Source organism: Pelophylax lessonae (assembly GCF_965119305.1).
Source record: "Pelophylax lessonae genome assembly, chromosome: 12".
Classification (NCBI taxonomy): domain Eukaryota; kingdom Metazoa; phylum Chordata; class Amphibia; order Anura; family Ranidae; genus Pelophylax; species Pelophylax lessonae.
In genome coordinates this window covers 135,455,851-135,527,939 of record NC_138779.1, presented here as the reverse complement: position 1 = coordinate 135,527,939, position 72,089 = coordinate 135,455,851, and the positions used below count along the sequence as shown (strand labels likewise).

General features: G+C 43.4%; 2 protein-coding genes across 3 annotated transcripts in view; both read left to right on the top strand.

Moving 5' to 3' along the window:
* Positions 1–9,198, top strand: part of DIXDC1 (DIX domain containing 1) — a 258,363-nt gene extending 249,165 nt beyond the window's left edge. For both annotated transcript variants that reach the window (XM_082273246.1, XM_082273245.1), the window contains one exon: positions 8,447–9,198. In XM_082273246.1, coding sequence (XP_082129372.1) covers positions 8,447–8,527 — 81 coding nt within the window. In that variant the 3' untranslated portion in view covers positions 8,528–9,198. The remainder of the gene's footprint in view (positions 1–8,446) is intronic.
* A 26,540-nt stretch (positions 9,199–35,738) lies between these two features.
* DLAT (dihydrolipoamide S-acetyltransferase) lies at positions 35,739–64,573 on the top strand. The gene is made up of 14 exons (XM_082274295.1): positions 35,739–36,060; positions 37,876–37,977; positions 40,160–40,284; positions 41,012–41,168; positions 43,570–43,696; positions 45,067–45,251; positions 48,353–48,503; positions 49,997–50,070; positions 51,498–51,608; positions 54,993–55,100; positions 58,396–58,514; positions 59,199–59,361; positions 61,688–61,824; positions 64,061–64,573. Exons 1-14 carry the CDS (start codon positions 35,836–35,838, stop codon positions 64,188–64,190), a joined length of 1,914 nt encoding a protein of 637 aa, XP_082130421.1. The 5' UTR covers positions 35,739–35,835; the 3' UTR covers positions 64,191–64,573.
* Positions 64,574–72,089: the final 7,516 nt, after the last annotated feature.

Genomic DNA, 72,089 nt, shown 5'->3' with positions numbered 1-72,089 from the left:
AGAGAGAGAGGGATGAGAGAGAGAGAGAGGGATGAGAGAGAGAGAGAGAGAGGGATGAGAGAGAGAGAGAGAGAGGGATGAGAGAGAGAGAGAGGGATGAGAGAGAGAGAGAGAGAGAGAGAGGGATGAGAGAGAGAGAGGGGGGATGAGAGAGAGAGAGAGTGAGAGAGAGGGATGAGAGAGAGAGAGAGAGGATGAGAGAGAGAGAGAGAGAGAGTTGGATGAGAGAGAGAGAGGGATGAGAGAGAGAGGGATGAGAGAGAGAGAGAGAGAGAGAGAGAGAGAGGGATGAGAGAGAGAGAGAGAGAGAGAGAGGGATGAGAGAGAGAGAGAGAGAGAGGATGAGAGAGAGAGAGAGAGAGGGGGATGAGAGAGAGAGAGAGAAGAGAGAGGGGATGAGAGAGAGATGAGAGAGATGAGAGAGGGATGGGAGAGGGAGGGATGGGAGAGATGAGAGAGGGAGAGGGATGAGAGAGGGAGAGAGGGGGAGAGAGAGAGAGGGATGGGCGAGAGAGAGGGGGGTGGGAGGAGATGGATGAGAGAGAGAGAGAGGGATGGGCGAGAGAGAGAGAGAGAGGGATGGGCGAGAGAGAGAGAGAGAGAAAGAGAGAGAGAGAAAGAGAGGGATGGGAGAGAGAGAGAGAGAGAAAGAGAGAGAGAGAAAAAAAAAAGAGAGAGAAAGAGAGAGAGGGATGGGAGAGAGAGGGATGAGAGAGAGAGGGATGAGAGAGAGGGGGATGAGAGAGAGGGGGATGAGAGAGAGGGGGAGAGAGGGATGAGAGAGAGAGAGAGAGAGAGAGAGAGAGAGAGAGAGGATGGGAGAGGGAGGGATGAGAGAGATCAGAGAGGGATAGGGATGAGAGGGATGAGAGAGAGAGAGGGGGGAGAGAGAGAGGGGTGGGGAGAGATGGATGAGAGAGAGAGAGAGAGAGGGATGGCGGAAGAGAGAGAGAGAGAGAGAGAGAGAGAGAGAGAGAGGGGAGAAAGAGAGGTGGGAGAGATGGATGAGAGATGGGATGGTGAGAGAGAGAAAGAGAGAGAGAAAGAAAGAGAGGGATGGGAGAGAGAGATAGAGAAAGAGAGAGAGAGAGAGAAAAAGAAAGAGAGAGAGGGATGGGAGGGAGAGAGAGAGGGATGGGAGATAGAGGGATGGAGGAAACAGGGATGAGAGAGAGAGAGGGGGATGAGAGAGTGGATGAGGAGAGAGAAGGGATGGAGAGAGAGAGGGGATGGGAGAGAGAGAGGGGTGAGAGAGAGAGAGGGGTGAGAGAGAGAGAGGGGTGAGAGAGAGAGGGGTGAGAGAGAGAGAGGGATGGGAGAGAGAGAAGGATGGGAGAGAGGAGAGAGGGGGATGGGAGAGAGAGAGAGCGAGGGATGGGAGAGAGAGGGAGAGATGGATAGGAGAGATGGATGGAAGAGAGGGATGGATGGTAGAGAGGGATGGGAGAGAGGGATTGATGAGAGAGGGATGGATGGGAGAGGGGATGGATGGGAGAGGGGGGATGGGAGAGAGGGATGGATGGGAGAGAGAGGGATGGGATAGAGGAATGGATGGGAGAGACAGGGATGGATGGGAAGAGACCAGGGATGGATTGGGAAGAGACAGGGATGGATGAGAGAGAGGGATGGGAAATAGGGATGGATGGGAGGGAGGGATGGGAGACAGGGATGGATGGAGAGACAGGATGGATGGGAGAGAGGGATGGGAAAATAGGGATGGATGGGAGAGACAGGGGATGGATGGGAGAGACAGGGATGGGAGAGAGGGAGGGATGATAAGGGGATGGATGGGAGAGAGGGATGGATGAGAGAGAGGGATGGGAAATAGGGATGGATGGGAGAGACAGGGATGGATGGGAGAGACAGGGATGGATGGGAGAGACAGGGATGAATGGGAGAGACAGGGATGGATGGAGAGACAGGATGGATGGAGAGAGGGATGGATGGGAGAGAGGGATGGATGGGGAGAGGCATGGGAAATAGGGATGGATGGAGAGAGGGATGGGAGAGACAGGTATGGATGGGAGAGACAGGGATGGATGAGAGAGAGGGATGGATGAGAGAGAGGGATGGGAAATAGGGATGGATGGGAGAGAGGGATGGGAGGAGACAGGGATGGGAGAGAGGGATGGATGGGAGAGAGGGATGGATGAGAGAGAGGGATGGGAAATAGGATGGATGGGAGAGATGGATGGGAGAGACAGGGATGGATGGGAGAGACAGGGATGGGAGAGAGGGATGGATGAGAGAGAGGGATGGAGAGAGGGATGGATGGAGACAGGGATGGATGGGAGAGACAGGGATGGATGGGAGAGACAGGGATGGATGGGAGAGACAGGGATGGATGGGAGAGAGGATGGATGAGAGAGAGGGATGGGAAATAGGAATGGATGGGAGACAGGGATGGATGGGAGAGACAGGGATGGGAGAGAGGGATGGATGAGAGAGAGGGATGGGAATAGGGATGGATGGGAGAGACAGGGATGGATGGGAGAGACAGGGATGGGATGAGATGGATGGGAGAGAGGGATGGGAAATAGGGATGGATGGGAGAGACAGGGATGGATGGGAGAGAGGGATGGATGAGAGGGATGGGAAGAAAAGGGATGGATGGAGGAGAAGGGATGGGAAGGGAGAGGAGGATGGGGAGAGGAGGGATGAGAGAGGGATGGGAAATAGGGATGGATGGGAGAGACAGGGATGGATGGGAGAGACAGGGATGGGAGAGAGGGATGGATGAGAGAGAGGGATGGGAAAATAGGGATGGATGGGAGAGACAGGGATGGATGGGAGAGACAGGGATGGATGAGATGGATGGGAGAGAGGGATGGGGAAAATAGGGATGGATGGGAGAGACAGGGATGGATGGGAGAGAGGGATGGATGAGAGAGAGGATGGGAAATAGGGATGGATGGGAGAGACAGGGATGGGAGAGAGGGATGGATGAGAGAGAGGGATGGAAATAGGGATGGATGGGAGAGACAGGGATGGATGGAGAGACAGGGATGGATGAGATGGATGGGAGAGAGGGATGGGAAATAGGGATGGATGGGAGAGACAGGGATGGATGGGAGAGAGGGATGGATGAGAGAGACAGGGATGGATGGGAGGGATGGATGGGAGAGAGGGATGGATGGGAGAGAGGGATGGATGAGAGAGAGGGATGGGAAATAGGGATGGATGGGAGAGAGGGATGGGAGAGAGGGATGGATGAGAGAGACAGGGATGGATGGGAGGGATGGATGGGAGAGAGGGATGGATGGGAGAGAGGGATGGATGAGAGAGAGGGATGGGAAATAGGGATGGATGGGAGAGAGGGATGGGAGACAGGGATGGATGGGAGAGACAGGGATGGGAGAGAGGGATGGATGGGAGAGAGGGATGGATGAGAGAGAGGGATGGGAAATAGGGATGGATGGGAGAGAGCAGACAGAAGAAGGCTTTTTGTTCTGCACTCCTGTGTGTGATCAGGATAACATGTGATGTCTGTGTGTGTGGGCTCCAGGAGTCGGTCCGGTCACATAGAAGAGGAGTTGTTTGCATGCAGGGGCTTGCGATGGACAGAGCAGTCTTGTGTCAGTGTGCAATAATCTTTCCTTTCATTAGACTCACCATAATCCCTGAATTCCTCAGATCCCCATCACAACCAGCATCTGCTTTGCCGGGTGAAAGCACAACACACGTGGAGGGCGGGGCTTCACCTACTAGTTAACCCGGCAGCCTGCAGCCTGCAGCTCATTGGTCCCTGGCTTTCTCTCCTGTCATGTTTAGAGCGTCCGAGGGACAGTGACTCACCTCGGGCTCGGCTCTCCCTTCTTGCAGCTAAAGGGGGGGAGGGAGGGGGGTCAGCCAAGTCAATGTTAGTGCAGACTAGTCCCGGCGTGAGAAGTTTGGTCCCGCACATCCGCAGCCAGCGCCATCCTTCCCGATGTTGGTGTCTCCCCTTCCTCCTTCAGGCAAATCAGGCGGCTGCGAGGCCCCAATGAGCGCGAGGCCTTCGGCATCCGCCTATTTTGCCTAATTAAAGAGCCGCCTCTGGGTACATATTTGGTAAGGCTAAATAAAGACACCACTCCATCCAGTACAACCCGAGCGTGTGTGCATGTGTATGTGTGACTGCTGTCTTCTGAAAACACATATAAAAGTTTTTTGAATTTGCCCACCCTCTCTACTGACACCCCCAACTGTGGAAGGGAGTCCCACATCCATATCACTTTAACCATAAAGTACCCTCTTACACTGTTGAACATTGAACCGCTTCATTCAAAGACTGTACTGTATATCGCGATCATATCCCCTCTTAAAGCAGTATTAAACCCAAAAACAAGCATTTATGAGGGGCGTTCAAGTCAAACCTGGATTTTTGAGTTTATACATGAAAAAAAAAAAATAATTTCAAGGAGTGGAACTTGCATTTATTTTTATACATACTCCCCTGCTACATCTATACACTCAGTGCTTTAAGTGGGCTGGTATGCACTGGTACTCAGTACCGCCACTTCCAAATATGGCTCTTGAGCATACCGCCACCTCTCCGTGCGCCTTAGCGTACCAGTACGCTCATTTTGGACACATGCGCCCTCAATTGCCCCCCCCCCCAAGAATATTTCCCACTCCAGAGCCAGACCAGTCACCACCAGTGAGTCCCCCTGCTCTGGAGTCCCAGCCCAGGCCAGGGGGGGTGCTCTGCGGAGACCCTGATGTGGGGTGGGGGGGTGAAAAAATTTATAGGCTATAATAGAGTACCGGCACCTCTTTTGGGCCACCTAAAGCACTGTATACACTTATGCCAGCATTTAACTTATGCCTGGAAAGCTTTGGTATAGAAAGATTTGTCAGTACGTCTGAATCATCCTAGGACAGCCTGCTTCACTTGGTCATCAGTACTAAAATGCTGGCCTCCGAGGAAGTCTTTTAGGGGTCCAAACAGGTGGAAATCACTCGAAGCAGGGCCTGGGCGAGGGGGATTTGTCACTACCTCCCACCTGAGTTGCTGTAATGTGCACATACAGTATCTCACAAAAGTGAGTACACCCCTCACATTTTTGTAAATATTTTATTATATCTTTTCATGTGACAACACTGAAGAAATGACACTTTGCTACAATGTAAAGTAGTGAGTGTACAGCTTGTATAACAGTGTAAATTTGCGGTCCCCTCAAAATAACTCAACACGCAGCCATTAATGTCTAAACAGCTGGAAACAAAAGTGAGTGCACCCCTAAGTGAACATGTCCAAATTGGGCCCAAAGTGTCAATATTTTGTGTGGCCACTATTATTTTCCAGCACTGCCTTAACCCTCTTGGGCATGGAGTTCACCAGAGCTTCACAAGTTGCCATTGGAGTCCTCTTCCACTCCTCCATGACCACATCACTAAGTTGGTGGATGTTAGAGACCATGCACTCCTCCCCTCAGATGCTCAATAGGGTTTAGGTCTGGCGACATGCTTGGCCAGTCCATCACCTTTACCTTCAGCTTCTTTAGCAAGGCAGTGGTCGTCTTGGAGGTGTGTTTGGGGTCGTTATTATGTTGGAATACTACCCTGCGGCCCAGTCTCTGAAGGGAGGGGATTATGCTCTGCTTTAGTTTGTCACAATACATGTTTGCATTCATGGTTCCCTCAATGAACTGTAGCTCCCCAGTGCCGGCAGCACTTATGCAGCCCCAGACCATTAAACTCCCACCACCATGCTTGACTGTAGGCAAGACACACTTGTCTCTGTACTCCTCACCTGGTTGCCACCACACACACTTGACACCATCTGAAACGAAAAAGGGTAACTTGGTCTCATCAGACCACAGGACATGGTTCCAGTAATTCATGTCCTTAGTCTGCTTGTCTTCAGCAAACTGTTTGCGGGCTTTCTTGTGCATCATCTTCAGAAGAGGCTTCCTTCTGGGATGACTGCCATGCAGACCAATTTGATGCAGTGTGCAGCGTATGGTCTGAGCACTGACAGGCTGACCCCCCCACCCCTTCAACCTCTGTAGCAATGCTGGCAGCACTCATACGTCTATTTCCCAAAGACAACCTCTGGATATGACGCTGAGCATGTGCACTCAACTTCTTTGGTCAACCATGGCGAGACCTGTTCTGAGTGTAACCTGTCCTGGTAAACCGCTGTATGTTCTTGGCCACAGTTTCAGGGTCTTGACAACCTTCCGAAGCCTAGGCCATCTTTATGTAGACCAACAATCCCTTTTTTCAGATTCTCAGAGAGTTCTTTGCCAGGAGGTGCCATGTTGAACTCCCAGTGACCAGTATGAGAGAGTGAGAGCGATAACATCAAATTTAACACAGCTGCTCCCCATTTAGACCTTGTAACACAAATGAGTCACATGACACCGGGGAGGAAAAATTGCTAATTGGGTCCAATTTGGACATTTTTCACTTAGGGGTGTACTCACTTTTGTTGCCAGCAGTTTAGACATTAATGGCTGTGTGCTGAGTTATTTTGAGGGGACAGCAAATTTACTCTGTTATACAAGCTATACACTCACTATTTTTACATTGTAGCACACTGTCATTTCTTCAGTGTTAGTGGTGTCACATGAAAAGATATAATAAAATATTTACAAAAATGTGAGGGGTGTACTCACTTTTGTGAGATACTGTATATAAAAAGAGGGAGGCGTGAATTATAATTGCAAACAGCTGCAGTGTGCATTCTCTGTCTGGGTCTGGTTTATGTTGGAACCCATATTTCAGTGGGGAAAGTCATTATTTAAACCTCCACAGATTTTGCAAGTTTGCCCGCTTAAAAAGAAATGAAGGGTCTATAATTGTTATCATAGGTGTATTTTAAATGATAGAGACAGAATATCAACCCAAAATCCAGAAAAACACATGATACAAATATTAGAAATTGAGTTGCAGTTCAGTGAGTAAAATAAGTATTTAATCTACCAACCAACAATAATTCTGGCTCCCACAAACTGGCCAGAGTATGTGCTCATGTGGTACACTGATTAGTCCTGTCAATTTAAGAAGGTGCTCCTAACGACAATTTGTTATGTGTATAAAGGGCACCTGTCCATAGAGTCTCTTTCTTCCACTCAAACCTCACCATTATGGCCAAGACCAAAGAGCTGTCAAAGGACGTCAGGGACAAGATTGTAGACATGCACAAGGCTGGAACGGGCAACAAGACCACCAGCAAGAAGCGTGGTGAGAAGAAGACAACTGTTGGAGCGATTATTCTCAAATAGAAAAAATACAAAATGACCATAAATCGCCCCCCCCCCCCCCCCCCCAGCCTGGAGCTCCGTGCAAGATTTTGCCTAATAGGGTAAGGACGATCAAAGAAAAGAGAGGGATCAGCCCACGGGAGGAGATTAAGGAACGATCTCAAGGAACTTGGGACCACAGTCCCCAAACAAACCGTTGGTAACACAATAAGCTGCCACGGATTGAAATCCTGCACCGCCCGCAAGGTCCACCTCCTCCAAAAGGCACATGTGCAGGCCCATCTCAAGTTTGCCAATGAACATCTAGATGATTCAAATTTTGTGGTCAGATGAGACCAAAATTGAGCTCTTTGGCAATAAATTAACTCACCATGTTTTTAGGAAGAAAAATGCTGACTATGACCCTAAGAACACCATCCATACAGTCAAGCACAGAGGTGGAAACATTATGCTTTGAGGTTGTTTCTCTGCTAAAGGTACAGGCCAACTTTGCTGCATTGAGGGGCCAATGGACGGGGCCATGTATTGTAAAATCTTGGATGAGAACCTTCTTTCCTCAGCCAGAGCACTGAAGATGGGTCTTGGATGGGTCTTCCAGCATGACTCAAAACTTACCTCCAAGGCAATAAAGGAGTGGCTCAAGAAGAAGAACACTAAGGTCATGGAGTGGCCTAGCTTGTCTCCAGACCTTAATTCTATAGAAAATTTATGGAGGGAGCTGAAACTTCGAGTTGCCAAGTGACCGCCAAGAAACCTTAAGGATTTGGAGATCTGTAAAGAAGAGTGGACCAAAATCCCTCCTGAGATGTGTGCAAACCTGGTAACCAACTACAAGAATCCTGTTACCTCTGTGCTTGCCAACAAGGGTTTCTCCACCAAGTACTAAGTCATGTTTTGCTTGGGGATCAAATACCTTTTTTACTCACTTAACTGCAACTCAATTAAAAACATTTGTATTATGTGTTTTTTTCTGAAATTTTGGTTGATATTCTGTCTTTATCATTTAAAATACGCCTATGATAAAAAATTATAGACCCTTAATTTCTTTGTAAGTGGGCAAACTTACAAAATCTGCAGGGGATCAAATACCTATATTCCTCACTTTACAGTGTTACTAATACATTACTCTCCTTTACATTACTATACAGTTATGTAGAATAAACCAGTTAATACATTGAAATTGATATGAGAGATTTCTGATGTGCTTAAAAAAAATCACTGGGTGAGTTTATGATTTGTCTTTTCTTGCCTCCTAGGTATTCCATGATGATGACATCATCCCAGGCTGGGAAGGAAAAATTGTGGCATGGGTTGAAGAAGACCATGGAACCAACTGAATACATTCTTCTCCCCATTACAAGGACCAAATGTTCTTGGAATGAACTGACTAAAGACAAACTTGTCAAACCCTTGTGGATTATTTCTCATGCTGCCAAAAGAGGTCCCTATGGGCACCGGATAACCTTACAGTTTTGCATCTTAAAGAAGAAGCAGCGATCAGTCATTGCTGGCTTTATACTGCGAGAATCTCCCACTTGTTCAGGAGGAGACTGAAGGACAGTGCAGTTTACAGGGTAGCTGACTTCCATTACTGGAGGATGTTACAAGCTACGTGTTACATATATATTCTTATGGAGAAAATTCAGTATTTTTAAATGGGACAGATTGTTGCATTGATTTGGGGTTTATGTGTGTATTTCACTTGTATATTGAAACCACCAGTCTTGCAAGACACATACTGTACAGCAGAAGTCCTATTTTTCTCACAGATATGTTTAGCAAGAAGGTAACTTAAATTAAAAAAATAGCTATTTATTTGTGCACAGTAATGTCATATACCAATATTTTCCCATAACATCCATTTGTCCATGTCCTGTTGACAAATATCACAGCTTCATAATCTGGTGATGATGTGATGCAAATCCAATTTTTATTTGCATGGTTTTTAAAAAAAGGGGAAGAAGCTTTAGTGATTCAGCTCGTTGGTAGAATTTGCAGCATCAGTGCCATAACTCCTATATACCCCAGTATACCCCACTTACTGGGGTATATAGGAGCTCATCAGCCTGTTAATACCTGTCAGTTGTTAGTGTTATAGAGTAAATATAATCCTAAGTGTAGATAGTACTGCCCTAAAATTTACCTTAGCTTCACCGAGACATCTAGAAGCATTTGGAAGCAGGGAAATTGTCACATCTATGTTTCCTTTGCTGCGAAATCCATTTAAAAATGCATTTGGTATAAATGGTAAAACCCATTTCCATTCAATAGTAATGTGCCAATTACCACAATATTTTAGACCCCTCAACAGCCCATCAGTATAGAGCCAAACTGTAGAAATTAAAGTGTGTTTAAACCCAAAACCAAACATGTAATATATAGCAGTTTCAATGTGGTAACTGCATTAGCTTTCTTTTTTCAAGCTAAGATCTAGCCAGGAAAGGCAATGTCCTTGTCACTTCCTGTAAGATGAACTGGAAGAAAAACAATATTATATTTTTTTTTTACAAGCTACTAATGCCCTAAGGTCCTGATGAACAAAAGCAGTCACATGTAGGCCTCGTTTGCACAGGGCGTTTTAATGTGTACCCCGTGCAGGGCAGTGGTTTACCGGCACAGGTGTTGTGTGCATCCCAATGCTGGCAGTTCCATTGCTGTCAATTGGGACACAGCCACTGTTCCCAGTGTGACATCCGTTCGGGTGCATGGCCCCTAATGTACATGCACATGCACTGATGTCACATAGGGAGCAGCAGCTGTGTCTATACATTCACTAAATTCCAATTAACAACAATGGGACTGCCGACACAGGGATGCTGCAATACCTGTGCATCCCCTTGCCGGTAAATACAGCCCCTCGTGGGGCACGCATTAAAATGCCCCGTGTGAACGAGGCCTTCAATTTGAGCCTGTGTGACAAGCATGACTGTCTACCTAGATACACAGTATAGCCATGATTGAACATGAAGTGTGGTATTTGCAGGTTTACTGGGGGAAATATAGGGGGAAATGCCTGAAATGCAGCCAACAACTGGTAAATGAAATATATTTATATTTTTGTTTTTGGGTTTAGAAATGCTTTAACTGCAGTAATATTACAGGTTAGGGTTGGTACAGCAACCATTTCATACCATCTGTGAAGTCTGCAGTTCCATGTCCAAGCTGTCTTTCTTTAACACAAGAGACATTGATGAGAATTGAAAGAGAGTGGGTTAGCTAAATTGCTGACATTGAAAGGGTAATTTACAGAGAATTTCAATTGTCAATAAGGGCCCTCAACTTACTGGTTGTCCCCCTCATTTCTACAGTGTTTTATAATTAGGACAGTATGGAGCACAACAGCAGGTATAGTAGCTATCACATATGTAGGGTCAACTTTGTGAAAGAAGAGATGTTGGAATTAGGAAGACTTTGGGGCAGATATGAAATAAGCAAAGTAATGGAATTTCCCCGGATCATCAACTGTATAGATTGAAGGAATGTCACTCTTATTAGATGTGTAAAGTTTGTTTCTTTTCAGAAAATGTATCCCGCATTATTAGCACCGCTTATACACATGGGCAATGATGACATGACCAGACTTATTTAATAAGGCAAAGCAAAGGATGATGACGTGCAGTAAATTATTCATAGCAATCAATGAGGTCTCCATTTTCAGAAATCATATGACCGATGATTGGGTTCTTACAGTTACATAGGGGTTGATTTACTAAAGGCAAATAGAATGTGCACTTTACAAAATGCTATTGCACTCTACAAGTGCAGTTGCTCCTGAGCATAGTAAATGAAGTAAAGCCTCACTTTGCAAAGAATACCCAATCACGTGCAAGGAAAATTAAAAAAAACAGCATTTTTGCTTGCACATGATTGGAGGATGGAAGTCAGCAGAGCTTCTGATCATTTACTAAGCTCTGGGGCAACTGCACTTTGCAAAGTTCACAGTCTATTTGCCTTTAGTAAATCAACTCCTCAGTTAGTAAGATTGAGTAAAGACGTTGGTCCGTTTAGCTCAACCTGAAAGAGTTTTGAATTTATCTATACTCCCCACTGACACCACCAACTGTGGAAGGGAGTCCCACATCCTTACCACTTTAACAGCAAAGAACCACATATGCAGTTTGAGATTGAGAGACCTAAGATTTTTAAGACCTAAATTAAACTGTTTTCTCTCAATGATACAGTTACCCTTTAAAGAATTGTATACTGCAATCATATCCCCTCTCAAACACCTCTTCTTCGAGGAGAACAGATTTATTTTTAAGGTTACTATACTTTGCCTTATTATATAAGACCATACATCTGCTCTCACTTGTAGCATTTATTAATTTTCTATGTTTATCCTGACTACCTCCTTCTTCATTCTGGTGTGCTGCTATAATCATTTGTGTGATATCACTAAGTACCAATAAGATCATCGTTTTAAAGTCACCCAAACCGTTCACAACAGCATTTCATAAGACGACTCATCATAGACTGCTGCTATGGAAATCTTCTATACCTCATATATACAAGGCTTTCCCTATCATTTCCAAGGGTTTGATTTACTAATATAAGTAAGCAATGCAGAATAAAAATAGTACAAATAAAAGATGACAAAGCAGACATTATAAACTGTCGTCCGTCCGTTATGAGGTAGGGATGACAGTTTTTACACTTGCCCCCTATGTATGTCTTTTGCACTTACAACATTTTGGGTAAAAAGGATAAGACTAAGTGTGGCAGTGCAGGGATTTGTGGCATTGAGGTCTTGGAACAGTTTTTACAAACTGTTACCTGACATCTTTTATCGGCCTAGAAGTTGTTCTTATGGAGTCCTGTGCAAAAGTGTCCATTTATTTGTGTTATAATGCACTCCAGACATAAATGTCTATTGGAGTGGCTTTCATGGATTGAAAGTCTAGATCATAAGATTGGACTGTTTTATACAGCTAAACACGTCTAACAGATTGGTGAACATGGCACTAATTTAACTTAAAAAGTATCTAAACCCAAGAGAAAAATGTAATACATTGCACCTTTCCAGTCCGTAAATGTGGTGACTGCATTCATTTTCTTTTTTTATGCTTTTTATCTAGGCTTGTGGTAGCCACCACATCTAAGGATTGGCAAACTGCAAAATATTACACTTGGATATGCTTTAAAGCTAAATTTCAGGTATGGATTTTTTTTTGCATAGTTACATTGGTCCACCATGGACTAATATAAGTATGCATATGACATACCTGTGGGATCGCTGTGGAAGTTGCATTTCACTGTAGTAGTAGTTGATGCTAATACAGTGAACACAGCTGTCTTCAGGGTCCCATGCTGAGTGGCTGCCCTTCTGTACATGGGGTGGGCATTGCTTGGCAAGGGCCCCCTTCACAGAACACATTGCATTTTTCTCAGTGAATACAAGGTGTCTCTGCCGATTGAATGAGCTGGAGTGGTGATGTCATAATCTCCACCGAATCCAATCAGAGAATGCTTTGCATTCACTGAGAAAAATGCAGGGCATTCTGTGAATGGCACCCATGCCGAGTGAGGGACTCCGTGTTCAATATGCAAAAGGGCAACCATTTGGCATTGGACCTGGAAGACAGAGGTGATCACTGTAATAGTTGAGCATACTTCAGTGAATCTCCAAATCCACAGTGGTCTCACAGATATGACATATTGATACTTGCATTGGTCCAAGCTGGAGCAATGTATCTATGCAATAAAATCTATACTTGCTTTAGTTTTACAGGTTATTCGTATTTATCTAAACTGTTCCTTACGAGAAATTGTAATGGTCCAAGGTAATCTTGATGACAGCTGTTATTCAGTTCACATTTCAATAAAGGAAGGGTATTTCAGCCATAACTCCCCTCATTAGCCTTTCCACATATCCTGTACGCCTCCTGTTTTCTGCCTAAATGAACACATTGGACAGAACGTTAGTTGGTAACAGAACTGTTGGGGGGAAAGTGGAAACTGCAATTGCTGCTGATTCCACTACAGAAGTTAAAGCACTAAAAAAAAGAGTGGAATTTTGAAATCTTTTTAAACATAAGCATCATCCTAACATTTGCTTTGCTCCTACAGACAAAATAAATGACAGTTTTTTTAAGTCCATTTGAGTTTTCAGTTTAAATAATCTAATTATATTCAATGTACATCAAAAGAAAGTGTGCAAAGTTCTACATTTTGATTTCTTTAGTAAGCAGTTTGCCAGCAGCTGCAGGGTGGCACCCTTACTCTCTCTCTACAATCAGTGGTCTCTCTGAAGAGGTTCTACACACTCCTCTGCTGAGTCAGACCTATAGCTCTGCATTCATCATTTCTCATGAGTCGTGACCCATACTGATCGGAGAGCTGTGGCCCCGACTCGGCAGCTGGTGTCTGGCCTTTGCTTTCACAGACAGCAAGGGCCCCTCTCTACAGCATACTGGCAGTGGATTGGCTTTCTACTCTACTCTGGCTGCTTTAGAACAAACTGTAAAGGCCCGTACACACGATAAGAAAATCAGAAGTAATATTTCGTCCGATGAACGATCTGCTGATTTTTGGAACGTTCGTATAGTGCTTTCGACAGCCGATTACAAATTTTCGGATGACAAAATCTGGATGTGCAGGCTATAAACTTTTTATCGTGCGTGAACACAATGTCTGATTTTCGTTTGATTAGTACAGTTTTCGTCCCAAAAAAATCATAAGAGCAAGACTAGGCATGCTCGGAAACTAAAGAACACATACAAAACAATTCAACACATGATATCACTTCTGAAGTTGAATTCTGTCGTATGAGAATTTTCGTATCAAAGTAACCTCTTCACTTTCCATATGAGACTAGCATGCAACAAGAAACTAAAGAAAATTTGTCCGATAATCTGAACGTGTGTACGAGGCTTAAGACTTTGCACACCTTTGTTTGGTTGCACCTGGGAGGTTTCAATTGAAAATTCTGTTGGACTTTAAATATATTTTAGCCTTCCTTGTGGAGTTGCCTTGCATTTCTCTGAATACTAACATAAAACTTTCTTTTCTATTAATGCGTTTGTTTATAAATGTTTTCACTTAAAATTCATACAACTTTCACTCAAGATTCATACTTTTTTCTAAACCAAAATGATTAAAAAATGTGTGAAAGACAGGAGAATCTTAAGTGAAAACAGTTATGACTAGACCCCTATGTACAAATGTTTATAGATTCGGGCAGTTTTTTTGCGGTTTAGGTGAGTAATTTCATGTCCAGATCTTAAAATGAAGAGATTGCATATATCTTTGTTACTATTGGAGGAAACCGTTGACAACTTTTTGTTTCTAACAGCAGTGCGCCCTCCCATGTTTTAGAAAACCTGCGTTCGGATATTCATCCCTGAATACATAAAGCATTAATCACGGGCACGACTTAGGACTACCTTCAGCCCCATCCAGCCATAGCCTGCCATAGACTTTGACAGGCTGCAATCAGTTGTATTGGATGGATGCTGCACCAATCCCTACTAGGCACGCTAAAACACGGAGAGGGACGCACTGCAGCTAGACGCTTTCATGTGCAAGGGGCCTAAAGAGGCAATTGTAGTAGGTAAGCCTACAACCCACAACAATGAGATTTTTTTTAATTGAAACAGTTTTGTTCTGGAATTAACTTGAGATCTGCCTGTTAGAATTACATTCCCTGCTCCATCTCCTAGAAATAAAAGGCTGAATATTTGTATACTATACCTGTGACAATGATCTATGAGCTGTGGCTGTCCTATGTCATTACAGTACTATATTTTAGTGCAGCAATAGGCTCACAATTAGCCATGTGGGTAATAATTCGACATAACAGTAATTAAAGTGCCTGTAAAGACTGCTGTTTCTAGTTTTGGAAAGTTTAAAGGATAATTTGTTGTAAATATTTGTACCTTCTTTGTTCAGTATGAATTTTGAAGGTATTGGTAATTGTGATATCGTGATATGTGTTTTGTTGGCTGCTTGTGTCTGTGACATTTTGCTATATTTATGATTCCCAGGAAAGCAGTGATGAAGCCATTCATTCTGAATTCAAGAGAAATTAAATTTCATTCCTCTGAACACCTAGACTTTACAGGAAAACAGAGGGTTCCCGATGTCCCCCCCACAACAAACAATAGCTGGACTTATTAGAATTCACATCTGCGCCAAATATGACTAGGAGCTCTTTGGGATTAGTACATGAGTAATTGTCTTGTTCAATGGCTGAGAGAAGGCCAACTCACTCTCTCGCTCTCTATAAATATATATACAGTGTTTATATATATATAAAACATAAAGTAGTTGCGCATGCAAGGGTTTTTCACCATCATAACAGCAACTGTGGAAATAATGCAGAGCCTACTGGCTTCCTCTCTTCAGCAGTGTTGTTGATTAGGCCTTTGGCTGATCCTTCAAACCATTGTACACAGTACCTCTGTGTTCCTGTGTCCCTCTCTCAGCTCACCTAACTTTCCAGGCTCTCAGCCTTTTTTGTCGCAGCTCCCTGCTATATTGCCCCCTCGCCCTGGCCACTGGATAGGGGATCTACTGACACCCCAGGCTCTCTTATGCCTCGTACACACGCAACGATTATCGGCCGACCGATCGTCCAACTTTTGTCCAGAGTGGTGTTGTGTTGGTTGGAATGTGCCTAGACTGCTCACGAATTTTCTCGGCCAACAAAAATCTACTTCAGAAGTGATGTCATGTGCTGGTTTACTTTCCGTGTGTTTTTTCTTCTCTGAGCATGCCCAGTCTTGCTCATCAGATTTTTGTCTGCCGAAATCTGTACTGACTGACAGATAATCGGCCGTTGTGTTGACGGCCAACAAAAATTTTATAGCCTGCACACCAGATTTTTTCGGCCGAAAAGTCGGAGTCGGTTGTCGGAAGCATCATACTAACAAGCCGAAAATCGGCCGATCGGACGTTGGCCGAAAATTCACGGCCAATTATCGACGCGTGTGTACGGGGCTTTAGTCTTCTAAGACCTCTAGTTTCCCTCAGTCCTCGCAACTTGATTAGCGTCTCTACTCTCTTAGCCCTCTGGATGAGGAACTCCCTGTCTCCAACTGTCTGCTGAGCAGAGTACACCTGTCTCCTAATGGGGACCCTGAACTATGCCATAGTCCATCATTATAAAGGCACACCTGCACACACTTTTCTGGTCTTCAGCAAGACCTGGACCCTGGTTTGGAGACTTCTTTCCTCCCAACGTTCTTTGGCATCCCCAAACTCCGGGATACCAAAATCACCTTTCTCGGGTTGAAATCAATGTGGAGCCCACACTCTGCGTTTGTGCAAACCCTGTGTCTCTTCTACTTCCCTTTTCACAGTGGCAGAGCCTTGCACTGTCACAATATAAATATATATATATTTATAGCTGTATAATAAAAAAGCCTCTCCCGCAATTATCAATCCTGATAGTACAGAAACTTCCAACATGACAGATTAGAGGACCAAAAAGCTTCACCTACAGGAGAAATCTAATCCTACAGTTCCTTGACCCAAAGAGATGGGACGTGTGGAGTCCCGTGTCCCCATCCAGGGATAAAAGGCACATTTCAGATTTTATTTCTTAAAAAACATATTTCTCATTGTGATGAATCAGCCAGTGAATACAGCCACTTTTGACCTGGTAGGTTCATTGGATATTGCACTGACAATTGGCCTTATTTAATAAGGAAAACAGCAAAGTGCAGTAACTGATTACTGACAGTAGCCAATGATTGATTGTTTTACAGATCTGAAGTAAAGGTAATGAAATCTAAATTGTTGGTAAAGGGTTACTGCACTTTGAGCATTATTTCTGTACTTAGCAAATGAGACTAAAAATGTGTAATGATGTTTAACTAAACAGTTACATTGGAATTGCTTCAATTTTGTTGCGACAGTTCCTGCATGCCAGCCATTTGATGCAATTCTTACTACCTCTCCCAATAGTGATTGAAGCAGAACACATGACAAATGTCATTCCAAAGTACTTAAAAGTTTGTTTGCATTGAAGATTTGTTTTTGAAACTGTCTAACTTTCCCAAATGAAAACCATGTTTCCTGTTAGAAATTCATTTGTTCGAGAAAAAAAATGTACATCCTGCTCCTTCAAATTTACTTCTCATTGCAGTTGAAAACTAACATAGATTTTACCCCAGTATCGATTAGAATATCGAATGAAAGTTTAAAACAATTTCAAATTAACTTCTATTGGTGTATGACTAGCTTTAAGCTGGCCATAGGTGGATCGAAAAGCGGGCAGTTCAGCAATGACCGGCCAATTACCGATCCATCAATGGCTGTTCCCACTCAAGAGAAGAGAATCCAATGATCGGCTTCTCTTAAATAGGAATATTTAATTTGATCAGTGCATACAGCCAACTGGCTGCAGCCCTGATCAGTTTATTCTGACAGTGGAGGAGTTCCTGCTGTCAGAATACAATAACACAGTTGGGAGGATTCCTCCATTCGCCTAGGGGGAAATCCATTTATTGTATTTTTTAATCCTTCAACAAATCAAATATATATATATATATATATATATATATATATATATATATATATATATATATATATATATATATATATATATATATATATATATATGACCAGCCTATCATATAACAATTTTTCAAAAAATCTGGTTTCTTTCTAATAAAGCAGTTACTAGAGTATAAAATATCACAGAAATGGCAATGTTCAGATACATTTTCTTTTATTTTAGGATTACCTTTACAGACAGTACCAGAAGGAATTCACTTATCCTCACCCATTATGTATGTGTGTCGGCACTATGATGATTTTTACATGAATGTACAGTGGTTTTATCTTAGGAGACTAATGATTTCATTGGGCCTGTTCTTAGCAAGGCAATACAAAGTGCCTAGACTGTGTGTAAAGTGCTGTAGCCAATAGCTACCGGTCAGATTTGGTCTTCTACTGATCTTTGTATTCTAGACTGAATGTATAGGTTGCTGCACATACAGTCCTTACACTTCATACTGCCTCACCGAATAAGCCTGCATGTCTCAATTTTCTAGTACTGTGAGCTATTTGTAGAACAATGTAATTACTGCATTTTCCAAACTTGTGACTATTTTTACACTGGTAAATGTCTTTCTATGCCATACCATAAGAGAACCAACATTTCTATACATGACTTGTATGTTTGCTACTGTTTTATTGCCTCAAGTTCGTACTGAGCAAATGTCACTATTAGCTTTATTTTATTATGAAGTATTGGGAATTGGTTGTGATCCCATCGTTGTACATAAAAATGGGTATAAGTCAATCCAATTTATGGTATATTCTGTATATAAAGAATAATGAATATCAAAAACTGTGTGTTTCTTTTTGTAACAAATCTGAAATTTCCAACAATGAATTGGATGACATTCAAAGAGCCGACTAAATGATACAGACAGCTGGTCGTGTTCCTTGTTAGATTGGATTACCAAGTAGATGGAAAAGGATACTGAAGGTTAGTACACACTATAAGAATATCGAGCAAGAATTTTCATCCAAAGAATTTCTGTATAGTGTGTACATAACTTTCGACAGCTGATTCAGAATTTTCATATGAAAGGGACAAACTCCAGAATTTTTCTTGTACGGGAAAAAACAAACATTTTGTTTAATAATGTGTACCATTTTTGTAAGTATTTTGTACAAGAAAAATCAGAAAAGAAAGACTGTGCATGGTCAGAAACAATAAACAACAAAAAAAGCCTCTGTCGTATGAGAATTTTCGTACAAATTTTCGTTTATCGGTTTCCAATTTGCTGTGACACAGCAAGGAAAATCGGACGATAGTTTTCCCAATTTTCTTATCGCATGTACCCCACTTGAGTGTCAGAATACCCATAGACTCTAAGGCCTCCTTCCCATGGGATGTGCTACAGCACACGCCCGTGTTTTTTAATGCACAGGTGTTCTGTGTATCTCAACGCAGACCGTCCCATTTATATCATTTTTGTTGCAGTGGTTGCACAGACACAGCTGCTGCTCCCAATTTGACACCCGTGCGGGTGCACAGACTTGCACGCAGACAGTGCGTGATCAGGGACACGCGCTCACATCAACATGTATGCAAATTGGGAGCAGTAGATGTGTCCATGCAGCCGCTGCCCCCCAATTGACATCAATGGGACTGCCTGCACAGGGATGCACAGAACACCTGTGCATTGTTGTGCGGGTAAATACAGCCTCCCAACGGTGTGCGCTGTATTACATCATTTGTGAATGAGACCTAAACACTAAGCATGACGATGCAACACAGATCTTGTGTCTCAACCCATTCACTGGGATGTCATATCCAACTGCTTAGATAGCTCAAGACCCAAGTCAAAGAGGAACTGCAGTCTGCTCACATCATTTGTAATAAAAACATATTTGCCATTCTGAAGCTTCCCTCCAACCACTTTACATATAATTTTATATATACTGTGATTCTAAACTTGCCAAATATGCTGCAGAAATCCCCCTCCACTAAGTCTGGCTGCAGCCATTTTAACTGTGGGCAGCTGAAGCTGTTGCCTGTTAACTTCCTGGATTTACTTAGACACACAAGCACATACATACAATATCTCACAAAAGGGAGTACACCCCTCACATTTTTGTAAATATTTTATTATATTGTTTCATGTGACAACACTGAAGAAATGACACTTTGCTACAATGTAAAGTAGTGAGTGTACAGCTTATACAACAGTGTAAATTTGCTGCTCCCTCAAATTAACTCAACACACAGCCATTAATGTCTAAACCGATGGCAACAAAAGTGAGTACACCCCTAAGTGATAGTGTCCAAATTTGGCCCAACTAGCCATTTTCCCTCCCCGGTGTCATGTGGCTCGTTAGTGTTACACGGTATTAGGTGTGTTAAATTTGGTGTTATCGCTCTCACTCTCTCATACTGATCACTGGAAGTTCAACATGGCACCTCATGGCAAAGAACTCTCTGAGGATTTAAAAAAAGGCAAGATTGCCAAGACCCTGAAACTGACCTGCAGCACGGTGACCAAGACCATACAATGGTTTAACAGGACAGGTTCCACTCAGAACAGGCCTTGCCATGGTCGAGCAAAGAAGTTGAGTGCACGTGCTTAGCATCATATTCAGAGGTTGTCTTTGGGAAAAAGACGTATGAGTGCTGCCAGCATTGCTGCAAAGTTTGAAGGGGTGGGGGGTCAGCCTGTCAATGCTCAGCCCATACACCGAGCACTGCATCAAGTTGTTCTGCATGGCTGTCGTCCCAGAAGGAAGCCTCTTCTAATGATAATGCACAAAAAAGCCTGAAAACAGTTTGCTGAAGACAAGCAGACCAAGGACATGGATTACTGGAACCATGTCCTGTGGTCTGATGAGACCAAGATAAACTTATTTGGTACAGATGGTTTTCAAGCATGTGTGGCGGCAACCAGGTGAGAAGTACAAAGACAAGTGTGTCTTGCCTACAGTCAAGCATTGTGTTGGGAGTGTCATGGTCTGGGGCTGCATGAGTCCTGTCGGCACTGGGGAGCTACAGTTCATTGAGGGAACCATAAATGCCAACATGTACTGTGACATACTGAAGCAGAGCATGATACCCTCCCTTCAGAGACTGGGCCGCAGGTCAGTATTCCAACATGATAATGACCCCAAACACACCTCCAAGATGACCACTGCCTTGCTAAAGAAGCTGAGGGTAAAGGTGATGGACTGGCCAAGCATGTCTCCAGACCTAAACCCTACTGAGCATCTGTGGGGCATCCTCAAACCGAAGGTAGAGGAGAACAAGGTTTCTAACATCCACTAGCTCCGTGATTTTGTCATGGAGGAGTGGAAGAGGACTCCAGTGGTACCCTTTTAAGCTCTGGTGAACTCCATGCCCAAGAGGGTTAAGGCAGTGCTAAAAATAATGGTGACCACACAAAATATTGACACTTTGGGCCCAATTTTGACATTTTAACTTAAGGGTGTACTCACTTTTGTTGCCAGCGTTTTAGACATTAATGGCAGTGTGTTGAGTTATTTTGAGGGAACAGCAAATTTACACTGTTATACAAGCTGTACACTCACTATTTACATTGTAGCAAAGTGTCATTTCTTCAGTGTTGTCACATGAAAAGATATAATAAAATATTTACAAAAATGTGAGGGGTGTACTCACTTTTGCGAGATAGTGTAGGTACAGATTGGCATATTTTTTTCTATAAAACAGGAACAGGAGCACTTAGTTTTATATTACAGAGTGGATTAGATTATTTTATAGTAGTGGTTTAACAACCACTTTAATTAAACAAGCTGAGGTTAGAAGCTGATTGGTTTCTCTGCAGAATTGTGAATCATTTTGCACTCTAGCTTTAGTAAATAACCCCATAAAAAATCCTGATCACTTCCCCAGAGCAGTACAATGTTACTATGCTAACATTATATTGCTCTGTTCACAGTGAGTAATAAAAAAAACAAAAGAAACGCTATTGCATCCATCATATCTAAGAAGTGGTAAGCCGAAATATAATAAATGTTTAATACCGCTTTAAAGTGATTGTAAAGTCTCTTTTTATAACAAACACGTTATACTTACCTCATCTATGTAGTTGGTTTTGCACAGAGCAGCCCAGATTCTCCTCGCTGCTGCTTCTGGCTCCTCCCTCCTATCGAGTGCCCCCACAGCAAGCAGCTTGCTATGGGGGCACCCAAACTGGACTGCAGCCCTGTGTGTCCATTCAGACACGGAGCTGTTGTTCGGCCCTGCCCCCTCTCTCTCCTGATTGGCTTACTGACTTTTATTGACAGCCGTGGGAGCCAATGGTGCCGTGGCTGTATCTCAGCCAATCAGGAGAGAAAGTCCCAAGATGGGCGAGGGACTCGTGGGAATCGCTGGAGAGAGGGGGCTCAGGTAAGTATTAGGGGGATGAGAGGGGCTTCTGCACATAGAAGGCTTTTTATCTTAATGCATTGAACGTCTTAGGATAAAAAACCTTCCTGACTTTACAACTCCTTAAGGGTCCCATTCACACTTGTGCATATTTTGTGTGCTTTAGCTGTGGTGCACTAAAAAAAAAAAAAAAAGAATCCTGCCTGTTGCATCTTTGATGCACTTTCATTGAAATGCACATTATATTATTATTACCTTACGAGGTGTGGTCATGCTAACATGCAAGGCACCTAAAACACACTGCACAGATGTGAACCTTAAGCCCCGTACACACGTACCGATTGTCGGCCGAATGATCGGCCGTCTTTTGTCCAGTGTTGTTGTGTTGGTTGAAATGTGCTCTAGACTGCACACGAATTTTGTCGGCCAACAACAACCAACTGCAGAAGTGATGTCATGTGATGGTTAACTTTTCCGTGTGTTTTTTCTTCTCTGAGCATGCCCAGTCTTGCTCATCTGGCTTTTGTCGGCCGAAATCTGTACTGACTGACGGACAATTGGCCGTTCTTTGTTGGCCAACAAAAATTTTATAGCATGCACACCAGATTTTGTTCGGCCGAAAAGTCGCAGTCGGTTGTCGGAAGCATCATACTAACAAGCCGACAATCGGCCAATCGGACGTTGGCCGAATATTTACGGCCGACAATCGGTATGTGTGTACAGGGCTTTAGTCTTCCTAAGGCTGCATTCACACCTGGGCATTTTGAATTGCAGGACGCAATTTTAAAACACCCAGGTGTGAATGACAAATCACACAGCGCACATTTCACATGCCATTCATCTGAAAGGCACCTAAAAACATAGTGCGGTTCTGCTGCACGATAAAATGCAGCAAACCGCATCGCATGAAGCACGTTGCCCATAAGAAGCTTCTGAACTTTTTTGGGCGACAGGCTTCACACGATGCGGTTTTCCGCATTTTTAGGTGCCATTCAAATGAATGGCATCTGAAATGTGCCTTGTGAAATTTGTCATTCACACTTGGGTGTTTTGAAAACGTGGGCAGAATTTCGGCAAATCCGCCCACAATTCAAAACACCCAAGCAGTGGCGGCTGGTGCTCCATCAGTCGGGGGGAATTGGAAGATGGCCCTGGACCTGGCTGCGCCCCCCCCCCCCCCATATCAATCCAGCCTGCACCACCACATTCCCCCCCCCCCCCCCCAGTTTACTTACCTTGTTCCTCTGGCGGCTTAGAAACATAGAATGTGTCGGCAGATAAGAACCATTTGGCCCATCTAGTCTGCCCAATATATCTGAATCCTATGAATAGTCCCTGGCCCTATCTTATATGAAGGATAGCCTTATGCCTATCCCATGCATGCTTAAACTCCTTCACTGTATTTGCAGCTACCACTTCTGCAGGAAGGTTATTCCATGCATCCACTACTCTCTCAGTAAAGTAATACTTCCTCATATTACTTTTAAACCTTTGTCCCTCTAATTTAAAACTGTGTCCTCTTGTGGTAGTTTTTCTTCTTTTAAATATGCTCTCCTCCTTTACCGAGTTGATTCCCTTTATGTATTTAAAAGTTTCTATCATATCCCCTCTGTCTCTTCTTTCTTCCAAGCTATACATGTTAAGGTCCTTTAACCTTTCCTGGTAAGTTTTTTCCTGCAATCCATGTACCGTATTTTCCGGCGTATAAGAAGACTGGGTGTATAAGACGACCCCCCTAATTCTCATCTACCAGTAATACTTATACTTAGGTTACCTTGGAGATATTATACTCGGCGTATAAGATGACCCCCCATTTTTGAGGTTCAAAAGTTGTCTTATACGCCAGAAAATACAGTACTAGTTTAGTAGCTCTTCTCTGAACTCTCTCTAGAGTATCTATATCCTTCTGGAGATATGGCCTCCAGTACTGCGCACAATACTCCAAGTGAGGTCTCACCAGTGTTCTGTACAGCGGCATAAGCACTTCTCTCTTTCTACTGCTTATACCTCTCCCTATACATCCAAGCATTCTGCTGGCATTTCGTGCTGCTCTATTACATTGTCTTCCCACCTTTAAGTCTTCTGAAATAATTACTCCTAAATCCCTTTCCTCAGATACTGAGGTCAGGACTGTGTCAAATATACTATATTCTGCCGTTGGGTTTTTACGCCCCAGGTGCATTATCTTGCACTTATCCACATTCAATTTCAGTTGCCAGAGTTCTGACCATTCTTCTAGTTTTCCTAAATCCTTTTCCATTTGGCGTTTCCCTCCAGGAACATCAACCCTGTTACATATCTTTGTGTCATCAGCAAAAAGACAAACCTTACCATCGAGGCCTTTTGCAATATCACTTATGAAGATATTAAACAAAATTGGTCCCAGTACAGATCCCTGAGGTACCCCACTGGTAACATGACCTTGTTCTGAATGTTCTCCATTGACTACAACCCTCTGTTGTCTGTCACTCAGCCACTGCCTAATCCACTCAACAATATGGGAGTCCATGCTCAATGACTGCAGTTTATTGATAAGTCTTCTATGTGAGACAGTGTCAAAAGCCTTACTAAAAATCTAGATATGCAATGTCTACTGCACCTCCACCGTCTATTATTTTAGTCACCCAGTCAAAAAAATCTATAAGGGCTTCCCCCTCAGGCTCCTTCATGTCCCTTCTCCGCAGCCGTCTCCTCCCCCCTTTTTGGCCAATAGCATGCCTTCTCCTTTCAGCCAATCGGGAAACAGGTCTCAGGACCTGCTTCCTGATTGGCCGGGAGCAGAATCAGTGTGGCTATAGTGAATATTCATTCACTATTTGTCACACAACTGGGTGGGCTCAGGGCGCAGTGCTCTGCGCCCCAAGCCCACCCTTTTTTTTGAAGCCTATTAGATCCTCTGGCTCTAATCAGGTGCTTAAAAAAAAAACATTGGAATCCATACATTCGGCGCCCTGCAAGTAGATTAGGGGGCCAGGTGCATGGATGGGGGGGGGGCGGCGTCCCTGCGCCCCCAATGGACGGGTCGCCACTGCACCCAACCGTGAATGTAGCCTAAGGGTGCTGGATGGCAAAAGAATAACTGCATTTCTATGTGGGCATGGCCAGTGCTAAAGAAGATTTTGGCCTGGAGAACATAAATAGTGGAGGACAGATTTTTAGGCTAGTTTAGGTAAGGAGGGCTAGGCAGGTTAGACAAGTGTACATTTTTCTAAAAGTGTGGTTGTCCTAAAGGGCTGTATTCTAAAGGTCTAGAAATGAGTTTATGTTTGCAAGCAAGACCAAAACACAAAATATTTAGACGATATCTGGACCATATTTTAGTTTATACACCGGTCAGCCATAACACTATGACCACCCACCATAACCTTTCAAGGCATGGATTCGACTAGACCTCTGAAGGTATGCTGTGGTATCTGCCACCAAACCAGTAGCAGAACCTTTAAGTTGCGAGGTGGGGGACTCCACTGATCAGAACTGTTTTTCCAGCACATCCCACAGATGCTCAATTGGATTGAGATCGGTAAAATATGAAGACCAATTCAACACTTGTTGTGTTCCTCAAATCATTCTTGAATTCATCAGACCGGGCCACCTTCTTCTATTGCATTGTGGTGCAGTTCTGATGCTCATGTACCAATTGTAGTTGCTTTTGGCTATATACATGGGCCAACTTGGGTACCCTGACCAGTTTGTGGCTACCTAGCCCCATATGCAACAAACTGCAATGTATTGTGTGCATTAACTTTTTCAGCAATTTGAGCTACAGTGACTCTTCTATTGGATCAAACTACACAAGCCAGCCTTCGCTCCCCATCTGCATCAATAACCTTTGGCCGTCAATGACCCTGTCACTGGTTCACCGGTTTTCCGTCCTTGGACCACTTTCACCCACTGCTGATCTGGAATATCCCACAAGAGCTGCAGTTCTGGATTTGATCTGACCCAGTAATTCAGCTATTACAATACAGCCCTTGTCACGGTCTTTCAAATCCTTACACTTGCTCATTTTTTCTGATTTCAACCCATCAACTTTAAGGACAACATGTTCACATGCTGACTAACCAGTTGAGCTGCATTTTTTTAATTTTTTTTTATTATAACCCACAATTGCCTTTCTACAAACGCTGCATATCTCTGAGAGGTCGCACTTTTTTGGTTGGAGAGGAACTATAAATCCCCAACCTCCGTGCCAAATTTGGAAACCCCCGGACATGTTTGGGGCACAAGCTGTGGCCCTGCAACTGTGCCCACTCCAAGCTTGCCATACTGCACCAAGTTGACCTAACCCTGGGGGCTAGGGGCACCAAAATTGGCACAGGAATACTAGAGACCCCCAGAGATAGACCTCCCCTATCTCTGTGCCAAATTTGGGACCCTGGACTCATTCAGGGCCCAAGCTGTGGCCTCTCAAAGTTTGTCTACTGTGACTGCACCTATAGTACACCCCGCTGTCATCCAGCCTGTGTCCCCCATCACGCAGCCTGTGTCCGCCATAAATGCAGCCTGTGTCACCCATAACGCAGCCTGTGTTCCCCACCGTCATCCAGCCTGTCCCCCATCACGCAGCCAGTGTCCTCCATCACACAGCCAGTGTCCCCCATCACGCAGCCTGTGTTACCCACCGTCATCCAGCCTGTGTCCCCCATCACGCACTGTTCACAATTGTGGGTTTTTTTTTTTTTTGGAGAGGAACTATAAATCCCAGCATGTACTTTCAACCTCAAAGTCACAATTTTTTTTTTGAGGAACTATAAATCCCAGCATTCCTTTTCAGGCTTAATCAATTTTATTTGTTTTTGAGGAACTATAAATCCCAGCATTCCCTTTCAGGCTTAATTGTACAAGTTACTGTGGGGGATAGCACTGTGCAGGGTTTTTTTTCATTTGCCAAAAGCTCCAACATGTACAAGTTACTGTGGGGGATAGCACTGTGCAGGGGTTATTATTTGCCAAAAGCTGCAACTGTAAGGTACTGTCCGAGGGCGCATGCGCAGTGGCATTCTATTGAGTTGTCGAGAAGTCCAACCCTCGTGCACGGAGTTGGAGTTCTCCGTGGGCGGGAATTGCCGTTCGCGCATGTGCAGTAGTATTCTATTGAGCTGCCGAGAAGTCCAACTCATGCACTCATGTATGGATTCATGGAGTCCTCTGTGAACGTGCTTTAAGGTGGTGCATGCGCAGTAGCGGTAACTTGCCAAGATCTCCGACTGGAAGTGGCACGGGTTGGAGATCTCGGCAGGTTGGAAATTTTGGCAGTTTTCGGCAAGAGCAGGAGAGCCCAGGAACCATGGGAGGGGGGGGGGGGGCACTGGTGAGAGAAGGAGACGCACTGTGCTGATGGCTCTATGAAAGTGATGAGCAGCTATGGTGCTGCCGCATCATCTTCACTTTGGAACCAGGAGCCAGCAAAACAAAACCCACACAAGCTGATGGCTGCTACTCTGGATTCTGCAAATCGCACTGCGATTTTGCGAACCAATTTCAGGGTGTTGTTAACTTAACATACACACCCACAGCGGTTCGCATAAATGCGGGTGCAATTTTCATGCGGTGCAGAAACCGCATAGAATTCACTGCGAATTCACTGCGATTTCGGCACAGTGTAAGTGCACAGTGCATCAGTGTGAACTGGGTTTTTTCCGTGTTTTCTTTTTCAATGTGTTTCTTTGGGAAAAATGTTCTCAGTTAGAGTGCACTGGGCAGTGTGGTAATTGGTGCCTAATGGACTTTACAATAATATTTAGGCCCCTTCACCCTAGGAAATCTAGCTTCTCTGACATTCTACTTCCCTAGAGAGGCACAAGAGCAGCGTCCCTCAACACATAGGACACAAAACCTAAGAACCACTCGCACTGCATTCAGACCATCCAGACACAGCCTGACATAAACATTTACCAACTGCAGGCAGTGGGGCTGGACTAGAGATGGGAAGGCCTGGAAAAATTAGGCAAAAGAAAAAAAATGTCTGTTTTTTTCAATGCCATTTTTCAAAACGTTGCGGAAAAAGAAGTGTGGAATATGTTCTTTTACAATGATAAGTAATATATCTATGACATGGTATTCACACTATACAACATGAAGACCTCAATTAAAGATTTCTCTGACTTTATGTAACGTTTTATATTATTGTAAGTTCTTTCAGCTAAAGACAAGCAAATCTTGGAATACAATTCAAGTAACACTATACTTCTCAATGCAGTTCTAAAAAAAGAAAAAGAAAAACACATTTCTGCCACTAGGGGGCACTGCAGGAGAAATGTTTCAGTTTAGTTTGCTTGTGAGCTCTATCTCGCATCTCCTACCATTGTGTAATCCTTGATATACAGTAGATGATAGTTTCTGTCCTCTAAAGCCTTAATTGAAAGGTAGGAGGAGAAACTTGTCTGACAAATTAGTTTATCTTTTTAACCTTTAAACCATGGGTGTCCAACCTTTTGGCTTCTCTGGGCCACATTGGGTGTAGAGAAACTTTCTCGGGCCGTATATAAAATATATACTATAGTTAAGGTATAAAAGTAATAAAACGCTGCTGCTCCCCCCCCCCCCATACTAATTTACCACAACTAGAGGATGATCAAATGAAATGGAATCAGTATACGGAGGTTTACTTCTTCTGAGAGATAATAAAGGAACACTCAACCACCATGACCACTTCAGTGATTTGAAGTGGTCATGGTGGTAGGAGTCAGAAACACTACACAACACAACTAGTTATTAAAAACATATTGCAACTATTTGCACACGCTAATGCACATACCTTTTCTACTTATTTTGCAGACTGCTGCGGGTACTGCTGGTGCGGTTACTGCCTCTACCTACAGTTAGTTGGAAGCCACTGTAGCTGTGCCCCCGACTCAACTTCCTTCCTCCCCAGCAGAAAAAAAAAATTGTCAGGGGGCAGTGGGCTGCATTGCCTGCGATTCCGGGCCACATGCAGCCCGTGGGCCGCAGGTTGGACATGCCTGCTTTAAATGATTCCTATTAGTTTTCTCCACCTTCATATGATAAGGTTTCCCTATAGTCTGGTCAGTACATTGGTTTTTCTTTTCCTCCTCTCAGTAAATGGCGAGACCAACATCTAGAGTTTGGAAACATTTCTGCTGAGAGCAAAGCTGCAATTTGCAAATATTGTGATAAGAAATATTCTTTTCCAAATGCTACAAGGATGACAAAGCACATCCTGGCATGCCAGAGGTGCTCTAAAGACATTATAAATATTTTATGGAACGAAATCATGAGGACCAGAATGAAAGTGCAAGTGGCTTTTTCCTCCAAAGTCCTCATTCCAGGAACACTATTTCTGCTGCTTCTGGATCACAAATGCCTCGTTTCCACTGAGTCGTACAGTACGGTTCGGTTCAGTACGGTACGGTACGGCACTGCCAATAGTACCCTTTTATGATAGGCGTGGTGTAGTAGGAAAGCTGTGATAGAGGATTCTCTGTCAACCAATCAAAGTTCTGCAGAGTGTAGCTCCACCCTCTTGGTACGGTACTAATGTGCTTGGTACCCCAAGGAAAGGGTCCCAAAAAAGTGGTACGGTACGGTTCGGAATTAGGGTACCATTCACAATGGAAACGGCAAAAATAGCGTACCGTACCGAACCGAACCATACCGTACCGCTCAGTGGAAACGAGCCAAAAGTGTTTCTTCACCAGCAGCATCTGCAAGTAAGGAAGTGTTAAAAACCATGCCCCCCCCCCCCAAAAAAAATACACAATCCCTCCATTTATAGAGAAAATTACTCCTGAGGATCAGGAGAATATTGATCAAGCTCTTGCAAGAGCAATATGTGCATCTGGATCGGCAATGTCAATAACTGAAAATGCATATTGGTAGGAGGCTTTTACATTATTATGAAAGAAAGCGAGGTGATTAGATGTTCTCGTGTATAGGTGAAATGTTCTTACCATATACAGTCCTTGTTATTCCATTTCTTTTAAAAAATACAATTAAAAAAAAAAACAAGTTTAGTTTATTTACTGAATAAGCTGAACATTCCCAGAAGATGTGTGTGAAGGAACCTGGAGAATAACAACCTCTAAAGCAGATTGAAGGAATAGAGGGGAAAATGGCATGTAACTTGGTTGGAGTTCTGAACTTTTATTTCAAGCATTATACTTTTATCTGTTTCCTTTTGTACCATATTGTATTGCAACTGTAATTTTGTCCTTAATTTCGTTAAGCGCTGCGCAAACTGTTGGTGGTATATAAATCCTGTATAATAATAATATACACTGCAATTTACCTTCCCAATATTTGTACTGGTGACCGTCGTCACTGAGAAAGAAGGTGAGGGAAAACCCACAATTTTAGGCTCCATTCACACCTAGGCGATTTTATGAGCGGGCGGAATTGCCGCAATTCCAAATTGTGGCGAAACATGGGACGCGTTGGAAATGCCATTACTTCTTAATGACACCCCCTGATAAATCGCGCTGCAATCGTGGCAATGCGCAACGCTGTCGCCCAAAAGAAGCTCCTGCTCCTTTTTGAGCGATGAGCGTTGCGATTTAATCGTAGTTATATAGTTAGGTTGAAAAAAGACACAAGTCCATCTGGCTTAATCAATAAAAAAACAAAAGACAGTAAAGGAGAGTTAGTGCCGTTCACACTGAAGCGGCACGACTTCGGGGGCGACCTGTGAAGTCGCGTGCACCACGACTTCGGCGCGACTTGCAGGGACTTCACATAATTGAAGTCTATGCAAGTCGCTCCGAGGTCGCCCCAAAGTAGTACAGGACCCTTTTTCTAAGTCGGAGCGACTTGTGTCGCTCCTATCAGAACGGGTCCTGTACTACTCAATGGACCGTGACATACCGCGACTTGTCAGGCTGACAAGTCGCCTGACAAGTGGCGGCAGTGTGAGTGGGCTCTTAGGGGAAAAACCCCAGAAAAGCATGATCCGATTTGCTACAGCAGGGGGAAAAAATTCCTTCCTGATCCCCCCGATATTCGGATATTCCCTGGATTAACTTTACCTACAGTATCTCACAAAAGTGAGTACACCCCTCTTATTTTTGTGAATATTTTATGATATCTTTTCATTTGACAACACTGAAGAAATGACACTTTGCTACAATGTAAAGTAGTGAGTGTACAGCTTGTATAACAGTGTAAATTTGCTGTCCCCTCAAAATAACTCAACACACAGCATTAATGTCTAAACCGCTGGCAACAAAAGTGAGTACACCCCTAAGTAAAAATGTCCAAATTGGGCCCAAAGTGTCAATATTTTGTGTGACCACCATTATTTTCCAGCACTGCCTTAACCCTCTTGGGCATGGAATTCACCAGAGCTTTACAGATTGCCACTGGAGTCCTCTTCCACTCCTCCACGAAGACATCACAGAGCTGATGGATGTTAGAGACCACAGAGCTGGTGGAAGATTGAGGATGCCCCACAGATGCTCAATAGGGTTTAGGTCTGGAGACATGCTTGGAAAGTCCATCACCTTTACCCTCAGCTTCTTTAGCAAGGCATTGGTCATCTTGGCGGTGTGTTTGGGGTCATTATCATCTTGGAATACTGCCCTGCGGCCCAGTCTCCGAAGGGAGGGGATCATGCTCTGCTTCAGTATGTCACAGTCAGTGTTGGGGTAGTTACTCAAAAAATTTAACTAGTTACTAGTTATTTCTGTAAATTGTAATGAGATTACTTTACTAGTTACTGCATTTGAAAAGTAAATTGACTACTTATTAATTTACTTACCTCTTTCTTAATTGACCGTGTAGAAGAAGATACATGACACTCTTTCTGCATAGAGTTTATTGTATAAACACAGGCTTTGGGAAACATGAGAACAAAACCTGAAAAAACAGAATAAAACAAAGTGCAACAAAAAGTCATAAACTTCATCCCTCTCTATTCTTCGAAATAACGATTGTATGGCACAGCTTGGGTAACGCAGGAAAGCTCGTTCCTATAGCCTAGTAAAGTAGTGTAGTTACTTCCTATAGCCTAGAAAGTAGTGTAGTTACCAATATTAGTATTGTAACTAGTTACATTACTTTGTTACCAAAAAAGTAATGTAGTTACTGTAATCAGTTACTTTGTAACTAGTTACCCCCAACACTGGTCACAGTACATGTTGGCATTCATGGTTCCCTCAATGAACTGTAGCTCCCCAGTGCCAGCAGCATTCATGCAGCCGCCGACCAGGACACTCCCACCACCATGCTTGATTGTAGACAAGACACACTTTTCTTTGTACTCCTCACCTGGTTGCCAAACCAAATACGTTTATCTTGGTCTCATCAGACCACAGGACATGGTTCCAGTAATCCATGTCCTTAGTCTGCTTGTCTTCAGCAAACTGTTTGCGGGCTTTCTTGTGCATCATCTTTAGAAGAGGCTTCTTTCTGGGACGACAGCTATGCAGACCAATTGGATGCAGTGTGCGGCGTATGGTCTGAGCACTGACAGGCTGACCCCCCACCCCTTCATTTTCTGCATTGCTCATACGTCTATTTCCCAAAAAAAAACCTCTGGATATGACGCTGAGCACATGCACTCAACTTCTTTGGTCGACCATGGCGAGGCCTGTTCTGAGTGGAACCTGTCCTGTTAAACTGCTGTATGGTCTTGGCCACTGTGCTGCAGGTCAGTTTCAGGGTCTTGGCAATCTTCTTATAGCCTAGGCCATCTTTATGTAGAGCAACTTTTTTTTTTTTTTAGATCCTCAGAGAGTTCTTTGCCATGAGGTGCCATGTTGAACTTCCAGCGACCAGTATGAGAGAGTGAGAGAGATAACACCAAATGTAACACACCTGCTCCCCATTCACACCTGAGACCTTGTAACACTGACAAATCACATGGCACCGGGGAGGGAAAATGGCCAATTGGGCCTAATTTGGAAATTTTCACTTAGGGGTGTACTAACTTTTGTTGCCAGCGGTTTAGACATGAATGGCTATGTGTTGAGTTATTTTGAGGGGACAGCAAATTTACACTATTATACAAGCTGTACACTCACTACTTTACATTGTAGCAAAGTGTAATTTCTTCAGCGTTGTCACATGAAAAGCTATAGTAAAGCATTTACAAAAATGTGAGGGGTGTACTCACTTCTGTGAGATACTGTATAAATATTAGTACCCAGTTATATTTTGTACACCTAGGAAAGAATCCAGGTTTATTTTTTAAAGCAATCCAGTGAGCTAGCGAGAACCACCTCTGGAGGGAGTCTATTCTACATTTCCACAGCTCTTACTGTGAAGAAACCTTTCCATATTTGGAGATGAAATCTGTTTTCCTGTAAACGTAAAGAGTGCCCCCTTGTCCTTTGTGTTGATCCTTAAGTGAATAACTCAACATCAAGTTCACTATATGGACCCCTTATGTATTTATAAATGTTGATGATATCCCCCCTTAATCTCCTCTTCTCAAGAGAGAATAAATTCAGTTCCTCTAATCTTTTCTTATAGCTGAGCTCCTCCATGCCTCTTATCAGTTTGGTTGCCCTTCTCTGTACTTTCTCCAGTTCCCCGATATCCTTTTTAAGAACTGGTGCCCAAAACTGAACTGCATTTTCCAGAGGAGGTCTTACCAATGATTTGTACAGGGGCAACATATCTCTCTCTCTGGAGTCCATGCCTCTGGTAATACAAGAAAGGACTTTACTTGCTTTGGAAACTGCAGCTTGGCATTGCATGCTATTATTAAGCTTAGGATCTACCAGAACACCCAGATCCTTCTCCGCTATGGATTCCCCCAGTTCTACTCCCCCTAGTATGTATGATGCATGCATATTCTTAGCCCCCAAGTGCATAACTTTACATTTATCAACATTAAACCTCATTTAAAGCTGTGATTGAAGTGCGATTCATTGCAGCAAAATCGTGGTGCGATTGGGGTGCCATTAAGACGTATTCAAATCACCTAGGTGTGAAATGGAGCCTTAGAGTTGTCCCCAGAACAAGGGGTGACGGGCAATCTTCCAATCAGAGACAACTATGATAGAGCTTCCTCCCCTTTGGGAGATTTCCTCAAACTTCCCACTGCATCTTTAGGACAGAAAGAGAAGGAAAATCTCCCCAATGGTACACAGATAGCAAAAAGAATAACCTGACAGGGGGTCATATCCCTTCCCTTTCCATAAAAAAAAGTCTGGGCTATAGATAAACATTAAGGGCAAGGTTTACTTTATAGTGATCAACCGATATCATTTTTTACCGCCGATACCGATATTTTGGTCATCGGATATCGGCCAATAATTTTGGACATTTAATTTTTTTAATGTATTTAGGTACTGTGGTGGAGGGATCTGGGGGTCTAAAATACCCCAAACCCCTCCTCTGCACTTAAACATTCAAAACCCCAAGTTTGGCGGTTTTAGAATGCTGTAAGTTTTTGAATTCGGCGCCGCCAGTACCCGGAAGTGATGACATGTCATGACATCCCTTCTGGGTACTTGGCGGCGCCGAATTCAAAGAAATGGAGACTCGGTCAGATGGCGGCAGTGAAGGTAGGATGCCCAGGTCTCCTGGTGGGATGGGAGACCCGGGCGAGCCGCGGAAGGAGGCGGGAGAACGTCCCCTCCTACTCCTTGGAATGACAGCTGAGTGCTTTCTCAGCCGCATTGGTTGTCATTACAAGACAGCCGACCGTCGGATATGGTCACCGGTACCAGGGTGATACCTCTAGCTGCAGGCATCGCCCAGTACAGCACTTTCCCGAAATATCCGCAATATCGGTAACCTCAGGGGCCAATTTCCGATATATCGGGCAAAGTGCATATCGGCCCTCGATATATCGGCTTTTCCGATAATCGGTCGATCCCTACTTTAAAGTATAACTAAAGGAAAATCCTTGTTTGGATAGAGAGGGATTAGAAAACGTGTCAGGTTTTTTTTGCTGTCTGGGCCCCCTGTTGGGGAGATTGCCCTCTCTATTTGTCCTGTTTAACATTATTGACATAAGATAAAGTGATTTTAAGTGAAAGTTGAATTTTGGGTTGTCCCCAAAACAGGAACAGAGGGGAAATCTGACACCGGGGACACTAGCTCTGGTGGCAGCCATAGATTGCCTCACGTTGGACGGATTTCCTCTCACTTCCTGTTTTGGTTATGGGACAGGAAGTGAAGGGAAATCTCCCCTATGGAAAATAAAAAACCTGGCAGGGGTTACAACCTTCCCATATTCTATCCAAAATGAAAAAAAGTTTTGGTCCTCCACATCTAATAATATAAATCTGAAGAATAAATACTGTGACCTCTCCTTGTTCCTCTAGCTGTCATTTAGAATCCATCCTATACTTCACATTCACCGAGAACTGTCCAAGGCTCCCAGCTAAATAAACCCCATTCAGTCTTCCGTCCAATCAGACAGCGATGTAGTGACATTCCTCCTGGTGTCACCCTGTCTCCGCTGTCATTGGCTGCCACGCCCCTCACACACCCACCCTAACGATCTTACGACTGGACGCACCACGCAGAGTCAGCCATCTTGCTCCACCCATCTCCTCGCCGTTTATTGAACAAGAAGCCACCGGAAGACTCTCACAGCCATATTGCTCCTCTCACCCAGCGAGCATAAGCTCCATGATAACCTCCACACCATATAATATTGTATATCTGAGTACACACATAGCGAACACATTGTGTGTCCGAGAACATTTGAGATCCAGCGTTTGAAAAGAAGACGAGGCGCATAGTGAATGGTTTCGGATGTGGGTGTACCAAGATGGCGCCCGATGACTCTCGCGATGTGAGCGCGCCCCCTAGGGGGACGTAGAGGTGGGAGCATTTGCCGTGAGTGTTCCCGGATCGCCGGGGAGGTCATTGAAGAAGGAGAGGACCCAGGCCCTGAGTGTTCCCGCAGCAGACATGCTCCGCCTGTGCCTGAGGCTCCGCGGCCCCCTCCGCTCCGCTCTGCCGGCCCGGGGACATGGGAACACGGCGGCCCGAGTACGGAGGTATCATATGAGCGCCGGCTGCCGCCTCAGAGCCCTGGACTGTGTGCCAGCCGGTGTGCCAGGAGCAGGCCGAGTACAGGGGAGGTGGGGAACGGAGACCGGGCGGAGGTGGTACAGCTATCCTCCCCACCAGAAGGTAAGGAGGGCATGCTGGGAAATGTACTTCACTAATAATGTCCAATCACAGTGTCTGTACAGTGCTGGGACTTGTAGTTCAACATCTGCAGAACAAGACCAGGCTGCATGCTGACAGGAGGAGAGATCAGAGGATGGCATGGCTCTGATCTGCTTCCCTGCAGAGGACTATACATTGCCCAGTCTGTCTGCAGGGGGCCGCACGCTGCCCAGTCTGTCTGCAGGGGGCCGCACGCTGCCCAGTCTGTCTGCAGGGGGCCGCACGCTGCCCAGTCTGTCTGCAAGGGGCCGCACGCTGCCCAGTCTGCAGGGGGCCGCACGCTGCCCAGTCTGATTGAAGGGGTCCGCATGCTGCCCATTCTGGCTGAAGGGGTCCGCACGCTGCCCAGTCTGATTGCAGGGGCCACACGCTGCCCAGTCTGGCTGAAGGGGGCCGCACGCTGCCCAGTCTGGCTGAAGGGGGCCGCACGCTGCCCAGTCTGATTGCAGGGGCCACACGCTGCCCAGTCTGTCTGTAGGGGGGCCGCACGCTGCCCAGTCTGTCTGCAGGGGGGCCGCACGCTGCCCAGTCTGTCTGCAGGGGGGGCCGCACGCTGCCTAGTCTGTCTGCAGGGGGGGGCCGCACGCTGTCCATGCTGTCTGCAGGGGGGGCCGCACGCTGCCCAGTCTGTCTGCAGGGGGGGCCGCACGCTGCCCAGTCTGTCTGCAGGGGGGGCCGCACGCTGCCCAGTCTGTCTGCAGGGGGGGCCGCACGCTGCCCAGTCTGTCTGCAGGGGGGGCCGCACGCTGCCCAGTCTGTCTGCAGGGGGGGCCGCACGCTGCCCAGTCTGTCTGCAGGGGGGGCCGCACGCTGCCCAGTCTGTCTGCAGGGGGGGCCGCACGCTGCCCAGTCTGTCTGCAGGGGGGGGCGCACGCTGCCCAGTCTGTCTGCAGGGGGGGCCGCACGCTGCCCAGTCTGTCTGCAGGGGGGGCCGCACGCTGCCCAGTCTGTCTGCAGGGGGGGCCGCACGCTGCCCAGTCTGTCTGCAGGGGGGGCCGCACGCTGCCCAGTCTGTCTGCAGGGGGGCGCACGCTGTCCAGTCTGTCTGCAGGGCACCATACACTGTATCATCATTGCAGATTTTCCACACCTGCAGACCAATACCAGACTGCATGCTGACAGAGGAGATATCAGAGGATGGCATTCCCTATAGAGGACCATACTAGGTACAATCGGATTGCAGATGGCCATGCACTATCCAATCACCATTAAAGCGGATAATTTGTCCCTCTCTAGCTAGTCTACTTCCGCCTTTGTGGCTGGATTGATGTGCCCATGGTTCCGTTGGGTACTGGAAGAGCCGGTTGGCACATCTGCACACACAGAAATACAGGGAATGTTTTGGCATCATTCACTGATGGGTGGGGATAGCGGCATGCACACATATTTACAGCAGGATTCTCTCGGGAACATCTGCATACATGGAGGGGGGGGGGGGGCATTACCTGGGTGATGGGGAAGGGGCAAGGAGTCCAGGGGAAACGATGGCTTTAAGGTGACCACATACTCTACGATGGGGTGTAAAACTGACTTTAGATTTAACATCCACTCTGTAGTGTAAGAGCCGGCCTGATGTGGCGGAAGTCAGCAGCATAGCCAGCTGCCCACATACCTGGGTCAGTTCTTCACTAACCTTTGGGTTCCCGGTGCCGGCATCCTAACTGTGGACAACCATCTATGCTGCTTTCAGCTTCACAGCCCACTGCACAAGTTTTATGTATTTACAAATGAACATTTTATGTGGGACTTTTACTAATGGGTCTTTTCTTTGTACAGGTGCCTTTACCTGCGCTCTCCCCAACAATGCAGATGGGAACCATTGCACGATGGGAAAAGAAGGAAGGCGATAAAATCAGTGAAGGGGATCTGATTGCTGAGGTTTGAAGTGTTTCCCTTTAATACATCGTAGTTCTATTACTATCACAAAACTGAGGCTTCTGGCTTTTATATTTTTGTAGAACAGACAGTAAGGTTCCGTTTACACCTGGGCATTTTGAATCGCAGCAATTCCAATTTGCAGGACGCGTGTGCGATGCCATTACTTCATATTGGCACCTCAATCTCTGCACAGTTTTGCCGTGGGAGTGACAGCGTTGCGATTTTCCATGATTGCAGCGCGATTTATCGCACAGCACAATTGGGATGCCATTAAGAAGTAATGGCATCGCACACGTTTCCTGTTATTTGGAATCGCAGCAGAATCCCGGCGATTCCACCCGTGATTCAAATCACCCAGGTGTGAATGAACCCTTAAAATCTGGTCTGATAAAAAAAAAATGTATATTTGGGAAAAAAATGTTTTCACAAAATTTTAAAAGGAACTCCATGGGACTCTTCTGCTTTCCCCTTGAAAGGCACTTCTCACTATTGCTGCGTGTTGGTTGGTGACACCCTTCTAGTACAGCTGTACAAGTAATTGATTTCTACTCTCATTACGTGGGGGCCCCACAACTTTCATTGCATCTACCCAGCAATTCTTATCGAATATTTCGAGTTAGGGCTGCAACTAACGATTATTTTCATAATCGATTAGTTGGCCGATTATTGTTTCGATTAATCGACTAATCGGATAAAAACCTAAAAAAAAAAAAAGGTTGGTGTATAATTTAGTTAATATTCTTGAATATCTATATGCAGTGGTAAATATAAATATCCAGCTATATAGTTGGATATTCAATCCACTCTGAGACAGAGTCTGGCCCCTCCTGCCTTCAAAGTGCCCATATAGGAAGCAGCAAAGTAATAGTACTGTATAGACTGAGTGTCCCTATAGCAAGGTTAAAAAAAAACCTCTGCCTTTAGAATCACTTGGTTCCTTCTCTTGCCCAGGACTACATTTCCCATGAGGCATTGCTCCTCACACATTCACAAGTTCTCTGCCATCTACATACATGTAATGATGGTGTACTGAGCTGTATGTGCATTGCACTGTATTTTCTGATATGTAAACAAATAATGCATTCTGAATGCAGGACAGCTAATTGGCTGATCGATTACGAAAATAGTTTACAACAATTTTGATAATCGATTAGTTGTTTCAGCTCTATTTCGAGTTCAAGCCTACCTAGCTATATCTACTCCTTTTTATATTTATAAGTTAATCTATGTACTCCCCAATTGTATGCCTATATTGAAGTTCAATGCCGACCATTATACAATGTGCTTTATCTATTCTCCTATGGCTCTTACCCACTATTTTTTGTTATGTAATGACAAAAAGCAAACTATAAATTAAAGAATGCAACAAAAAAAATCTTTACCTGGCTATGTACAAACTAAAAATCAGTAGCTACAAGTATCCACCATAAGTAACAACTGTGAAGCTAGCCATACACTACTACAATTTTGACCAATTCCTCTGAATTTGCTGAAATCCAAGCAATGGGTGGCCCTGCTGGCTTGTGGAAGGAGGGGGTCAGAAAATGTCCTCCAATCAGATGCAGGTACTGTTTGCCTATTCAGCAGACAATGAATATTTTACCACCCTCTTCTAGGGCAAAAAACATTCAAAGGGCTCCTGTTGGTATGAGCTCTTTGAATCCAGGGAAGTGGTGCAGAAATAGAGATATAAATACAGCAACCAAAATGATAATGGCATTTGCTGACTTAATGACTTTAAAACTGTGTATGTTTCTCTTGACAGCTCTTGATACATTTTATTATATTATTTTTCTTTGATCTCTTTTATTTTCACTATGTTGTGCATTTTGTACATATGCCTCAATTCTATAATTGTGTAAGGCTAGCATTCCACTACCGCGGCTACGAAGTCGTGCTACTTCTAGCGGGACTTCGTAGCTAAAGTTGTTTGTGGCTTTCAGTGAGACTTGTCCCTCATTATAGAGGGAAGTCGCACTGAAGCCGGCTCAAAAGTAGTACACAAACTACTTTTGAAGTCACCGCAACTCAAGTCGCGGCAGTGGAAACGGGCCGAATTGAAAACAATGGCTTTTGACTTGCTGTGCGACTTGACATGTCAAGTCGCACTAGTGGAAACCGAGCCTAAGTCATTTAATAAATCTTACTGTTAAAAAACAACAACATTGTGTATGTTTTGTAGGTTGAGACAGACAAGGCCACCGTAGGATTTGAAAGTTTGGAGGAGTGCTACCTGGCCAAAATCCTAGTGGCAGAAGGGACAAAAGATGTCCTAATTGGTTCCATAATTTGCATCACCGTTGACAGGTGAGTGACAAGCACATGTTCATTGTCTTGACTGCTTATTAATATTTAGATTGTATACAGTGTAAGCTCATTTTGGTTGTAGATGCCAATGTATTTTACATATTGCATAATTTAAACATCTTAAGTTTCATTTGTGCAATAGTTTTTTTTTTTAAATCAGGACCCATTTTTTAAGGAGAAAAAACTCTGTAAAACTGGGAACCTGCATGAAATTAGAAGGCGTATCCCTGACCAGTCAGGTTTTCTGCTTAGAGCTAGCTGTGATCTGCTTTTGTTATAAGTTTAAAGTAGGCTTGAATTTAAACATCGCTTTTTTTTTTTTTTTTTGCCTCCTCTGGTCGATGATAATGGCAGGGACTGAAGACTATTTCATTGCAAACATTCCCTGCTTTTGTTCTATATATCCTTAGACAAGTGATTGCAATAACATCTCATATTTGAGTGCTAAGTGAGAGGCTATGTTTGCTCTAAAGTGGACCCATCATTTAAAAAAAAAAAAAACTTCTCATGAATCCAACAGGGCACATGATAGAACTGTCAAAGTATCTATAAGTATTGTTGATAATATTTAAACTAATCCTATTGGTAAATCTGTTTCCCAGATGAATGATTGTAGGGGCACTGTAAATCTACTCTATAGCACTGCTGCTGGGCTTTTTCCTTTTTAAGGCTCCCTTATGGTAAGGATCATTCGCTATTCTGAGTGATTTTGCTTGTTTTTCCATAGGCCAGAATTAATTGATGCCTTCAAAAACTTCACATTGGACACTGTTGCAGCTGCTCCTTCACCTGCTGCTCCTATAAGCACCCCAACAGCAGCTGCACAGGCACCACCTCCAGCAGCAGTTCAAGCCCCTGGCAGTTCTTATCCCACACACCTGAAGGTAACCTTGGCATCCCTGTAAATGTATTATGACATGAAATGTAATCATGCCTGCTAATTATCTACTGCAGTATATACACTGCTCAAAAAATGAAAGGAACACTTTGAAAACACATCAGATCTCAATGGGTAAAAAACTCATGCTGGATATCTATACTGATATGGATTGGGTAATGTGTTAGGAACTAAAGGATGCCACGTAGTTTAATGGAAATAAAAATAAAAACCTACAGAGGGCTAAATTCAGACACCCGAAAATCAAAGTGAATAAATGATGCAGCAGGCTGTCCATTTTGCAGAAATTTCATTGCAGCAACTCAAAATGGTACTCCGTAGTTTGTATGGCCCCCATGTGCTTGTATGCATGCCTGACCACCAGGGCATGCTCCTAATAAGACAACAGATGGTGTCCTGGGGTATTTCCTCCCTGATCTGGACCAGGGCATCACTGAGCTCCTGAACAGACTGGGGTGCAGCTTGGTGGCATCAGATTGACCAAAATGTAATGTCCCAGAGGTGTTCTATTGGATTTAGATCAGGCGAATGTTGGGGCCATTCAGTGGTATCAATTTCTTCATCCTACAGGAACTGGCTGCATACTCTCACCACATGAGGCCGGGCATTGTCGTGCACCAGGAGGAACCCAGGACCCACTGCACCAGCGTAGGGTCTGACAATGGGTCCAAAAATGTCATCCCAATACCTAATGGCAGTTAGGGTTCCATTGTGTAGCCTGTAGAGATCTGTGCATCCTTCCATGGATATGCCTCCCCAGACCATCACTGACCCACCACCAAACTGGTCACACTGAACAATGTTACAGGCAGCATAACGTTCCCCACGGCTTCTCTTTACCCTTTTGCATCTGTCAGTGTGCTCAGGGTGAACCTGCTCTCATCTGTGAACACCAATTCTGGTGTTCAATGCCAATCAAGCATTGAACACCAATCAAGCTCCATAGTGTCGGGCAGTGAGCACAGGGCCCACTAGAGGACGTTGGGCCCTCAGGCCACCCCTATGAAGTCTGTTTCTGATTGTTTGTTCAGACATTCACACCAGTGGCCTGCTGGAGGTCATTTCATAGGGCACTGGCGGTGCTCATCCTGTTCCTCCTTGCACAAGGGAGCAGATACTGGTCCTTCTGATGGGTTAAGAGCCTTCTTTGGCCCTGTCCAGCTCTCCTAGAGTAAACTGCCTGTCTCCTGGAATCTCCGCTATACTCTTGAGACTGTGCTGGGAGACTCAGCAAACCTTCTGGCAATGGCACGTATTGATTCGCCACCCTGGAAAAGTTGGAATGCCTGTGCAACCTCTAGGTTCCAGGTATCACCTCATGTTAGCAGTAGTGACACTGACCCTAGTCAAATGCAAAACTAGTGAAAAACAGTTGGAAAAGATTATTAGGGAAAAAATTGTTAGTGGCCGTCACCTGTAAAACCATTCCTGTTTTGGAGGTCGTTTCATTGTTGCCTATCTAGTGCACCTGTTGTTAATTTTTTTTAACACCAAAGCAGCTGAAACTGATTAACAACCCCCTCTGCTACCTAACTGACCAGATCAATATCCCGGGAGTTTATTTGACTTAAAGCTATACTCTGATTAAAAAGTTTTCCTTTAATTTTTTTTTTGAGTTGTGTACATATTTCTTTTTTGAAGAAAAGAACAAGGTAAAATAAGTATCCTTAAGATATTTTTTTGTGAAGTAATAAGCCAGGTTTATGTGTTTTTTTTTTTTTAGTGAGTGCTAGGTGCAATGCAGGACCTCAATGCATCTTAAAGCTAAACTCCAAGTTACTGTAATATGTAATATTTACCCTTCCATTGCACTCCCTCCCTTGCACTGCAAGGGATTGATACTTTTTTGTCTAGGGCAGGGGTCTCCAAACTATGGCCCTCCAGTTGTTTAGGAACTACAATTCCCATCATGCCTAGTCATGTCTGTGAATGTCAGAGTTTTACAATGCATCATGGGAAGTGTAGTTCCGCAACAGTTGGAGGGCTGTAGTTTGGAGACCCCTGGTCTAAAGGGATAGGAATAATTAGTACTTACCTTATTCCTTGCTCCTCCTGTGTGGAAAGAAGGGGGGGTTGTAGGTGTTTGCAGAGCACCAGATTGACTGAACAGAATTGATTTATTTCAAATCTTTGACAGGTGAAATAGAAAACATATGTATTAATTTGCTTGTTTTGCCATTTGTCCAGTTGTAGGTTAGTTTTTCTAACATAGCTGTACAGATGCACACATTATGGCTTGTTTTGAGCCATATTGGCCATTAAATGAATTTATACAAACATATAAAAACTTCATGCACATAGGGTATTGAACCCAGGATCCCAGAACTACAGAAGACGTTCTTTACAAATCTGACTAAGACTGGATCTGTTTTATTCCACATCTGTAGATCGTATTACCTGCACTATCACCGACAATGACAATGGGAACAGTACAGAAATGGGAGAAGAAGGTTGGAGAGAAGCTCAGTGAAGGTGATCTGCTGGCAGAGATTGAAACTGATAAAGCCACTATAGGTAAAAACGCATCTATTATGAAATGTAATTCTACAGAGTGCTGTTTGAAATGTACAGAGTGCTACATTATTATTTGCGGTTTAATGTATCAATGCAATTAATGCTAAATATTTCAGTGTCCTAGTCCTCACTTGTTGGGATGCTTGATAATACTGTGTCAGAACCTCAGTACAGCAAGCCATCCTGGCTAACCACCAAGCTGCCGTGCTGTACCCAGGAAGTTGGAAAGACGATTAGAGAACATATAAAACTTAGAGGTCCACCTAAGGGTTTTATATAGAGGGGTCATTTAAAAGGTTGTTTTAAAGTATTTCTTAACCTGCCAAGAAGTTGTGGTGAGAGTAGAAGAGAAGGGGACTGTCAGAAGCATCAGGTATTTCACAGCTAATGAAGAAACAAAAAGACAACGGGCTGCATTTAAAAACCAGTACGTTTTTTGGGGTAACATACATTTTAAGTCATCAACCCAAGGTACATGTAAGAACCCTTGGTTTTAATAGTTTTAATTCCGTTAGGATGGAATCTGCTCACATAAAATTTTGTTCTGTATCAAAAGGTTCAGTTAGTTTTGGTGCATTCAAAAAACACAATAGCCATCGTGCTGTATCAGTAAAAAGTAAACACTGTTTATTGAACAAAAAATATCCAAACTTGCTCTGGGGTTTGAGGCCAACTGCTCCCAGGACGAGGTAAACCATATTAGATCAGCAGTAAGCCGTGGGTGGCCAATGATCATTGAGCTGAATGAAAGCAAAGCGAGCCGCCATAGACCATGCCACTGTGGGTGTCTAAGTGAGCGCCCTCCGTCTCTACCTGCTGCAGACCAACCGCAGCAAATAGTGGGTGGGCATATGCACTTTTTGGGCCCTGCCCCTTTGTCAAATCAGTTTTTAAATTTGGTACATTGTAATAGTGGTGGTGCAATGCATATGCAATGTTTCTTTGTGGTATTGTAAGTATTTATCTCCTAATGGTCCTTTTTTAAAGTGAACCTGAATGCAGTACATATACATATCTACCATACTCTTCTACTAAGATAATGAGCATTTCATATTACAATGCAGACACCCAACAGCCAATATAGTGGATGAAGTTTGACTGCATCATGTACCTGTTGTCACCTTTTTTAGTAGTTAAATTCTGTTGAAAAAAAACGTAGTAATGCTGTGAAGTGTTCCAGAAGTCATCAAGCAGTGTATTTGGAGTACACCTTGATTGAGGGGCACCCAGGTGTATAGGAAATGTATTTATTTTTTATCACCAAAGATATGCAGGCAAAATTTAGTACACTCTCCTACAGAATTATAATATTTTATGAACTGGTGTCTGTTCACTGTTACAATGAATACATTTTGATTTGTTTCACCAAGGTTTCGAGGTGCAAGAAGAAGGATATTTGGCAAAAATCATGGTACCGGAAGGCACACGGGACGTACCACTTGGAACACCTCTCTGTATCATAGTGGAGAAAGAGTCAGATGTTGGAAGCTTTGCAGATTACAAAGAGATAGCTGGAGCCATAGACATTAGGCCTCAGCCTGCTCCCTCCACTCCGGTACATAATCATAAAGCAGATATTTTAAACCTATGTTGTCATGTTAAACTTTTTTTAACTGTTCATAGTTTTACAGAATGCAAACTGCCGCCCTCCTACTTTTTTGACATTAAATATTTTTTTATTAAAATAGCATACCTAAAGCCAAGGGAAAAAAAAGGATTGTGCCTTACCAGTTCTTATTTTGGTGGGTGCATGTGGTTCCGTTTTTTTTTTTTTTTTTTTTTTCTTCCATATTTTTACCCGGTGATTCTTCCAGTTTTTACACTTCCTGTCCTAGGGTGACAACACTCATATACTGCACTGCATTTATGTTCTTGAGCTTACATATAGTTTTAACAGGGGTTTAAAAAGACAAAGGATTATATGTAGAACATCAAGATGTGTTGCACAGTTTACAGTAGTACTTAAGCACTGAAAGCCAAAGCCATCTAACATTATATAAAAAAAAAAAAAATAAAAAAAATGTAAATGTTCATTAGGGAATACAGCAGATCTGAGTATAAACCTACAGCAGTGGTCCTCAACTCCGGTCCTCGGGGCCCACTAACAGGCCAGGTTTGCAAGATAACTAAATTACATCACAGGTGATTTGCTGCTCAGTGATTGCAGTATTCTAGTCTGCATCTCCCCAAGGTAATACTTAAAATCTGGCCTGTTAGTGGGCCCCGAAGACCGGAGTTGAGGACCACTGCCCTAGAGGATTGACTATAGGAACAAAAGAAAAGTGGAAAACTCACTTGCAGGCTCTATCCTTCTTCAAAAGCATAGAGAGCTCAGATTTGTTTAAGCTTAACTGCCACCTGGTTGTTGGAGGATATAATCATAGATTTCTTCCATATTGATGTGGCAGCCCTCTTCCAGGGTTTTAGTAATGATTGTAAAGTCATTCAGGCAGTTGTGAGTTTTTTTGTGTTCTTTCCCTTACTTTCTCAGGGAACTATTTTTAAATTACTACAGAGGTCTGCTAGTGTCCATCTTCCTAGGGCTACTGCTAATTTTAGTGCCTCCTGTTTCTTGGGCACATTCATTTCAATAGGTTTCTGGGCCTAAAGAGGTGGTACTCCTTGGGGAATAAAAAAATTAATCACAACCAGTGCCTCTGTAACTTTAGAGCAATGTTGGGTCCAAAGGGAGCAGACCCCTGCTACAGTCCTTATGACGATACTGCATTGATTTGGGTATATCTTTTGATAATTTAATCCCAAAAATAATATTTATTTGTACATCACAGGGCACATTCATAAATAAACTATGGATTTGTAAAGTGCTTGGGATGGAAAGAATTATAGGAGCAAGTGACCAATAGCTGATGGGTATTTAAAAATTAAAAGGTCCTAAATTCCCTATAAACATATGGCAATACTTGGATCCAAGAGCAGACACAGAGCGGGAGGCAGCCGGCTGTCAGAGTGAAAAGCATTTCTGTAGGAAGCTATAGAGGAGAAAAAGCAGAGGTGAAGTATAATATGCACCAGGTTTAATAAAGGTAATCAGACTCACAAGATAAAAGAAGTTGTAGGCATGTGAAATAAGCCACACTGCAGTAGTCCTGTGCAGATAGATGGCTGAGATGCAAGCGGTCCTCTGTTCCCAGCCACGCTGGTGGAATCCAGGCGCTCCAAGGAAGATGGGCGAGCAGACAGCCAAGGTGGGAGGAAGACATGAGGTGTGTGGCAACAACGTGTGTTCGGAGCATGCGTGCTTCTTCGTCAGGCCTAGCGAATGGCCATCTTGGTGTTGGTTATAAAGGGACAGCAGTGCCAGCGGCCAATAGCACGCCGGCTCCGCTAGTCCCATAACGCACAGAAGGCAAAACCAGTATACAATAAAGTATATACTATATGGCTGCTAGATATACAGTATTCAATGGCATACTAAATACAATACAACATAAGCTTTTGGGCACATATTGTATATGTAAATACTCAAATGACGGTTTGTATAAAGATAAAAAGACTATAAGGTCCTGTTGATAGAAATAAAAATAAATAGATGATTTTTAGCAAGTATATATACAAAAGTTCTAAAAAGCCAAAAAAGAATAAGAACAAAATGTAGTTTCAGGAGAATATGGTACGTATGGCATGGAAGTGGTTTTTTGATGTGTGTGTGTGTCTATCTATCTACTCAAAAAAGGCAAAGGAAGGACTAAATTATCAAGAAGCCAGGATATAATTTCATATGGTTATTATGTGATAAAGATCAGAATGGTGTAAATAACAAAAGGGTAATATGTTTCCCTGCATAAAAGAACTATAATTGGTATGCTAATCATAAAATGGAGTGGATTTCCAGGTCCTCATTGAGGCCACCTGGGGCCATAGTGTCTAAAGTATATATCCTAGGTCTCCCTCGTACAGAGACATTTAATACGCTCTGCGCAAGGGAGGTCTTTAGTAATGGACTCAACCACCCAAACCTTAAGTTCTTTGGTGGACTACTTTTATGTAGGCCGCACAATTAGGACATTAAGGAAAAGATTTGGAGAACTCAGGCATGCAGTGGAGGAAGGGAAAGACAAATGCAGTGTCCCTAGGCACTTCCTTGGATTTCACAAAAAGTCCACCAAAGAACTCAAGGTTTGGGTGGTTGAGTCCATTACAAAAGACTGCCACTTCTGGCTTGTGCTGATGCTTCTTTTAGCTGGGTGGTCTTTCCTTATTGGGTATTCATCTATTTCTCAGGCCTTTGGAATTAAGAGCAATGTTCTCCTCCTTTCCCAGTTAAGGCCTATTCCACTAGGGGAGTCAGTGCTTCCTGGGCAATTCAGCATCAAGCTTCTTTCGTTCGAGTTTGTAAGGCTACTAACTTGGTCTTTACTTCACCTGTTCCCAGTCAGAAACTCCAAAATAATTGAAGCCAGAGCATTAACATGACAGCCAGTAATGTTTATTCTCCACAGGAGAGGTTAGCAATTTCAGCTTGCATCATTTTTTACTGATCTTTAAAGATTGTATCCCTGTCTCTCTGGTGGCTGTGCATTGTTCATTTTTTGTTTTCGAAGGAAGGGGGCTTTGTGTATGTATATGTGTATATAATACAATTTCATTTTTTACATGCATGTGTTTGCATTTACCTCTGAATTGTCATATTTACAGGCTGCAGGTCTTCCGCCAGCCACACCAGTAACTGCAGCTGTTCCATCTGCACCACCTACAGTAAGCTCTGCACCCAAAGGGAGGGTATTTGTGAGTCCTTTGGCCAAAAAGCTGGCATCAGAAAGAGGAATAGACGTAAAACAAGTAAAAGGTATATTACAGCATGCTACAGGTTGTGCCGCCACATTTTTACATTTTTCTATTATAGTGTGAGTGTATGTATACACTCAAATATTTGCATATATAGCCTGCTCTAACTTTTATTAGGGCTGCCCAACAGTGACAGAGGAGGCAGAGGAATTTTCTCTTCTTTTTTTCATATTGCTATCTATTTATTTTCAATTTACATAAAGGGCCAGTCGGATTCTTACATTGCACCCTAATAAACTGGCAGTTTGTATTGACTTTACTGGAGCTTGTGTTGCGATGGGGAGCAGAGAACCGAATCTTCGCTCCCCATTGCAGCTACATGCACTGCTGCACAGTTGCTTATCTCCCATTCATAAATGGACACCTTTATGAGATTACCCCTTACTTTCTGTCCTGCTGACAGGTTACTGGAGAGGAAGTGAGTGAGACTTCAAGAGCAACAACAAAGGAAATTGCAATCTGACAGAGGTTCTAGCCTTCATGTACTCTACTATTCAAAGAAATTTATTTTTAGTTCTGTCTGTGTTGCTGTTGGAGATTTCCACTGTCTGGTAAAATGTCAGCAGGTGAATCTATCTAACTGACCCTTGGCTATCAATAAAATCTGACAACCTAATCCTTTCTTGCTCTCTTAGTCATTTTCCAGTTGAGCCCTGGTGTATTTTGCATTGATGTAAAATGAACATCTTTCCACTGAATTGAATGAATAAATTCATTTTAATAATACTTCACAGTTGAGGTCTTCTGTTACCGTTTATTAAGGTAGTTGTTCTCCTCCTCCTCCTCCTTAGAAGCTGCAGGTTTGTATAGAAGCTGCAGATTGGTATTATATGTTAAGTCTAGTATCTACCAGGACTCTCAAATTATTCATCATTAATTCCCAGTTTTATTTCCCTAGATTGTAGTTTATATGATATGTGCATGTTTTAACCCCAGGTACATAACTTTACATTTGTCAATATTAAACCTTATTTGCCACAAAGAAAACAATATATCGCTCCAGGATGACCCATGCTTGCCTGCTGTAAGCAAGGCGCCTGTCCATCTCATTTGTTTACAACTACTATTCAAAAGAATTGAAAGACCCACACACCAGCTATTTCCAAACCCCTTTTTTATTTATTCATAAAAGCAATACATGAGATGTGTGGAGACTGTTGATGCATTTCAAGCACAGAAGTACTTAATCGTCTGTGTGTGAAATGCAGTAGGGTTTAGTTTCTCTTGTGTGTTGCTTTTATGGATGAAGGACAGGGTTCAGACATAACTGGTGTATGGTCATCTGATTCTTTTGAACAGTTATTTGCTATGTAGCTAATCAACCAATACATCCAGGTCAGCTTGTAATCAATTAACATGTTTCCTGTATTCCCTAAGAGCAAAGGCCTTAAGCATTCTTTAGCTTGTGAAGCAGGCAAGAAGCTATTTATCATCTTATATTTATTTTCTGAATTTAATTCTTACGCAGTATTTTTCTGGGGGGCGTTGTTTCAGGTACTGGACCAGATGGTAGGATTACAAAAAAAGATATTGAATCCTTTGTGCCTCCTAAGGTTGTTCCTGTAAGTGTGAGTATGCTCTTTACCTTCCACTACTCTATGGCCCTTTTCACATGGGTGACTTCAATAAGCGGAATCCGCTTGCTCAGCAGGGGATCTCTCCACTAATCCCCACTGAGCAGGCAGATGAAAGGTCCGTGTCCCCTCCGCTATGCAGAGCAGACTAAGACACAGTCCCGCTCTTCTCTATGGAGCAATGCTTGTTTCCATCTGAATCGCCGGGTGGATGGAAACTAGGACCACCATTCGTCTGTTTTTGGCGAACAGGATCGGATCAGATGGCGGCGGGTGTCAACAGACATGTCCACTGACATCTGCAGCTACATAGAGGACAATGTGGGGTATGATCAGGTCCACCTGAAGAACTAACAGCGGACCTGATCGGACAGCCTGTGTAAAAGGGGCCTTAATGAGTTTGTTATATAGACATGAATGATATTCTGATTGACTGGTATAATTTATTCTTGGGGAATGTTATTACTTTGTTCACTTTGACGCTAGCAGATAAGGCATTGAGAATTACCTAAGATGGATATTAACCAAAATCTCTGTGAAAATCATCCAATTTGAACTGCCATTGAATTCTGGGCTGTGCAGTAGATGCTTGGAGATGAAAATAAATGTGTTCAGCCCGGTCTGGAATAACTGTGCAGTCCAGTAAATGTGGCAGCTGTTGCTGAGTTTACTCCTACAAGTATTTGTCATAGAAAGGCTTGTGGTGCTCTGGCCCAAAAATCACCCTAGATTACTCAGAGTACCCCTCTTTTTTATCCTTTAGGTAATCAGAGGATCTGCATGTTGCAAAGTTTTGGCTATGCATAAGAGAATTCTGCTTTACGCTTGGCTATGTGTCAACAAATATGGGAAATCTGTCACGGGTTGCAGGAAAGAAACACATATAGTGTTGATGCAGGAATCGCTCTTGCTGGGCCACTGTCTTTTTCCGGTGTGTGTGTGGGGGGGGGGGGGGGGGATGCAAGCTGCCCTCGCTGGGAGAAGACGGTGATTATCCGTAGTGGCTATAGCAGCCGCTAGTAATAATCGCAAGAGAATCCTGTAGGCTGGTTGTACCCAAGTTGATAGAACTATAAACTTTGGTACATTCAGCCTGCCCATTAACGGTACGTATCTCAGCCGGTTCCTGCTGAACTGGCCGAGATTCTCACCATTTAACCTAAGTGGCCTAAGTGAATCCAGATGACACCACAGAACAGTCACAGTGCAGGACTCATAAAGCCAATAATACAGTAACTGCATATATATTCTGTGAAATGGATTTATTGTATTATATAACGAATATTCATGTGAAAATGCATCACTTGACTTTGAATATTGACTTGCTTTTAAGATTGAAATAAAAAAAAACGTGAGTGCTTTCTGAATCTAAATAGTCTTTCCATTTATTCCCTTTTTTTTTTTCCTCTTTGCATTCTTAGGCTCCTGCAGCTGCTGCTCCTCCATCCCTCACACCTGCACAGCCCTCTGCAGCTGTAGCAGCTGTTCCAACTGGAACCTTTACAGATATTCCCATTAGCAATATTAGGAAGGTAAGAATTCATACACACCTTGTTCTGTTAATTTTTCTTTTTTTCTTTTTAAGTTAACTTTATTGTATTTAAGGTTTAAAGTTACAAGACAAAGAAATGGAAATATAGCAAACAATTGCTCAGTTATGAAAACATAGTAAAAACAATGTCCATCATCAAAGATGGGTACCAAATATTATGACATTTTTTTGGGGCAACCCCTGACTTGATATGTCAGTTTGTATAGTGGGAGAGCTTGATTAATGAGATTGAGCCAAGAAGTGACAGTAGGGGGAGCCTGGAATTTCCAGTTAATTTGCTATAGATTTCTTTGCATAGAACAAAACTAAGCGCAGAATAAGCTGGGGAGAGAATCCTCAGCAATATTTCTAAATAGGCACCCTAAAGGATTACAGATATTAGGTAGTTGAGTGAGCGAGATAATGAAAGTAGTAGTGACTTCAGACCATAACGCTGTGATAGGTGGATGTTTCCAGACCATACGATAAAACGTGCCATCTGCAGTGGAGCATCTAGAGCAGACCACGGAAGATAGCCTATTCAAGCAAAAGAGAAGACGGAGTGTAGTATGACTGATATATAAATTTGGTCTGAATAACTGTATCCTTAGAGGAGATAACCACGGGGACCTGTAGAGGAAGAATTTCCTGCCAAATCTCCTCTTATGAGTTCCGGAATATCTGAACGCCATCTGGATTCAGTGAGGTTAAAGCCTAGTACAACTTGGGCTGAATGTCGGCCGGCATCGGCTGGTTCTATAGAAACTGGCCGACATTCTGCCATGTGTACAGAAGCCGGCTGAACCCAAAATGGTGCGCTGATTGGAGTGTTCTAGTGGGGGAGGGGGGCAAATATCGAAAATATGCTGTGGATGGGAGATTAAAGTCCTGGTGAAAATCAGCAAAGTAAAAAATGTACCTGATAAAAATAGATGGGAGTTCGTTTCACTCCATGTCTGAACCAAAATACTCCATCTGTCCGGGGAAAAAATTCTCTCAGACAGGGATTGTGCCATAGGGGAGCATTAGGGGAATACTCCGCGCGAGTATTAGAGGGGTATAATTTGAGATTTGAAAAACCCGCAGCGTCATGGACAAAATACCAGTGCTCTCCTTGCCCATAGTGGACTACTGATTTAATTACATTTTGGCGGGATTCATATAAGGTAAGAATAGCTGCCTCCAAAGCCGTAGCCACATTATTAGCTTCCGGGTAAAAACACCAATGGGCATGAGCCAACTAAGAGGCTATATAGTAGGTTTGGAGGCTGGGAACAGCAAGGCCCCTTCCAACACAGGCAGCTGTAGCGTATCTCTATTCTAGCAGCTCTACCTCCCCAAATAAATGATGTAAGGATAGAATCAATTTCTTGGGAATATACACTGGAGAGTTACTTAATACACAGAGGAAGCGTGACAGGAAAATAACTTTAAAAATATTTATTCTACCTAATAAGGTCGGGAAAGATTAGCCCAGACCTTTGGAGTGCCCTTTAGTTTACCAATAAGATGGTCTAAATTAGTCTTAAAGTATATGGAAATGGATTGCTGTATTATTCCCAAATATCTGAAGCTGGAAACAATTTTTAAGGGACAGGAGGACGGAAGAGAAATTGTGGCACCCTGATCTAACCTTTCTGGTAATCTTAGTGTCTTGCTCCAGTCTTTCTCTGGTTTTGCAGCGGTGTTCCTCTAAGAACGATACATTGCTTAGTACAAAAAACAGTCGTTTAGAATAAGCACATTTTTTTTTTTTTCTTCAGTTCAGGAATATTTTATTCAAGAGGGCGCCCAAAGACAGGCAGGCAACAGACGAGTCCGCAGTATTGCCTCTATATTTTTACAGCCAACCATAGAAAACCCCTGACTTGTCAGTCCCCCACACCCATATTACACTGACAGGCCCCCTCGTTAATTCTGGCTGTTTTCAGGAGTCCGGCTTGTCTCCATCTCCACAGCCAGCAGAGACCTTCTAGATGAGCCAGCCAGTCACCGTCTCAATTGTGAGCCGCAGCCTTTTTACTTTCCTGTTTATTGGAGTGGTGGGCAGTACTGCAACCGGCTGTCTTTGCCATGCAGATTCATGTATTTTGCATCCCTTCTGTGTAAATGAGGTGAATCTGGTGTCAGCATTGGGCACTCCTAATCATTTTCTATTCTTCCCTCACAAGATTCGTACACCAGCCCAAAGATACACAGCAGGGTGGAGGTGGTGTTTATTGGGACAATTTCTGGCAAGCAATAAAGCAATATGGGCACAGTTACAGAAGCAAGAACCAGGGGCATGTGTCCTAGGACCACCTTTAGCCAAAATCCTAAATATACTGTAATATATTTTTTAATATACTGTAATATATTTTTTAAAGCCTAAGTAGGTGCACACATAGACTAAATGCACCTTCCAGTATTGAGACAAGCAGTATATTTGCATTATCACCTCTGTGATCTACAGCAGCTTTTTTCAACCAGGGTGCCTTGAGGTTTCTTTAGGGGTGCCTTGGCAAAATGCCTAAAACTTGCCCCAAAATTCTATACAAGCCAGCAGGTGGATGAAACCTGCCTTTTAGTTACACAAAGTCACAGGTTTTCATTGTACACTATTACCGCCTACTAGCTGCCAACTTCCGAATGACCAATGACATCATCGGTTAATAAGGAGGATGTCCGTTGCCTGCATATCATCCTTGTTTGACCATCCCTTGCCTCTCTCCATCAGCTTTGGGGTCTCATTAGCTAAGTGAAGGAGAAAAAATGAGGGAGAAGAGAAATATTGGAATACTAGTCCGTACCAGTTTGCAAAAATGTATTTGCTTTGGAAGAATAAATCCCCTCTAACATTGGGTGTCCTACGAGTATTGATGTTGCTGCATTATGTAAAACTATCAGAATCGTTTTTACATTTTAGAATGGGGTGCTCCGAGATTGTCCATAATTTTAAAGGATGCCTTGACTGAAAAAAGGTTGAGAAACACTGATCTACAGTATCTCCAAAATATGTACATTGCTCCCTCATTGACCAGACATCACATTGTCATAGAAAAGATTGTGGTCAGCATCCCAAGTTAATAACTAGAAGATGCTGCCAATTAAAACTTATATAAATTCTGCTAAGTTAATTATTTTTATATGAAAACAACCCTTTTAAAGCTAAACTCCAGGCAAAATTATTATTCCTTGTCCGGTTTCTATAGTGTATGTACTTCTACTGTATATTTAGCCAAGTTCAGCATAAATATTCATGGATTAGGGATTCGGTATTGAGCGATATTCGGATGACTGTCGATCTTACGTTTATTCTGTTGGTGTAAAATATTGTAAACGGAGGATAAAAGTGCTTTACAGAACATATCATGTGACAGACTTTCTGAAATGCTGCTGTTTCTAGGTGATTGCTCAGCGACTTATGCAGTCCAAACAGACTATACCTCACTATTATCTCTCAATCGATGTTAACATGGGAGAAATTCTACATTTGCGAAAGGAGCTAAATGAGGTAAGAACATTATTTGCTGTGTGAGAGATTACTTAAAAACATTCTAGCTAACATTCTCAAAAACATTCCTAACATTTACCTTTTGTAAATGACTTTCAGAACTCCCTTCTAGTTAAAAGCAAGGCTGAAATTGCCAGTTACACATTTCATTAAAATATTAACCCTCAATGTTTGCACGCAAACTGAGCCAATCTTTGAAAGTTTGAAAACCTTCAAAACTCTGAAGGATTTACAATTGCTCTCCCTCAAGAAATTCTTAACCTTTGAAACGACATTTCTTTATATCCCCTGCATGGGAATTTTGTGGTTGTAACTATCAATATACCTCAATAAAAAAAATTGTACCAGAAACATTTCACTTCCTACCCTCTTATCTCAGCAACCAAACAGTCCTAATGCCTCATGCTCTGAAAACAATTTCGAGAATTATTAAGTCTTTGAAAACTTTTACTGTTTCTTCGTGAGATTACTCTTCTATAACCTTACTACACTGCTCAAAAAAATTAAAGGAACACTTTGAAAATACATCAGATCTCAATGGGGGAAAATATGCTGGATATCTATACTGATATGGACTGGGTAATATGTTAGGGACTAAAGGATGCCATATCGTTTGATGGAAATGATCAAACTACAGAGGGCTGAATTCAAAGATACCCCAAAAACCAAAGTAAAAAAATGATGCAGCTAGTCCATTTTTCTGAAATGTCATTGCAGCAACTCAAAATGGTATTACCTAGTTGTGTATGGCCCCCACATGCTTGTATTCATGCCTGACAACATCGGGGTATGCTCCTAATGAGATGACGGATGATGTCCTGGGATATTTCCCCCCAGATCTGCGCCACGACATTACTGAGCTCCTGAACAGACTGAGATGCAACCTGGCAGCATCAGATGGACCGACAAATAATATCCCAGAGGTGTTCTATTGAGTTTAGGTCAGACGAGCGTGGGGGCCATTCAATGGTATCAATTCCTTCATCCTCCAATAACTGGCTGCATACTCTCGCTACATGAGGCCGGGCATTGTCATGCACCAGGAGAAAACCAGGACCCACTGCACCAGTGTAGGGTCTGACAATGGGTCCAACGATTTCATCCCAATACCTATCGGCAGTCAGGGGGCCATTGTCTAGCCTGTAGAGGGCTGTGCGTCCCTCTATGGATATGCCTCCCCAGACCATCACTGACCCACAACCAAACCAGTCATGCTGAACGATGTTACAGGCAGACCCTTTCACGACTGTCACATGTGCTCAGGGTGAACCTGCTTTCATGCGTGAAAAGCACAGGGCGCCAGTGGCGGACCTGCCAATTCTGGTGTTCAATGACAAATGCCAATCTAGCTCCAGGGTGCCGGGCAGTGAGCACAGTGCCCACTAAAGAACGTCGGGCCCTCAGGCCACCCTCATGAAGTCTATTTCTGATTGTTCAGAGACATTAACATCAGTGGCCTGCTGGAGGTGATTCTGTAGGGCTCTGACAGTGCTCATCCTGTTCCTCCTTGCACAAAAGAGGCAGATACTGATCCTGCTGATGGGTTTTAGGACCATATTTGGCCCTGTCCAGCTTTCCTCGAGTAACAGCCTGTCTCCTGGAATCTCCTCCATGCTCTTGAGACTGTGCTGGGAGACACAGCAAACCTTCTGGCAGATGTCATCTTGGCTTGGGCAGAGATTAACTTCCCAGCCATATTCAGCTTGCACATTCCAGGAATGGAAAATTGGCAGATGGACTTTCTAAGTCGGCAGGAGTTGACACCTGTGGGTGGGAAATTCTGAACATAGACCTTCTGGTGTCCAGATTTAACAAGAAATTGGACAGATTTGTGTCTGGAACAAGAGATTTACAAACATTTGCTGTGGACACTCTGGTGACTTCATGGAATCTTTTCCAACTGGATTGTGTCCCCCCCCCCCCTCCCCCCCCTGCCCCTGGTTACTCTGTCTTGTCAGGAGCCCTTGTCAGATGGCACAGGTGGTGTGACTGAATGCTGCCTTTTTTCCAAAAGTGGTATCTGGACTCAACCTAAATTATAGTGTTTTGCCTTCCCCTTCTCCTAAGGTCCAAAGGAGGCAGCAGGCTGTGCAGGTGTACCACACAAATATTGTCTTCAACCAAAAATTGGATTCCCTTTTTAACTTGCCCAAGGGCCCTAAGAAGGGACTTTAAACCTCGCAGTCCACTATTTCCAAGTGGATTTGCCAGATTGTTTCTCGTGCCTATACCGTGAAGAGTAAGGAGCTTCTTTTCCCAGTTAAGGTGCCTTCTACTAGATCTGTTGGCGCATCTTGGGTGTTTTAATGTCAGACTTCTGTTGCCCAGATATGTATGGCTGTTACGTGGTCTACCAGCTAATGCTGGATTTAGCCACAATATATAACAGGCAGTTTTGGGTTTTTGTTTTTTTTTGGGAGTCTGTTGGCAGGTTGTTGGTTGCCATGTTACCTTCCCTTAATTTTACTGCTTAGGGATGTTCTATCTAATATGATTTGACGACCTGCGTCCTGTACTGTAAAAACACAAGAAAGTTTGTTGGTGTTTTTTTTTTTTAACGTACTTGTAAAATCATTTTCTGTGGTACAGTAGAGGACACAGGACCCTCCGCTCTGTGACTGTATCCTAACCTTGCGTGCTGAAAATTAGGCTTGCATGGTGGGAGGGGTTATATGAGTGAGTGTTAAAGGTTTAAGTGGCTTTGCCAGTGTCCAATCCAGTGCTAATTTTGACGTCAAATTTCGATTTCGTTTTAGTTATAGTCTTTTGACTAAAATGCCATTTTAGTTTGTCATAATCCATCTGTTATGATTTGAAGACCTGTACTGTACTCCGAGAAAAGGATTTTACAGGTAATTAAAAATGTTTTTGTTTTTTCACAGAAAATTATTGTAGTTTTACATGAGTATCAAAAGATTATGTGGCTAGTGTTAAAGGAACCTGTCTGAATAGAAACATGTGTTGCCACAGCTCAGCTTCTTTGGAAGTTAAGTGTTTTATCATGTGCTTTACTGTGCATTGGGTCAACAAGCGCGGATAAGAACCTTTTTCAGTACCTACCTACCCTAACAGATCTGCTTTTTATTTGAAATAGCTTATATTTGGTAAGTGTTTTCTGGTGTTCTTTTTGAACTACACATAGGATAGGTTATGCACCAGGCCTAAAAAATTACATGTACAGTAAGTGGCTTTTAAAAAAGGCCGGAAATGGTATTGATAAATTAATTCACTCCCTACAAATGTAATGTGCTTTACGTTACAGTGTTTATTGATTATGTAGGTCTTCACTTTCTAGGTTACAAAATCTGAAAACATCAAGCTGTCTGTAAACGATTTCATCATTAAGGCTTCTGCCTTATCTTGTCTGAAAGTACCCGAAGCAAACTCCTCCTGGCTGGATACAGTTATTCGACAGTGAGTATACATAGCAGCTTTTATTGTATGTTTTATTTAGCACATTTAGTAGTATTTTGGTACAATTGGAGTTCTAAGCGCTACAGCGAGTACTTGGGTAGGTCTCCACCTCTACAGGAGGATTTGAGGTTTTGGTTGACTTACTAAATGAGTGGAGCATGTTCACTTTTGAAAGTTACATTTTTAGTTTGCTTAGTGAATGAGGCGAATACCCAATGTTGTGAAAGGAAAATAAAAATAAAAAACTGAATTTTTGCTCACACATGATTGGATGATTACAGTCCACACAGCTTCACCTTATTCACTAAGCTAAGCAAAAATTCCCTTTGCAAAGTGAACATGATCTTCTCTTTTACTTAATCAATACCAATGTGTTTAAACGTATGGATGACCCACTCACTTCTCCAAGATGGTATTGTTGATGGTCCTTTTTAATATTCCAAAAGCAGTCTTGACAAAGGCTTATATTAACCGGTTGTACACATTTTTGTCCATTACAGTTTATGCTTGGGTTATGTATATTTAATCCCAGAGAATACAGGCTGGGTAGCACTGAGTTGTACATAAGAATTGGGCAGCCCGGGCATATGCAAATCCCCAGCTTACATTCTGTAATTCTAGAAGAATATTTGTAGTCACGTTTTTGGGTAGGTATTTAAAGCTATAATGCTTGTATCTTTACAGAAATCATGTGGTAGATGTGAGTGTGGCAGTGAGCACCCCTGCTGGACTGATAACACCCATAGTCTTTAATGCTCATATAAAGGGTCTGGCAGCCATCAGCAAAGATGTGGGGTCTTTGGCTGTTCGTGCAAGAGAAGGCAAGCTAAAGCCACATGAATTCCAGGTATGTTCCCTTTCTAATTAGCTTCATGTAACCAAGTTAATTTGCTGCTCTTCTTTTTTTTTCAATATACATTTTGTATATGTAAATTTGTCTTCCAGATGAAACACCAGGAAACTGGAGTTTGGTTTGGAAAATCTGCAAATATAAATTACAAAGCTGCTCAAAATAGCAGAAGTGCTTTATAATGTAGAATACAATAGTCAAAAAACTCAGTAGATGACAGATGATGGAAAAAAGTGTATACAGGGAGTATAATTGGTACTTTAGGAAATGCTATAGATTTTATAGGCGAACGGCCAAGTGCACAAATTAAATGCATATACAAGAGCTGTTTTAACTCTTTAGCCAGAGGATTCGTGTTTCTGTCCATCCCTTTCTAAGATTTACTCAGCCTTAAACATAGCTAACACAACCCTTTCTGGCAGGGCTGGATACCTGAAATTTCTCTGCTGCAGTTAAGTAACAATTAGAGCTCTTGTCCTTCCTCAGCCTGTGACTGGGCAGTTACATATACACAACGTTCGACCTGCGCCAGTGAAAAGAGTCAAGTACATTTGATCTTATGAAAAAAGTTTCAACTGTGGCTGTAGGTAGTCTTTTTAGGAGGTATGCAGGATAGTTCAATCCCTGCGTTTAGTGGAGATGGATGGTGGAGGTGGCTGCAGGCTTCATACAGAGCTAGAGGGACTCTGCAACAGACAAAAAGGGGTAGGAGAAGAAAAGCAGCACCACCTCAGTGTAGATTAAAAGGTTATTTATTACATAAAAACAATGTAGTAACTCACACAGAGGAAATAGTTGATCAGCAAATGGTGATGGTTTATCTGCAACACTGTAGGGATGTTAGGGAAGTAAACTGTGGAGGCCGTGGTCCTGGCTGTGCTGGTGGAGTCCGACACTTCCTGTGTTTCTGGTAGCGTTCAGTATCCAGGCTTACATCCAATAGTAGCAGGGGGGTGCTCGCGTTCGGAGCATGCGGAGGAACGCGAGGAAGAGCACGCATGCTCCGAACGTGAGAACCCCCCCCTGCACTATTGGATGTAAGCCTGGATACTGAACGCTGCCAGAAACACAGGAAGTGTCGGACTCCACCGGCACAGCCAGGACCACGGCCGCCACAGTGTACTTCCCTAACATCCCTACAGTGTTGCAGATAAACCATCACCATTTGCTGATCAACTATTTCCTCTGTGTGAGTTACTACATTGTTTTTATGTAATAAATAACCTTTTACTCTACACTGAGGAGGCGCTGCTTTTCTTCTCCTACCCCTTTGTGACTGGGCAGTGAAAGGTGAAGCAGAAGACTGATAAGTTTAGCTCTTTGTCACTCTGATATTCCCTTCTGTCAGTATGTCCACTGTTGGCACATAAGCACTGATTCAATCTTTGTGCTGTCTCTGCCAGTCTGAACTCTTCTGTACAGTGGATGCAAGAGCCTATTGTAGTAAGTGTTGTGATTTATTGAAAATAAAAATTGAAATCCAGCATGCACCTAATTATTCAAGGTTACACGTCAAAGAAATCAGTAGCGCAATAAAATATCTTTACAAAAAGAAAAATAAATAACACCATAAATAAAATGGTATGATGTAGGTATAAGTATAGGTATAGTCCTTTAAAACATAGGCAATTAAGCAAACTTTCAAGATGCGTATAGAACACAACCTCTGGAAGAGACCAAGGTAATCCAATGTGCAATTACAGGGATACCTCACACGTCACCACCACTGTGTGATCACACTCCTGATAGATTGACCACTCACCAGAAATCAATGCCTTTCCACTCTCATGGACAAGGCTGGAGTCACTTAACAGGTTAATCCCGATCACCCAGATGATTGGTGTGCGGTCTTCTCACTCTCTATATCCTCTTCCCCAGTGTGTTAAGTATGGACATTTGAATAAGGAATAGCTTCCACTAGTGTAATATTGTTTAAATCATCACATTTATTAAAAAGACTTATATGATTACACTCACAAAAATGAAATGATAAAATCGCCTGTAAGGATCTGCTGAGTATCTCCCTTAGATCTTACCCTCTCCACGTTGGTATACAAGCTCATTCGGAGACTCTCGCTGTTCCTGTCGGCTAGTTCCGGATGCTGTATTGTCACGCCCCAACGTGTTTAGTCTTTTCCGATTTCATCACAGGGGATGTAATTTTTTACTTAATATTTGGAGCTAATTGATATAAAGTGACCTTTTATTTAGTTAAGGTGGTTATATCAAAGTGGTTACAGTGTCCACAGTATGTTTGGTAGTCTCCTAATTGTTTAATATTTAAATGTAGAAATTGTTTTCTTTATCATTTTTAATATTCCAGGGTGGAACGTTTACTGTATCTAACCTGGGAATGTATGGAATCAAAAACTTCTCTGCCATAATTAACCCACCTCAGGCCTGTATTCTTGCTGTAGGAGGAACAGAGAACAGACTAATTCCAGCAGATAATGAGAAAGGGTAAGAATAGAATCTTTTGCTGCTTTTATTTTTTAGTATGCCACCAGTTGAATTAGAAATTAGCAGCCTTGGTGAACAAGCATATGGGCGTAGCATCAGGGGTCGCAATTGCGACCCCCGTCCATGCTCCAGGTGGGCCCATGTGGCCTTTCTGTCAAACTAGTATATCCCCCAACTCAACAAAATCCGGCTTTGATCAGGCTTGAGTCCTGCAGCTGAGTGGTGGAATGTTTGTTCCAGTGCTCGTCTTCCACTTTGCCTTCCACACCCCTCTGCGTTCATTGGCTTGGGCCCCCCATTCAGTGTCATTGTTAAGTTCTGTCCACAGCCACTATGGAGGATTATGCTGCTTCTTTTCTAGAGGTGTAACAATTAAGTTGGCCAAAGAAGTTTGCTAGGGGGGGCAATCTACACAGGGTGGTGGGAGGTGTCAGGTGACTGCTGATTATTCAGCGACTGCTGAACAATGTTTTTAGTGTGTGTGTTGCAAGGCGCTGCAAGTCCCTGTTGTCTGCACACTGCAGCACCACTTCTCGCTGTCTCACATGGCCTTTAGAGTCGAGGGAAACTCATTCTGGAGATCTGTACAGTTGTAGGGCTGGGGAAGTGGAGCTGAAAAGGAGTGGAGTCTGTACCAAGGTGTGTGTGTTTATGTACCAATGAAGGGTGGGGCTGTACTGAGGAGGGTCAATATTAAGAAGGGGTCTGTATCAAGGGGGTCAATCCTAAGAGGGGGTTTATAATGAGAGAAGGGGGTCTACACTGGGGTGTCTATACTGAGGGTATAGGCTGCCGGGGGATCAGGGTTCTGTACTGAGTGAAGGGAGGGGTGGTCTACACTTAGTGGAGAGGGGGGGGCGGTCTGTACTGAGGGGGTGGGCTGGTAATGTCTGTCCTAAGATGGACGGCCTCTGGAAACTTTCTGTACTGGTATTTAAAAGAATTGGAAAGGCATGTCAAAACATGGAGATTTTCTCCAAAATCTTTTGAATTACCCTATCAATAAGTAAAGAAGACTCTGAAACAACCCTTTAGCCACTTGGAGTATCCTGGCACGCGGTGGGAGCAGGGGTGGTAGTGGAGGGACCCAGATCAACTTTTGCATTGGGGGCCTGCAAGCTTCAGGCTACACTTGGTGTACAAGCATTTTTATTTTGAAGGCTGGGTGATTTGCTTCTATTAGCTTTACACTTTGTCTATTGCTATCATGGTAAGTAGTTGCTAAAAAAAGAAAAATTGCATGTAATAACCATTCAGCTTTATCATTCATTTTAAGAAAAATAAAATGGAATTTTTTTTGGTTGGTTGCTAAGGTCAACAATTCTACTCAAAGAGATCACATCAATCACCTAAAAGAAGAGCTCCAGGCTCCCCCCTAAAAAATGTACAAATACTGTAGCTTCTGACTTTTAATATTAGGGCACTGTCCAGGGATCCAGCAATGTCCTCACCCGAACCAATTCTTCAATCGGCTATTGGATGCTGGCGCTGTCATCCTGATTAAGAGACACTGGCAGTGAAGCTTTGGGGCTTCAGACGGTTTCCTACTGTGCCATGGGAATGGAGTACAGTCTTCTGGGATATGTGAAGTATCCCAGAAGGCTGCGGGGGCCGAATTTCTGGCTCAGTTCGCCATGACCACTGTCCAAATTAGGTACCTGCACTCTCACGCAAATGGTGCCAAATGTGGCAGTGGGGGGCAGACATGCAGGGCTTCCCCTTTTGGGTGGAGCTTTGCTTTAAAAAAAATGTTGAAGTGTCCTCTGTTAGGGTAGACCGCTATACCTCAAAGGCTACTACTGTTTGAACCTATATCAGAATAACTTTGTATGGCTTTGTTATCCTGTATCTGTACAGTCTAAGTTCTTTGTATTACACCTTTGAATTACCGAATGACTCGCTGTTATGCGCAGTAAAGAATTCAACTTTAAAAAAAAAAAAGTTGAAATGTTGGTTCTCATTATCTTTCCTCCAGTATTTATACATTTCCAAGACTCGTTCAGAACACATGTTCAGACAGTCTTTGTAAAATGCTCTTCCTTTGTAAAAATCAAGAAAACAAAATAAGTCAAGTTTGAAATCAACCTTGTAGTTTGCTTACCATGTTTATTTTAATAGGAAAGTGCAAAAAAAAAAAGCTTTGTTCAACATTCAAACATATGTTTTATTGTTTTTCCCTTGTGTGTATGAGGCCTGCTCTCAGCTCCTCATTAATTGTTTTCTTGTTTTTCTGCAGTTTTGATGTTGCCAATATGATGTCCGTCACCCTGAGCTGCGATCACCGCGTAGTAGATGGGGCAGTTGGTGCTCAGTGGTTGGCCGAGTTCAAAAAGTTTTTGGAAAAACCAACAACAATGCTGCTATAAATGAGCGTTTGCCTTTTTCCTCGAGTCAACTATTCTACTCATACAAACTATTTATACTCTTGTCTCTGAACACTCACAGTAAACATGAATAACTTTTTTTTTTTATTATTTAAATGAACAAAAGGAAAAAAATCTAGTGACTCTGCTAGTTTTTTTTATCCTCCATTCTGTACAGACAACCAGTGCTCCACTCCAGTAACTGTTATCAATCTCCACAGAACTGTGATGTGTGGATGTCATCAACGTTGTAAACGTCTTACAAAGGTCAATGTTTCCTGGAATGATTTTAAATCGTGACTGTCCATTACTGCAAGAACAGGTCTTCTATATATAAGAGATGTCTGCATATTTTCCAGTTGAATAAATAAATGTATGTTTAGCCAGTGGTGTTTTAATCCTTTTTTATTTCACTTGTGATGAAATAGCTGCGTGTAAGAATGAATTAGTGGCTCCTAATTGCTGTTGTCGTTATCACAACAGTGAGTGAACAAACATACTGGGCATGTTTCCTAGTCTGTTCTAAAGTTTTTATTAGGGTTTGGGTTTTATACACAAGCTTATGTAAAAAGGAACCAACATTACGAATGTAGTTTTAAGGTACAATGAAGAAAAGTTGTAGCAAAGCAATATATTAGATGTAATCAAATGGATTAGGTTACTTGAGTATAGGCTGAACAAGATCCCCCGCTGAGCAGGCGGATCCGCTTGGATGGATCCACTTGGTCTAAAAGGGGCCTAAGGCCCTGTTCACGTGAGCGGCAGTTTGTGTACGTCAGAGAGTGATTAGTGTCATGCATGAAGACAGTAGGAATGCGGTAATACTAAAAAAAGAAATGGTGGAGAGTTATATACATACAGTATTTTAGCAACAGTTGGAGGTTTAAAAGTTCTATCACATCCCCCCCCCCCCACCCCCCTTGTCATTTTTACTAACCATAAAATGCCATTACCCTTAACCTAGGATCTCCTTACATTTAGGTGGAGCTAGTCCTAGCCTAGATGGCAAACTCCAATGGGGAGAGGCTATAATAATTGAGAGTAACTATAATTACATTTTTATTAAACTGTTCCTAATTCCAGGACCCTGCATTCATATATCTGGTCTCCCACAGAACATAAAACATGGAAATGCAATTATTTTAGTAAGTATAAACTGTTTAGCTTTTCTCAGCAGCAGTATATAGCAGTCTTGTGACTTCTATCAGTATCTGGTTAAAGGTTGTAGGAGGAGTTTTCATTCTCCTCTGACTGCCCATTGAAGTTACAGACCCCTGACCCTCTGTCTAGACCAGAGGTGTCAAACTCAATTTGATCGCGGGCTGCATCCCCATTATGGTCGCCCTCAGAGGGCCAGTTCTATCTGTAGCCCACCGCTATTAGAAGTCAAGAGCCCCCCACCCTCTCATCCCTTACATCACAGTGTATCCCCTTTACCATGTGCTGCTGCTGGGAAGAAGCTGGAGGCAGAGCTGGGAAGCAACTGCAGTGTCTGGAGGAGGGCTGGAGTCAGCTGCCGGAGTCTGCTGAATGCTAAGACCAGTGGAGGTGGAGAGGGGGTGCTGCAGCTGCACAGAGAGGTGCAGGATCTGTAAGTGGAGTTGTGTCCTTCTCTCTGCTACCAACTGCTAAGTTGGGGGGGTCCTCTCTGCAGCTACAGGGGGAAGCACAGAATCTGGCAGAGGAGATCTGTCCTCTCTGCTGCCATCTGCTGAGACAAAGTGGGGGCAGAGATGAGAAAGATGCAGCAGCTGCAGGAGAGGTTCAAGGGCCACATGAAATGGCCTGGAGGGCATGGGGACAATGCAAGAAAAGGAGGATCTGTACATACAGAATCAAACAGCCTGGACAGTACTGATTGGCCCTGTGCTAATCACATGCACTCTCCCAAGAAAAAAAAAAAACTAGCAATAGACACCAAACATGTGCAGAGTGACTCCAAAGGCTCAGTCTTATCAGGAGAATGATTGGGGACAGTGGAAGAAGGATGGATCAGAGAAGACAGGATCAAACAGCCTTTTTACACAGCACGCAGGATTAACTGGTTAGGTTCTACAGTGGGTATAACAAGCATGCTTTACTGCATATACAGACTGCTTTTACTGTTGTGGGTTTAGTAACACTTTAACTGATAGATACATCAGTCTGTTTAAATAATCTCACAAACCTCTGTGAGCTACTGTAGGGTAATCCAAAGATTAGTCTATTTTTTCTAAACTTTCCTTCCTGAGTTGGGCCACCTCCAGCATTTAACATGTGAATATTAGTAGTTGTAAGATTTAGAATTACATCCAGAATATTCACAGTCCAGAATATAGGTATATTTGTTCTTTTCATAGCTTTTATATTCTAATCAATCCACGAGGGAAACCACACCCAGATAATATACTGGGTTTCTCTCAGTCATTACTGTGTCCCTTTGGAAAGGTTAGAGTAAGGGCTTTTTGCAAATCCGCTTTAAATGCACAGGTGATAGACATTTTTTTTAAATCTGAATTCCAGGAATTGAGCCACTTTGCATGACATCTCCTGACTTCTCTCTATTTTACATCAGACATGTTTATTACTCTGCAAGAGGGACACTCTGGGATCTGTGAGGATAGAAGCACACAGAGCAGCTATGCCTGCCCCTCCCCTCTGCTGCCCATTCACAGAAGCCTTTGTATTATGTTTGCATAATACAAAGGCTTCTGTGAATGGGCAGCAGGAGGGGAGGGGCGAGCATAGCAGTTGCAGCGACTCAACTTTTGAAGATGCAGAGATCAGAAGTATCAGCATTAGGCTACCAGAAATACAGTGATAGTCATCTTCCGGGAGTACTATAGACCTACAAGATATAAATAATAGAGGTAAGTCCAGGAGATATCATGCACCTCATTGGACTTAACTTGTGCCTTCATTTTTTACAAAGGAGTTGAATTCCTGGAATTCAGATTTAAGAATGTAATTTATTTTCTCTCCGAATTCCTGATTGCTATCCCCCAGGTATGAAAATGATATTAGACTAACTATCCTCTCACTATTGTCTATACTAGGCCCATTACCTGGCCTTTCTTTATTGGAATTCCTGGCAGCGTGGGCTCTCATATGCCAGCAAGACTCGCAGACTCCCTCAGTCCCCTGAACTCGCCTAGTCACCGCAGCTTTCTCAGTCTTCCAGACTCACTCAGCTGTCCTGACTCTCACAGTCCTGTGGGCAAGGAATCTCTCCCAATGACTGGTGTACTGTCTCTTGAATAGATTGCCTCTTCTCTCTCTACATGGGGAGCACACAACTATTTCTGGATGGGGCACACTTTCCTCTTAGCTGTAGATCTGAACTATGGCCAGGCATGGTTTATCCTGAGTGCAGACCTGCACACTTTCAAAACCCGCAGGTCTCCAATAAGACCTGGACACAGAATCAGAGACTTCTTTCTACCCAAATCTTTTTGAAGTCTTGAAGCTCCGGATCCTGATCCAGAATTACAAAACCCAGAGAACACTAAATACTCAAGTTTTCACCACTCAGTCACAACACTCTGGAACCCTGCACTCTGCACAAGTGTGACCCCCCTATTCTGATTTTCCCTATACTCACACAATGGCAGGGCCTAGCAGTGTCCCAATACTCTTAAAGGTCTGGTTTCAGTATTCACCATCCTATTCCAGAAGCCTCTGGCTTTACATTTCCTTGTCAGAACCTTTTATTCAAGATATCTCGTGGCTCAGACCCCCATTACAGCACCCAGTTCTTCCTTGGAATCTTAGATTGGTTCTCTGTGCTTGCGGAAATTACCCTTTGCACCAATTGGTAAACTCCTCTTGGGTGACCTCCCCTTTAGCCTAGGCCAGTGTTTCTCAACTCCGGTCCTCAGAGCACACTAACAGGCCAAGATAAACTAGATTGAAGTTTTAAAACGTTATCATGCTATGTGCCTCCTATGCACCTTCATGTGAATGTATTCCTGTAATGATATCTTGAGATCGACGCCTGGCGGTTTTTTAACCCCTTGTTAAGCGCTATTGGCTTCTCCATTAAGTTGGGTGGCCATTGTGATCCGGTAAGCTGCTATTTGGTGTGTCTTAATCCACAGGTGACCTCTTCCTGTTTGCTGTGAGAGGAGTATGGATAACATCTGCATGCTGGGACTTGTGGTTCTCTTTACTCAACACAAGTTTTTTTCACTGAATTTTCATCTAAGGACTATTACATGGACTTTTTGTATTGTCTTCATTAACATTTATGCACATTGTTTATGGCAACTAATTTATGCCATAAATATTGATAGCGTCACACGTTTATTTACAATACTTAAAATCTGGCCTATAAGGCTACGTTCACATGTGGGCGTAGCGGATCGCGGGCAGAATCACCGCAATTCTGCCCGCGATCCGGAAATCATTGCAAATCGGGGGATGCCTGTGCGATGCCCGCGATTTGCAATGGCACCCCAAACGCTGTGCGATGTTCCCGCAATTTCCGCCAGCCGAATCGCGGTAACATTGCGCAAACAGAATCGCGGGTCGCATGATGCCCAAAAAAGGTACAAGATCTTCTTTTGTGCGTCCCGCGATTCTGTTTGCGTGATGTTACCGCGATTCGGCAGGCAGAAATCGCGGCAACATCGCACAGCATTTGGGTGCCATTGCAAATCACGGGCATCGCACAGGCGTCCCGCGATTTGCAATGATTTCCAGATTGCGGGCAGAATCGCAGTGATTCTGCCTCCGATCCGCTACGCCCACATGTGAACGTAGCCTTAGTGTGCCCTGAGGACCGGAGTTGAGAAACACTGGCCTAGGTTCAGGCTTGTCTAGTGCAGGTTCCTGCATCGCACATCGCATCTCCCCCAGAGGCTGATCACACTGCCCTCTGCGAACCGCTAGGGGCGCCAATACAAAGTTAACCACTTCTGGACTGGAAGGATTTGCCCCCTTAATGACCAGGCCATTTTTTGCGATTCCGCACTGCGTTACTTTGACAATTGCGCGGTCGTGCAACGCTGTACCCAAAATAAAATTGATGTCCTTTTTTCTCCACAAACAGAGCTTTCTTTTGGTGGTATTTGATCACCTTTTTATTTTTTGCACTATTAAAAAAAAAAAAAAAAAAAACAGTGACAATTCTGTAAAAAAAATATATATATTTTTTCACAATCTGCTATACAACATCCCCCCCCCCAAAAAAAAACATTTGAAAATAAAAAAATGTCATCCTTTTAGGCCAATTTGTATTCTGCTAGATATTTTTGGTAAAATAAAATCGCAATAAGTGTATTTTGATTGGTTTGCGCAAAAGTTATCACGTCTACAAACTATGGGAAAGATTTATGTTATTTTTATTAATTGTTTTTTTTTTTTTTACTAGTGATGCCGGCGATCAGTGATTTTTAGCGTCACTGTGACATTGCGGCAGACAGATCGGACCCCTAACTGACATTTTTCACACTTTTGGTGACATTACTACAGTAATCAGTGCTAAAAATATGCACTGTTACTATAATATTAACACTGGCAGGGAAGGGGTTAAGTGTGAGCCTAGGGGGTGTTTTCAATCTGTATGGGGGGAGGGACATGTGGACCTGTGATCCTATATAGAAGGATCACAGGCACTCCGATCATTTCAGAGAGAACAATGGCCTGCTGTGTTTACAACAGCTGACCGTTGTTTTCTCTCAGTGGGGAGCGATCGTGGGTGACTGGCGACAATCACGGCTGCCGGCCCCGTGGATCAGCATCCCCACTGCCTAGTGGGGGCAGGAGCATGCCACTGCCGGCACACTCCCAGCACTGCTCCCGCGAACCACCTTACCCATATGTCGATTCGCGCAGCCGAGCCAGCCTGCCGCAGTATAGCTGCAGCGGGCAGTCAGAAAGCAGTTAATGACACCCCCAGATCGGTTCCCAGATGAATTTGGACAGGAATCAGATCGCATGGGTGTGAACACCCATGCGATCCGAATCCAGTGTGGGAGAAAAAAAGATTCCTGCACCTTTTTTGTGCGAATCCAATGCGAGTTCAGCCATACAACTGTATGGCTGAATTTGCATTTGCACAGACATCGCATGTGATCTGCACAGCAATGCGATGTGAGTCACATGTGATGTCTGACCGCATATGTGTGAACCCAGGCTTAAACCCAGGCTTAAAGTGACCACCTTGGTGGTTATCACAGCTGTCAGACTTGTTTCTCTAGTGACTAGTGATATCATGCAAAGAGCATTCCCTGATTTTTCACAAGGATAAAGTGTAATTTCCAAGAACCTCCTTCCCACCAAAGGGGGTCTCAGTCTTCCACCTTAATGCTGACATTGTCATGCCTTCTTTGTGCACTTCTCCAAAGCATTGCAGAGAAATTGTTCTCTATTGTGTGGACATGGTCAGAGCTGTCAGGGTCTATCTGACAGCAACAGCCTTGGAACGCAGACGCTTTTTCTATTGCCTATTGGATATTGTAGGGGACACCCTGTTTCTAAGTCCACCATTGCTAGGTTAATAAGACAACTCATCCTTTGGGTTCATGAGCTCAATGATGAGGTACCCCAACTACCTCAATGTGCAGCTCACTCCACTAGATCAGTTGGCATTTCTTAGGCTTACCGACATCAAGCTTCTGTTGCCCAGTTTTGGAATGGCACCACCTGGTCTTTGGTTCATACCTTTCCCAAGTTCTACCAGGGGGATTTTCAAGCCTCTGCGGATGCAGCCTTTAAGGCTCTTTCACACACTGTGTCCGTCAAACGGACTCCGCTTTTCTCAGCGGGGAAATTATCCGCACTGTGTGTGGAGACACAGCTGTCATAGCCCCATATATCTCTATGGGGGAATCGGATTGGAACAGACCGTCGGTTTGTTCTCATCCGATCCGCTGGACGGATGGAAAATAGGGTTTCCATCCGTCCAGATTTGACGGATCGGATCGGATGTCAGCGGACATGTCTCCGCTGACATCCGATGCCCCATAGAGATGCTTGGGGGGACCGTTCAGATCCGCCAAAAAAACGAACAGGCGGATCTGAACGGTCCGCCTGTGTGAAAGGGGCCTTAGACACAAGGTTCTTTTAGCAGCACTCAAGAGTTTGACCCTTGTTTTTTCATTGAGCCTGTTTGCTATGTTGTTGGCTTGTTGGTGCCCACCATCTGATTCATTCCTTTGTGACATTCTGGGGACTATTAATATCAGTCCTGTATTGTATGATTAAAGTGTATTTCCGTTTTTGCAGCCAAATTGGGATAGATCCCTTTTGGGTGTACCGTATGTAATTTTTTCCATTAAATTTTTTCCATTTCATATGATGGCCGATCAATTAGTTCCGGCTTATGGCACATTTGTTTACATCAATATATATGGCTGATCGGATGATCGGGCATTTCCGGTCCCCGCCATACCAGTTCCTGTCCCCATTACCATTTCAAAAATGGCTGACTGAGAGCTTCCAGTTATTGATTTAGCGCCTTTTCTGTTATAAATAGGTGGCGTCAGCACGCCGCACGTACCTTTTGATAACGTCATCTCTGATGAAACGCGTCGGGTCACGGCATGCTGACGTCACCCTCACTAGCGTCCAGGAAGTACGGGCGAGCGAAGCCGTCCGGCCGGGGGCTGCCATTTCCTCTCCCTTGCCGATTCTTCACCAATGTATTGTAAGTGTGATTCTTTTTAATTCAATACATTTTGTGGGATTTTATGCTATTGGCGCCACCTCTTTTATTCCATCTTTGGATTGTCCACTGCATCCTGAGCCTCCATTTGCCGCCACATGGGATCTGGTTTTCCATCTCTGTACACGCCAGCCATCGATATTTGCCTACTTTTTACCATCATCTGGTAAGGTCATTTAGGATTTATGGTGTTACAGCTCTAGCATGCTTGGGATCCTTGGATTTCTTTATGAGCGTTTTTGATAGAGCTTTCTGGT

What these genes read in the sequence shown, in the direction of transcription:
- DLAT (XM_082274295.1), top strand. Translation starts at nt 35,836, where the DNA reads ATGCTCCGCCTGTGCCTGAGGCTCCGCGGCCCCCTCCGCTCCGCTCTG. An exon ending in AGCCTGCTCCCTCCACTCCG is followed by an intron (nt 45,252 to 48,352) that starts GTACATAATCAT and finishes TCATATTTACAG; the next exon opens with GCTGCAGGTCTTCCGCCAGC. An exon ending in AGACGTAAAACAAGTAAAAG is followed by an intron (nt 48,504 to 49,996) that starts GTATATTACAGC and finishes GCGTTGTTTCAG; the next exon opens with GTACTGGACCAGATGGTAGG.